The following is a 69,638-nucleotide window of genomic DNA, read 5'->3' as shown; positions in this document are numbered from 1 at the left end:
TGTTCCTCAGTTGTCAATTAGCGTGCTTTAGGGAAAATTAAGATGACTTCCTGCTTTACAAATCTGTCTTCTCTACTGTGTTTTCCTCCCTAGGCTAGGGCCTGGGCTTACTTAGCACACCCTCTCCCTGGAGCTGGCACAGCGGCTAGCACACAGTTGCTGCTTAGTAAATGTTAACAGCATAAATAAAGACCATCTGTGTCTCAGTAAAAGGAAAATCTAATTATCAGAGTGATTCACAGGTAAATAGGCGGCTAGTGAGCTCCCTGTCATTGGGGCATTGTAAGCTAGACTACAGGAGCAGGAAAGAGTGGATGCTTGGACGTGAAGTCATTGGTGGTTTGGATTCCTAAAGATACAAACCGGGGACGAGTTTTCCTGGAATCAGCTGGGAGTACTAGTTACTAATAGAGACCCTCCACTCAGGAGATTCTGATGCTGCAGGTTTGGGACGGGCCAGAAATCTGTATTAAAACACCTCCAGGTAATTTTGAAGCACACCACATTTGGGAACTGCTGAACTTTGTGACCTTGGAGGCCATTTGTGTGTGATGGCCCTTCGTAAACTGTGAAGTGCTGTCCACAAGTCTTGGCTCCAGGTGTTACCCGCCCTCTGCGATGGGGGAATTGAAGGGGCTGGGGCTACAGCTCCTCAGACTCTGGGAGGTTGCAGACCCAGCCCTGGGCCACTCTGTTGAAGCTGGGTCTGAGGCGGAGGAGTTCCAAGCCACTGGTGAGCTCCGGGACGAAGAGGGTGCCTGCCCTCGAAATGGTTTCCCCCACCAGGCGTCCTCCAAAGGGCACTGGTGTCCTGGGGAGAGAAGAGCAGCAGGAGAGGAAGGCAGTGTGGGAAAGGGTGGCAGAACAGACCTGTGGGTCACCACGTGCAGCCCCCTCCCCTCCTCTCTCTGGGCCTCAGTTTCCCTGCTACTCAGCAAGGTTCTGTACTGTCTTTAACAGGTTTCTCCAGCTCTGCCCATTCTCAAATCTGCCCCTAGTGGGGATGGCTTCTTGCTTTGAAATAGGAGTGAGGTTTTCAGTGAGAACTGGCTTGTCCTGGCAAAACTCTACGTTCCTGTTAAGGAAGGTCTAGAAGGGAGTAGAATTGGAATAGAGTTTTTCCCTCCTCTTGTCATCTCCCCTTAAAACAATATATCAAGACTGGAGAGAGGAAGGAGGGTTAGAAAGAACACTGAGAATCAGAGACTACAGATTACCACAGAGACATGCCATTTCTCACTCATAAGACTGGCAAGGATAAATGATTTGGTAATGGGGCAAAGTTAGTGAGGCGGTGGGGCGAAGTCTCACTCATATACTGCTGGTTGGAGAGTAAATTGGTGTCGCTCCCTTAGAGGGCAATTTGGCAGGATCTTTTAAACCTGAAAATGTGCAAATTCTGTCAACCAGCAACTCTACCTGTAAGCATATGGCTTAGGGAAGCGCATGCACAAGGAAGCAGATATGAGCAGCGATTAGTGACAGACCAGAAACAAGCCATATGCCCACTGGCAGAGGAATGGATAAGATAAATATAGTATATTCACATGGCAGAGTACTATATAGCAACTTAAAAGGAATGAAAAGAGATATAGGTATTAGAAAGAGGAGACTGCAAAAGCATAATAACGTTGAGTGAAAAAAGCAAGCAAGTTACAGGATGAAATACAAAGTAGCAAAACACACAAACACACACATGCACACCAAACAATGCTACATCCCCATAGGTATGTAGCTGCTTGTAGAGAATATTCTCTTGTAGAGAATGTTCTGAAAACATACATACCAACCTGACAACAGTGTTACCTTTGGGAAGAGAGCTGGGATTGGAGGATGGGGAACAAAGGGGCCCTACCTTTATTTGAAGTCGCCTAGGGTTTTCTTTAAAGATAATATAAATACATGATTTTCAAACTATTTTTTAATTTTAAGAGAATAAAAAGCATTGCTCATGTAGTGTTTTCCCTGCAGCCTGGGACCAATGGAGAGAGGGGAACGCCTGCTCTGGGGTAAAAAGGCAAACCCTGGGCCAGGGCCTGGGTTCCAGCCAGGACAGTGTTTCTGCCTGGACCACCACAGCTGCGATGGCAACAGCCAGGCCCCGCAGGAACAGGCTGGGCTGTTTCCAAGTCAAGCAGGCCTCACCGTTGGGCCCTTGATCAGGAGCCCAGAGTCCTGGATCCTGAGCACAGCTTGGCCACCAACGCTACAGTTCCTTCTCTCTCTGCCTCAGTTGCCTCTTCTGTCCCAGGAGGGGTCTGGGCTCAGGGGTCCCTAAGACCCTCCTCATTTTGGTGGGAACATGCCTCAGCCTGTCAGAGCTGAGGCATGAGATGGATGGGGCTGCGACCTGCAATGGGCAGCCTGGAAGCTGGCTGCTAGCACTGAATGTCAGCTGAGGGTTTTAAATAGCTGGACAGGCAGGGTCTGAGGGCCCCAGGAGGAGAAACAGCACAGTCCTGCCTGGCAGGAAACCCCAAAATGTCTGCCAGTGGCTTGTGATTCACATGAGGCCTGTTGGGCCCATTCTTCCCATCATGGTCCTGCCTGGCTCTCAGCTGTTTGAGGGCAGTCACATCCCTCCTGAGCAGTCTCTTCTCAAGGCCCATCACCCCCAGTTCCTTCAGCCCTTCCTCAGAGGGCTTGGTCTCCAGGCCTAGCAAGACAGACACAGTCTCCACGTGTGGTCTGAGCAGGTGCCAGAAGAGCTGGACTGTGGCCTCCTCTCTGTGGACCCTCCACTTTCTCACTTAATCCAGCCCAAGCCAGAGGAGCATTTTTCACAAATAGCAGCAGAGTAAGGAAGCCAACTGAAATGCAGTTGAAATGCATCCCCCAGCCCAAAGCCTTCCTTCCCTGCCAAGCTCCTGTCCTGACTGCTGTGATTTGTTTTCAGGCCCCCAGGGCAGGATGTTAAATCTATCCCTTTTAAGTTCTCCCCTGTTGGCTTTTCCAGCCATCATTTCAACCTGTAAGTAATAATAATAATAATAATAATAATAATAATAATGGCAGCTACCATTTATTGAGAGCTTATCACTTGCCAGAAATTGTGCCTAAGGCCTCTCATGCCATCCTCACGACCATCTTATGAAGCAGGTACTATAACAGTCTCATTTTACAGGTGGGGAAAGGGAGGCCCAGCGAGGTTAAGCCACTTGCCCAAGGTCACACAGCCAGGGGTGGAGATTGCATTAAGCCCTTGTCGAGGGCCCATGTGCTAAACACTATGCGCCACTCCTTTGTGGCTCTCACCTCTGGTGTCCAACATTTCACTGCCACTCCCCACAGTGGTACAGCCTCAAGATCACTTTCTAGGCCTCTTCCAGACCACTGATGAAAGTGAGGAAAACGCTGAGCTGGCCTAGGACTGGTGAGATCTGGGGCCCCCACCCAGGGAAGGACTCGCACCTTGATGTCCATCAAGCAGATGGCACACAGCAGTGATGGAGAATAAGCAACTGGACTCCGGAGTCAGACAAAACCAGACTTGGATCCCAGCCCTGCCACTGCTTCCTTGCTTTGTGATTTTGGGCAGATTGTTGATAATCCTCTTCTCCAGCAGAATAGGAAAAACTGTAGCACCTGCCCCACCCTGTTGTGGAGGAGTATCCAGCAAGATGTGTGCCACATTCACCCATTTACTCCCTGTACATTTATTGAGCACTAGTTAGTTGTGTTAAGGCAAGAGCTCTACTGAGTTTTAGCAGGGGCTCAATAAATGTATACAAGGCGTTGGGGGTAGAGCCTGGCATGTAGAAAGTGCTCAGGAGATGCAGCTACTGCCGTGGTTGTGACTGGCTCCAGTGCATCCTCCCTCCAGGTCTCTCCCTAAGCAGCCCGCCTGGTCTTACGTGTTGAAATTTCGATACTCCAACAGGCTGTCGGTGTGACTTCCGCCTTCGCCCAGGTCGTCCCGGTAGCTGACGAACTCCTTCCACGGGCAGCTGTAGCCCTTGGGGATGGCCGTGTGGTTGAACTTTTCCGGAGGGACACCCTTCAGTGGCTCAGCATAGCCTAGGGGTGGAGCATGGCACGTGGGAGGTGGGAGAGTGGGACGCCTGGGTTCCTTTTAACCTTGCCCCCCACGCCCCGCTGCAGACACTGTTTTGGGGGGCTAGGAAAGGGGAGTTGGGGGAGGGGTGGAATGTGGTGCTAAAGTTGCTCCAGCAAAGAGGACCCTTCCCCATCCCTGGAAACAAGGAGGATGGATCAGTGGAATTGCGAGTTGGGGCGCAGACTCTAGTCTTGCCTCGGACGCTGACTCGCTCTGTGACCTTGGCGCATTGCTGCGCTACTCTGGGCTTGTGTTGGGTCTTTGGAGTGGGGTGAGTGTGTGTGTGTGTGTGTGTGTGTGTGTGTGTGTTGGGAAGGAGGTGGAGATATAGGACACTCTCTGGATGCTCTTCCTGCCCCACCGTGGAGCTCGCCCATGCTACGGTCCCCTGGTCCTGGGACGCGGGCAGGCCACTTACCTGGTGCCAGGGCACTGGGGCTGTGGGCACTCACTGGCCGGGCGGCTGTGGGCTGGGCACCCTCAGGGCCCCCAGGCCCTGAGGTCGGGAAGATGTGGAGCTCAGAGTGGTAGTTCTGCCCCTCGGAGCTGTTGGCAACCTAGGCACAGGGGCGGGAGCTCAGAGGTGGTGGACCGGGGAATCTGAGCTGCCTGGCCCCTTCCCGCAGGCTTCCGCCACTTCGGGGTCTCTGTGCACGCTCACCGTCCCAGGTTCCGCTGTTCCAGTCACCTTCTCCTTGGCGCTTCCTGCCACGAGCTGGGGGGAGGCGAGGGGAAAATAAACCGCAGGAAGGCCCAGTGGGGCAAGAGGCCAGGGTTCTCCCTCCACTACAAAAAGGCAGGGGGTGGTGGGAGGTCATAATCCTAGAGCCCGCCTCCCAGGGATGTTTTGGGGAGGGGAGGATGAGTTAATAGAGCGCTAAACCCTGGAACAGAGAAGTGCTCTTATATACGTTAGTTGCTATTATAGTATTGACCCTGGGCATATAATACTTAACCTCTCTGAGCCACAGTTTCCTTCTCTGTAAAGTGGAGATGATGATAATAATATCATTCTCTGATCATTAAATGAGAGGATGCATGCAAACTGCTTAGCTAGTACCGTCATAAGCACGTAGCAAAGGTAGGTGTTTTGTCATTTTTATTATTCTGCCACATCGATCCCTCTCATCATCTCCTGTTTCATCCAGAAATTGAGTGGAGTAGGATGAAAGGCCCCTGAGTTCATTAGAAGTACCTGAAACTGCCTGCCACCTTTTTGAAGCTGGAGGACAAGCCATTCTTGCCTCCTTTCTCTACCAGCTGACTGTCTCGTGGCCTTTGCCTTCTTCCAGTGGGAAGAAGAGGACGGCATTCTGCATTTTCCATCTTAGATCAAGCTCAAGTCTAATCTAAATCCTGCTTGCTGCAAATTCAGCCCAGAGCACCTGACTATTCTTCTGCACTTTTTGTAGGAGCCAGAGTCCCTTCACTCCATGGGTCATCCTGTCCAATCCACTTTATGTATTGTATCTGGGGAAAGGTGCCTAAAGAGCTAACCCTTTTCTAGGATCACCTAGCAAGGCAGAGGTCAATCTGATGGCGATATCACAGCCGTCCCCAGCTGGAACTTGAGGGACCCCCCATAGAGGGCAGAGGTCCTATCTGGCTCATTGTTTGGCTCTAGGCTAACGATTGGCCCTCTCTGGGCCTCAGTTTCCCTGTGAACACAATGGAGGCTTACTCACCGCACGCGGGCTGGATGCAAACTCAAAGGTGAATTTCTGCACGCGGCGCTGTCTCTTATGGAAGAGGAGGGATCCTCGGTTGTTATGCAGTGATAGCTCTTCCAGCATCAAGTCCTGGGGCACCTTCAGCTTCTTGCCCAGGTCCAGCAAAGGCACTGCCCAGAGAGGCCAGAGGGAGCTCTTACTACCAAACCCTCAGGGCACTCCGGGTTGCTGCCTCTAAGGGGACCTCTACACAGCACCGTCTGCTGTGTATGAGAGTGCCGATTTCTCCCCACACTTGCTGACCCTGGGTGTCATTATTCTTAGGAATCTTTGCCCACCCAATGGGCGGAAATGACTCCTCCGAGTTTAATTAGCATGTGTTTGACACTCAGTGAAATTGAGCATCATTTCAGATGTTCTTTGGCTGGGTATATTTATTCCATGCGTTTCCCATGCAGCTCTTTGCCCATAGTGGTGGAGGTAGTGAGTAATGATCAGATTCTAGGTATCTTTTAAAGGTAGGCCACGGGTGTGGGATGTGAGAGACAGAGAGAGAGAGAGACAGAGAAACAGAGAGACAGAGAGAGAGACAGACAGAGAGAGAGAGAGAGAGAGAGACAGAGAGACAGAGAGAGAGAGAGAGAGAGAGAGAGAGGTGTGGGAGGTAAAGGCAAGGTTTCTGGCCTGAGCCGCTGGGAGGATGGAGTAGCCGCTCTCTGAGATGGGAAGGCTGGAGGAGGAGGAGGTGTGAGGAAAGACCAGGCATTCTGTTCTAGACATGTCTTCTTTTAATGTTAAAATAGCCTTTTATTATTATAAAAACAGCATATATGTGCATTGAAGAAAGTTAGAAAATATAGACATAAAAGAAAAGAAAAACACCATTTTCTACCATCCAGAGGTTGCCACTACTAACACCTTAGTGTATATCCTTTCCCGTCTTTTTCATTGACTGTGTATTCATATGTGACTTTTTAACCAAAATGAAATCACAGCACAGCTGCTTTGTAACTCGCTTTTATCAGTTAAAGATCTCCACCTTTCCAAGTGAATGAATTTTTTTTTTAATATAATGCCTAGTCCATATTCAAACTCCCCTAATTGTCTCCAAAACTGAGCATAACGTTTGAAGAGCCTTGTAGGCATCCCAGCGGAGATGCCGAGGAGGGCGCTGGATATATGACTCTAGTGTTCATGGGAGAAAACTGACCTGGACATAAAAACTGGGGCATCAGGAAGTACAAATGGTATTTGCTGTTGTTGTTTTTTAATGAAGCCTGTCCCATTTATTTCTTTTCTCATAGTTAGGACCAGTCATTATAGCCATGTAGACGGATTCCAGGGCTGATGACCGTCCTTAGTAGTTTGGTGGCCCATCCACATCCTTGACGCTTTCCCCACCAGCAAAACACGTACTTTTATGTTGGCACCGCAAGGGAAGACTTTTGGAAGAGAGGAGTGTCAGCGTGGTGAAGACGTTGGTAGGAGAGGGATACATATGGGCAGCACAGGCAGAGTTGTCATCTCTACAATCAGACACACGTAGGTTCATATTCCAGCTCTCTAAATGGTATTTGGAGCCTGGAGACTAGGTGAGATCACCAAGGATATGAGAATGGATAAAGAGATCCAAAGACCGAGCCCCGGCGCCTCCAACATTTAGACTGAGGAGATGAGCCCCAGCCCTGGAGCCTGGGAGAAAACACCCGGCAAGTTAGGAGGAAATCTAAAGACTGTGGTGTCCTAGAACCAAATGATGAAAGTGTATCAAGGAGAATGGACTGATCAACGGAGTGAAATGTTGCTGATGTGTCAAGTAAGAGGAGGGCTGAAAACTGACCATTGTATTTAGTAACATGGTGTTATTATTGGCAATCTCCTCAAAAGCAGTTCCTGTGGAGTATTTGGGTGTGAAAGCCTTATTGGACAGGGTTCAAGAGAAGAGGACAGAGTTAAACCACATCACGAGGAAGCAATGAGCCAAATCTAGGATGTGGGACGTTCTAGAGGGCAGGTGGCCTGGTGTCTTCAAAGGAGTGAATGACATGGAAAAAAAGGAGGGGGGCGGGCAGTGTTTTAGATTAAAGGAGATTTAAGAGACATAGCTACCAAATAAAAACAAGGGCCCTTGAGGGTACAGTTATTATGCTAAGTGAAATAAGTCAGATAGAGAAAGACAAATGCCATATGATTTCACTTATATGCGGAATATAAAAACAAACAAACATAAACCAAAATAAATGATCAAACCAAACCAAACATCAACAAACATGTAGATACAGAGAACAGAGTAGTGGTTCCCAGAAGGGGATGGGGGTCGCAGGGGAGGGTGAAATGGGTAAAGGGGATCAACTGTATGATGAAGGATAGAAACTAAATTTTTGGTGGTAAGCATGCTGTAGTGTATACAGAAGTAGAAACATAATTTTGTACACATGAAACTATCAATATATAACGTTAAATATGAACCAATGCTACCTCAGTTAAAAAGTGGCTCTTATTTGGATCCCCATTAACAAACTAGAAAATTGGAGGAAGTTGACTATAGGACTGGTTATTAGATAGTATTAAATCAACATTTAATTTTGTTCAGTGTGTTAATATCTTTGTGGCATGTAAGGAAATGTCCTTTTTATTACTTTCTGTGAAGTATTTGGGGGATGAAATGACATGCTCTTTGGGATTTGCTCCGGACCTCAAGAATAAAAGGAGGGCCACAGGGATTTGCACTCTCAGCTTTTGTGTGTGTGTGTGTGTGTGTGTGTGTGTGTGTGTGTAAGTTGGTTTAATAAAATGTGAAAAAGAGAGGAAGGAAGTATAGACAGAGGCTTTGAGGAGGTGTGCTCTGAAGGACCATGGCTGGGGGCAGCTGTGGAAGCAAGAGTGGTTTGCTTGCTTGTTGGTTTGCTTACTTGCTTGCTTGTTTTTAAAGAGGGAGGAACAATAGCATGTTTGTTAGCTGATGAGAAAATCTGACGATGCAATAAAGAGAGGGGAGAATTACTGAAGGAATGGCTTGAGCAGGAGAGAGGGCAGGGAGGGTGTTCAGTGCCCAGCAAGAAAGGTTGGCTTCACACAGGGCAAGGAGAGTTCATCTATCATATCAGGAAGGAAAACCAAGAACAGGGACACAGATGCAAACAAGTGGACAGATGTGGAGGCGGGAGCTTGCAGAAGTTCTCTTTTGGCCACTTCACTTTTCTCGGTGAAATAAGAAGCAAGGTCATTAGCTGAGAATGAAGGTGGGGGAGGAGGTATTGGAGGTTTGAGAAGAGAGGTTGCTAAAGTTATCTCAGAGAACAGCAGGGGAGAGTGAATGGGTCAGGGATGGGTGATGTGGTCACCAGGCAACACTGAGGGCCATTCAGGTGCTGTGATTCTTCCCATTCAATGGAATCCTAAACGGCCTTTTAAAAAAGGAGGCTGATGTTTCTTTCATTCTTTCAGCAAATATAGAGACAGCACCTTCTACATGTTAGGATCAGAAAGAAATCCACTGTAGATTAAAAGGGGGAAAAAAGGAAATCTCAGAAGAATCTGTATTCTAAGATCCCACTCATATATTTTAAAAAATAAGCACATGTTTATGTATGCATTGAAAAATCTGCAAGGAGATATGCCAAATATTGGCAGTAACAATTTGGGGACCTCGGAAGGAGGAGGGCTGGAAATTGTTTGCTTTGTTTCTGTTTTTGAACAAGAAAATGTACTGCATACTTAAACAGATGAAAGACCATTTATACCTAAATACATAATAAAAGTCCCCTGGCATCATATTCTCAAATGCTGTTCAGATGAACTGAGCTTAATATTTAAAAAAAAAAAAAAAAAAAAAGCTATAGGTAAAACCTATTTGACTAAGCAATTCCACTTCTAGGCATTCGTCCTCGGGCAGAAAAGTTGAATGAACATGCCTGAAGATATACATACAAGGATGTTTACTGCAGTGAGTTTTCGAATTGTGAAAACTGGGAATCAGTCTTGCGGTGCATGCTGCCCAGATGCCCTTTATCAGTGACTAACAGCTCACAACTGTCACCTCCACAGAGAACTGCCCCGGTGAGTAGAGGCTGCAACAGCCCCCTTGCTGAAGATGAGATGAATTCTGTAGGGCAATTAATTTATGCTTTGGAGCCCACGTCCTTACTTAGCAGTTTCCTCTGCTGGATTGTGCTTTTGTCACTTCCCTTCTCCTAGGAGTGCGAGCTCAACAAGTCACTTGTTTGGGAATCCTCAGGCTCTACTCCTAAGGGTCCCAACCTGGGCTGAGGCTTCATGGCCTCCCTTAGGGGATGTGTGTGTATAAATATATATAATATCTTATATGCTGGGGGAGCGAGGGGAGGGGAGGGGTGAGATAAGTCATACTAGGATGGAAAGAAGCCTGTGGTGTGCCGCTAAGTGAAAAAACTTTAAGATGACGAACGCAGTGTATAGTATTTAGCCCGTGTGTGTGTTTATATAAATACGTTTATATATGAACAGAAGAAGGATTTACACAAAACTGTTAACAATGGTTCTCTCCAGATGGTTTTGTTATGAGGAACTTTCACATTCAAAGTCATTCATGTCTGCTTTGTCTGAATATTCTATAAAATGAATGTTTTATTTATATAACCATGTGGTAAAGGAGCAGTTTTGGAGACAGAGCTCTGGGGTCAAATCTCAGTTCTACCACCTACTATATATGTGACTTCCTAGCTTCTCTGACCCCTGTTTTCTCATCTGCAAGATGGGTGCGATCGTATCTAATTTACAGAGTTGTTGTGAGGGTTATATATATAACGAAAGGTACAAATGCTCTTAGCACAGTATCTGAGACATAGTGAGCACACAATAACGGTAAGTGTTTTATTATTATTATTATTTTACAATGGCTATCTTTCGGTGGTGACACCATGAGATTTTTTCCTTTCTGCTTTTCTTTAGTTCCAAAATTGTCCTTAATTAATACCCTAGCAATCATCAACAATTCACGTATTTCCAGTCTGGCATAAATGTTGTGCGTCAGTATTTGGGGGTCTGTAACTAATTAATTACTTAGACAAGAGAAAAGAAAATGCATTGCCTGATTCTTCTAGTTAGAGCATCGGTACCTCACAAAGCTTGTGTATTTCAGCACAGAAAATCATGGAATAAAAAAAAAAATGACACCAACAAAAGGAGGCAAGAACACACAAAACAAGTTAAAAGTACGACTTACACATAAAGTCATACACATGATTAAATACTTCCTAGAACACTGAAGGAGGTAAAACTGCAGCAATGCCCTTAGACATGGGTTTATCAGAGCTTGGTTCACTTCCCATCTGCATCAGAATCACCTGGGTACTTGTCTAAAAGGCTAATGTATGGCCTCCTCCCCAGGTCCCCTGAATCAGAATTCCTGGGGGTTGATGCTGGGAATCTGTATTTTTAACCAACGCCATGTCACTGCGATTCACAGTAAAGTTTGAGAGTCCTGACTTAGCTAAATTTGTTTTTAAAATATTTGAAATGCTCTAAAGTAGGCCAAATCAACAGACTCCAAAATTATGCCAAGAGGTCTTATAAAGTTGATAATCATGTATTTTAGATGATTTATGCATTGGATGAATGTGCTTCTAAGTGAAATGGTTTGAGGCAGATCGGGCAGCCTATTCCTGCCCCCCTGACCCGCTCTCCCCTGACCCCTTGTCTCTTGCCATGGGGGCTCGGGGACACCGCCCAGTTAAAACAAGCAGGGGCAATCTGTGGGACGCTTGGGCCATTGTTAGGGTTGAATCTGGGACCAGAGCTCTCAGAGCTCCATTTGGGGCTGAGGTAAGGACTTAGGTGGGGGCAGAGCCCAATCTAGGGCACTCAACCTCAGCTCTTGGGGGTGCAGGCATCAGGGCAAGGCCCCTCCCAGTGCTTTGGGAAGCTTCCAAGCCCAGGCAGCAGATTCCACAGGCTGGCCTCGAACTCACACCTGTTTGCCCAGACCTGGGACCAGCAGGCCTGAGTGGCTGCAGCCTGGGAGCAAGAAAGCATGGGATCTGAGGAATGCTCAAGGGCTGGGTCAACCTTACCTGGTTCAGTGAGGTCCCCCATGGTAGTCATTACTGGCCCCTTCTGCTCCTTGGGGATCATCCTGTGGAGGAGAGACTGCCACAAATGGTCCAGGCTACCTCCGTTCCTCCCCAGACCTCCCAATCCTTGGTCTACCCAACCCCAGGCCTGCGCAGCCTTGGCCCACCCCAAAGCCTCAAGCAAGGGCTGTCTGAGCTGGAAAGAGGAGGCTGAGGTCCATGGAAGAAAAAGGAGATGTTCAAGGTCACACAAATCTGCTTCCTTGATGCTAGAGAAGCACACACTCATTGGGGGTAGTTTCTGGGACATTAGGAGATGGGGAGGCGAGGGTCTCTGACTGTTGTTGTCCACTGACTCAAGTGAGCGCCAATCAGAGGCTGAAAGAGGTTGGAGGTTGAAGTCAGGGGGAGAGGAGCGTGGGTGGTTAGGCTGAAGCTGCACTGGGGTCTGCAAGGTGCGCCCCTCCTGTCCTCAGGACTGGGCTCTGAGGCTTGAGAGCGCAGGCTGATCCAAGGACACTAAAAACAACCATCAGCCCCCTTCCTATCCCCCCCTCCTTCAGCTCACTTGCATGGTGTTCTTTTCTCCCTCGCTCCTTCCCTCCCTCTTCCTCCATCCCCCCATTTGCATCTTATGGCGTGTCCCAGGAATCTTGGAGGTGATTTACAAATAAAATGAGGTCCAAAGCCCCAGAGAAGCCCTGTGGGCCCCAAATCCAGATCCCCTAACTCGCCCCCCAGGAGAGAAGGCAAAGTCCTTGAGCCTCCTGACGGCCTTACCAACCCTTGTGCCCCTCTGCTTTGCTTCCAGGTTTTTCTATATTTCTTCTTTTAGAAAAACAATCTGCCTCCATCTGTGCCCCCCACGCCCATACCCAGCCCCTGGTCAGTGGGCGCTGAGCTGGGCGGCCTGGATTCTAATCGGTGTCCCTGACTCCCTCGGTAACTGTGAGCAAGTAGCTCTCCTGTAACCTAAGGAGACTGGGCTAGATCGTGGGTATCCATGGATGTGCTTCAGGGCATACACGAACCCCCTAAAACTGCATGCGAACATGAGCACACATGCATGCATTTGGGGTGATGCCCACGAGCTGGTGGACAGCGCTCCAACTGGGACCACTTAGGATTCCACAGTCCCCGGAGCTGTTTCTTGACAAACACTCTCCTTACAGAAATTCACAGACATTGGGAAGGACCCCTCATTTTATAGACAGGGACCCTGCTTCACTCTATTGCTGAAAGATCTTGGAGTCCTGAGCAGAGCCATTACCTACCCCAACCTTGAATCCTAGCCACCCCCTCTCCATTTAACCCAGAGTAACCCAGAGCTTAGAATCCCTCCCTTCCCAACTCAGGGTCCAGGCTTCCACGAGGCCCCACCCTCCCCGGACCCCCTTGGGCCCTTTCTCTGCTTGGGGGAAGGGGCTCTGGGAATTGGCTCCTCCCCACTGCCCACTCCCCACAGCGCCTCGAGCTCCCCTTGAATCCTGGTACCTGAGAGATGGAACCACAGTGGGCAGGAGGGAGTGTCAGACCCTCAGATTAACACCTCTGACGGGAAGCTGAGAGTTGAGTGGTCGGTGTCTGTGCAGGCAGTCGTCAGTGAGCTGGGTATGCCTTGCCGCCGGCTCTGGCCTCAGCTGATGAGAATTGTCCTTGCCTTGTCGTGGCTCACAGCCTTATTTTGGGCTGCAACAGGATCCAGGGACAGATGCTAAAAGCACCAGGCCCCAGGGAAGACAGGTGCACGGGCAGCAGGCCCTTGCAAACAGAAGGCCTTGCACATGTACAATACACATACATATGCACACACCAAAGTCACCTGGAAATGCTGAGTGAATCACTGGTCCCCTGAGCTTGCAAATTGTATCCTTAGGGCCTAGATCAGGGCCTGGTAGGAACTCAGTAGATATTTGTTGAATGAATGATTGAATGGGTAGATTGATGAATGAATGAATTGTCCCCCAGTAACTTTGCTTGACTTGTTCATTCCTCCTTTCCTTTCTTCCTCTGCTTCCTTCCTTCCTCCCTTCTTCCCTCTCTCCCTCCCTCCCTCCTTCCACCTTCTCACATTCTCTGAGCCTCTCTCTATGGACTGAAAATAAATAAGGCAGGGCTCTGTCCTCAAGGAGCTCAGCCAGGCCTGTGTCAGACCTGTAAACAGCCTTTGCGACGCATCATGGGAAATGCTCTGGGAGGGCCAGGGAAGGGGGCCACCAGCTCGGCCTGGGGGTGGGGAAGGCCTCCCAGAGGAGGAGACATTTGAGCTGGGCCTTGAAGTCTGAGTGGGAGCTCACAGGCAGAGAGGGGCACGGGCACTGCAGGCTGAGGCCATGTCACGCATAGGATGTGAGGGGTCAGCGAGGAGAGCTAGAACTGGGGGCTGGGGTGGTGCTGAGAGATGAGGCCAGACAGGTGGGCAAGGGCCAGATCACAGCAGGCTTTTCAAAAGTATAGTGTGTCTTATAAAGGGCTGTTGGAGTTTAAGGCAGTGGAATGGAGCAGTCACATGGTCATTTTCCAAAGATATCTCTGGCTGCCCTGTGGAAAGTGGGTTGGCAGGAGTTAGTCTGGAGGCAGGACGATTTCACTGTGGTCAGGTGAGACCTGGGGGTGGCTGAACCAGCGAGGTGACAGAGGGCATGGAGAGGAGGAGAGGCGCTTGAGGGATATTTGAAGAATCACCAGGTCCCAGTTAGAGACTGGATGTGGGAGGTGAGGGAAGGGCCGCTCCCGTTTCTGGATTGAGTCATTCAAGGAAAATGATGGTGAGGAGTAGGGGGTGCAGCTTGGGGTTGGGGGCAGAGACTGAGTTCAGTTTGGAGTGAAACTGGTTTGGCGTGTCTGGGCACCAGGATCACCAGTAGGCAGGGGGATACTGTGCTCAGGAGAGGTTCCTGCTGAAGATAAAGATTGAGTCAGAGGTGCACTAACCACTACCAGGGAAGGGTGGGACCAGCAGGGATGCGCCGGGTCCAGGGCAGGGAGCTCCTGTACCTGTGTGCTGGACAGACTGTCCAAGGGCATATCTCTTAAGAAGAAGCCTGGACTCTGCTGTGGACCACCTGAACTCAGCTTCCTGCCCGTCAGAGTCCTTTGCCCCGCCTCTGCTGGGCCTGAGCTTTTAGAGAGGAAGGTGAGGGATCTTGGTCTCACCTGGGAGTGGGGTCCCAATCCCCTTCTCTGGGCAAAGGACACCCCCATCAGGAGAGGAGCACTCCTGATGATCTGGATCCTGAGTTCTCTAGGGTTGCCTGGACTCTGACGTTACCTCTCATAGGGGCTCCTCCTCCTGTCTGAAGCCCCGACCTGCCATCAGGAAGCAGCCCCAGAGCACTGGGCCCTGATGCAGCTTGGCCCTGGCCACTCTAGTGACAGTGTTCTGTGGTCAGGGCCTGGGCAATACCACCTTGAGACATCATCTCACCAACTCACTCATTACACAGATAGGGAAGCTGAGGCCTGGAGAAGGAGTGGGTTTACCCAGGGTCACCCAGCTAGTAGATGATAGGACCAGAACTTCAACCCAGGGACTTCTTCTATGGCCCAGAGTGTTTTCGTTGTTCCCCATCTCTGCTCATGATTGCTACTTCCCAAGCTCCCATCCCATGTGTATCAAACATTCTCATCCACCCAGCATCCCATGGACTGTTCCATGGTTGGGGAAAAGGGAAGGGCTTTAGACATAGCTGAAAATGACACAGGAGACAGAAAGATGCAGGAAGCATTTATTGAGGGCCAGAGCTGAATTCTACAGGAGGCCAAAGGCAGGACACAGGAAATTTCTAGTGGGTTAGAGGAGAGGACTGGGGGAGAAGGCAGTTACAGGGAGAGAACAGCCAGACAGAACTGCAGCTTCCCAAGGCTGCCTCCTGCTGGCTCTTTGGGGGAAATGCAGGTAGAAGTGGATTTTCTCTGCCACTGCATCAGCCAGTGGCCTGATAGTGTCTTTTCTCTGAAAGAGGCCCTTAGCCCCAGCCTCCCACACTACAAGGGTCCCTGAAGCAGGTGGGGACTTCAGTAATGTGATCACTCATCACTGACAAGTTGGAGCACCCTCTCATCTTCCTACCAACAGGGCCTATGTTCCCAATCTTTAGGCCCTGGGAATCCTTTGGGATCAGTCCTTTATTCCAAAGCACCCCACCCTCACCCTGACTCCCATCCTAACCCCAGCTTGCCCTAGCCTCACTTAGGGGTTCCAGGTCTAAATCACCCTGAGGGATGGGTAAGTCTCCTCTTAACCCCAAAATCACCCTCTGTCCCTCACCTTTAGCAACATCCTGGTATCCTTTCACTTACATACATACCTTTGATCCTCAGCCAATTCCAGCCCCCCCCACCCCCCCACCCCCCAACTTAGTTTTCTGAAACTGATATTCTGAACCTCTAGAGGGCACCACCAGCCAACTCTGGAAACTATAGGACTGAGGTACATTCCTCCCTATGTCCCTCCTGGGGATTGGAATCAGAGTCACTACAGCCTAAGGGACAGGCTAGAGCCTGCAGCCAGGCTCCCCAAGGTCACTGGGCACCAGACACTGGCTAGGCCGGAGTGTGATGGGAAAGAGATGAGGCAGAACAGGGCCCCCTCGTCTGGGCACAGTATGGATGCTGGGGCCTGAAACTGAAGAGTGGAGTACTTCCTAAGGAACCAGAAACACAGGCAGACTCTGGTCTAACCCCTCACTCACCCACCCAAGCTCATCTCCCCAGCCAATCCTCCAGCACTACTCTCCCTCCCTCCCTAATACTGTGGAATGCATTTCAGGACTGGAAGAGCCCCCAGAGGTCATCTGAGCCAATCCATTCCCTACTAGAATCTCCTCTATGCATCCTGGCCACTGCTTGCATACCACCCATAACAAAGAACTCTTTGCCTCCCTCTTTCCAAATGGGCAGCCTCAAACTCAGGGCTACCAGGTAAAGCCAGAGGATAGCAGATAGCTCCGTATCAACTCTTCTCTGCCCGGCTCAGCTTTGAGCGCAGAGCCTGCCGTGAAAGGGCCCGGAAGGAATAGATGGGTTGGAGACACCTATAGCATAATTCCTGGAGACCCTGGGAAGCCTGAATTGGGATGGAGAAAAGCCTGAGAGGGATCTGAGAGGAGGAATCTTCCCTCCTCTTCTCTCCAGAGAGAGAGACTCTCCAGAGAAGCCAGCAGGGCACCTTTAGCTGGCCTGGGAGACCCTCTCTAAAGGTCACCATGGTAAAAACAGAGCTTGTCTGGGAAGGGATGGAAAACAGCTGCTCCTGCCTGGGACTTGGTGCCAGGGAGGCGGAGGGTCAAGCCAGGGCCTGGACAAGGAACTCAGGCGTAGGATCCTCTGAACACACCCCTCATTTACCAGACTCCAGAGATCAGAGCCAGGAAGGGGGGGAAAGAGTATGGAACCCTGCAATGCAGCAAGTCTAGGGGTCCATACATACAACACCCTGCCTCTTCCAAGGCACTAGTGTGTGTGTACTGATAGAAGGGGTAATTTCGAAGTTTGGAGATTGCCTTGGCCAAAGCTCTATTAAACAGATGGGAAAGCTGAGGAGCAGAGGAAGGGTCTTTCCCACAATGACTGAATGACAGAGCAAGGGCTAGAACCCAAGCTTGGATCACCACCCCACCCCCAAGCCCAGAGCTCTCCTCCCCTGACCCCTTATCTCTGGGGCTATAGAAGAGGTCAGACCCTTGGGGACATGGTGCTGGGATCTCCCAAGCCCAACGACACTTCTTCTGGCTCGGCTCTCCTGGGGCAGGGATGGGGTGTGGGCGGGGAAGCCTTTAGGTGGTGCAGGAGGCCTCCGTGGGTAGGCTGCCACGCTTGAGCCTCAGGCTGCCGTTCCACCCGCGGGGACAGATGTTGTAGCCGAGGATGCCGGGCGACTTAGCCCCAGAGTCCTCGGAGTCGAGGGACACATCGGAGTCCGTGGGCGAGCGGCGGTAGGGGAAGGGCCTGGGCGGCGCGGGCAGCGGGCTCCGGGGACTGGCGCAGGGCGAGGGCCCGGCGGGCAGTGGGCTCCGGGGGATGGGAGCGAACGTTGCCCCGGGGTCCGCGGCCTGGCCGGGTCGGGCCGGCAGGGGCGAGCGCATGCGCGGCGGCGGCGGCGGCGGCGGCGGCGGTGGCGGCGGTGGCAGCGCTCTTGGCGGGGAGAAGGGCCGAAGGCTCTCAGCTCCCGCCGGCCGCGGGGAGGCGCTCTTGCGCCGGGCCGCGTTGATGATGTTTCGCGCCAGGAGCGCCTGCAGCTGGCGGCTGGGGGGCCGCGCCTCGGTCTCAGGTCGCAGAGGGGATACGGAGCGCTCGCTCCAAGAGGGGGACATGGGCGGCGGCGGCGGCGGCGGCGGCAGCGGCGGGGGGCTGCTCAAGCTGCTCCCGCGGCCCGGCTCCCACGGCCCCGGGCTCACCCAGCCGTCCAGGCTGCTGGGGGGCCGGGACGCGCCCGGCGTCCAGGGCGGGGAGGTGGGCAGGTTCTCTCGGCGGTCCTGGGGAGAGAACAGAGAGGGTGGGGGCAGGCGTTAGTGCTGGGCTCCTCTATACCGGGGTTTCAGAAGGGACCGAGTCGGCTGTGTCCATTGTACAGAGTCGGGAAGCCAGCGACCAAAGTCAGGTAGTGCCTGCAGAAAAACGCAGGTGCCCCAACTTTCATCTTTCAGGTGCTTGAACGAGCCCACGCTGCCTGCCCCTGCGCTTAACAGGGAGGCAGATGACTGGCGGTTTAAGAACGCTCGCTTTGGAGACAGACCTCTTTGTTTACTGAATGAACTTGGGCAAGTTGCTTCAGCAACAGAAGCAACTCGAAGCCCCTGGGCTGCAGTTTCCTCCTCTGTGAAATGGGAGTATAATATCAGCATGTACCCTATAGGATTGTTGTGAGGAGTAAATGAGATAACTTATGTAAAAGACTTATCACAGTATGAGAAGGTTCCCTAGAAGAGAGTAGGTGTGCAATAGATGTTAGTTACCTTAAAGACATACTAGAAGGATACACGTGAAACTAACCAGAGTGCTTCTCTGTGAGGATATGGGGTGAACAGGGCAGGGGACACAGCCACAGGAGTGGGACTAAGGCTTTTAATGTATTATATACTTTTTATATAAGTTTAAGGTTTTGAACCATATGGATATAATATCTATTCAAAAAATTACAAGCAAAAATATTGATCATTATTACTAAAGTTGGACTTAGGGAAAGGCCCTCTCTGTCTCAATCCCCCTGCCATGTTGCCATGGTCACCTCCTAATTGTTCCTTGGACACCTTGAACAGGGAGGAGGTTCCCACCGACAGATGGAAACATAAAAGGAAGTTGGGTCGTTCCTCACTAGGCAGCACACTCCCCTCACTGGACTTCTTGCCAGCATGGGGTGGGGAGTGTGGGTTCCGTGAGGCCAAGTTGGTGAACCTCTTTGAAGTTATAAAGCACTGCTCTGCTATACACTATCATACCTGCTTCCTACCTCCTTAGGAACTTTCCAGTCTACAAAGTTGGGTCTCATCCTTACTCTCTCATCATATCCTCACAACAGCCTGGTGAAGTAGCTGGTATTATCACACCCATTTTACAGTGATGAAAATGAAGTTCAGACGTGTAAATAACTATCTGGTGTGTTCTGCCCCACCAGGAAGTGTGTGTGACTATCTGTTGCTTAAAGGTGGGAGGCAGGCTTAAGCAGTTTGAACTGATTTGAAAGTACAGGGCTTGGGGATCCATGCCCAGCATGTATCTGCTAAACCATCCAGCTGTTCAGCCAATCAGATTCCAGCAACAAGCCAGTCCACTCAGTCTTCAATCCAATCCAAATTCACCAGCAGTCATCCCTCAGAGTCCAGAACTAGCCAGTCCATTCAGTGCCTCCTACCCAATCAAAATCTAGAACCTCTCGTAAGATCCATTCTCTCATCCAATCAGTAACTAGCCACAGCCAAGCCAGTCAGCTTCTCATCCAATCAGAATCTAATTTCTCCCAATCAAAAGGAAGCAATAAAGTACATGTATTCTCCAAACAATGCAGCAGCTACCAGATGAGCCCAGACTCAGAAATGGAGCCCTTTAACCTACAGAGGAACATACAGCAGTCTGAACAGATTTTTCATGGGATTGGGAATGTTAGGAACCTCCCGGGGACATCCAAGGCCCCAATCATCAAGTAGGAAAGTTATAGCTCAGCATGGGCTCCGCCTCTTTTACTCCCAGGGTCAGAGTTGTGTCTATGTGAGCCAGAGAAACTGGGAGCTGCTGTCTGTGAGCCATCTCAGGAATCTTTCAGTGAGCCTGGCTGGGGGGAGCAGGGCCAAGAGTTCATGATCCAAGTCCATCAACAAGCACTGAGGCAGAGGAACCAGGGCTTTCAGCCAGGAGCAAAGCAGGCTGGGGCAAGAGGAGCTATGATAACTGTCTGAAATCTCCAAGGATGGTCTGCCTTTAGTGGCCACAAGGGGAAGGCTAGGGCCAGCAAGTGGAAGGAGTAACAGGATTTACTTCTCAGAATGCCTGGGTTGGAATACTGGGGGCAGTGGTGAGCAGCTCCTCATCCTTTGGAGGTGGGCCAGGGCCTGACCTCATCGAGACTGCCAGTCTGGGTACTGACTGTGTGTGTGTGTGTGTGTGTGTGTGTGTGTGTGTGTGTGTGTTGGGGGGCGGGGGAGCAGTGAATAATATAAAAAGGCTGCAGGGAATCAGAATTATTCACTTTCTGAAAAAGTTCTCAATGTACCATATACACCAGAACTCCTTGGAAATGCACATGGGTGAAAATTCAGAAAGGGGCACCCACTTAACCCAGCAGCAGACCCAAAGCAGGACACATGTGTGGGGTGAAGGCATGAGTAGAGCAGAGTCAGACAGGAACTATCAGACATCAAAGAGAGCTAGCTCCCAGACAGCTTCTGTAATCCTCTGGTTGCATGGAAGGGGAGACTGAGGCCCACGGGTTGTCTAAGGTCACACAAGGAGTTAGGTGCAGATCTGGGCCTAGCACCCATGTTTCTGGCTGTTGATGGCAGTTTGCTCCTCTCCACGAGGGCAGAAACTCATTTTACGCACGAGCCCGGCAGTGATGACTGTGGAAAGTGGCCAGATTTAGATAATGGGGGCGACGGGGGGCAGCTGCTGAGGGAACCAGAAAGTATATATGCTCTGGCTAAAGGCACTTAAATACTACTTTTAAAGAATTCGAACAAACCTGGACCATAAGGGGCATGGGATTTCCCCCATGCTCTACAGACTTTTTGGCCAAACTCTTAAGGAAGGAGAAAACAGAACATGATTTCCACAGGATTCTGGTTCCCTCAGTGCTGACCCAGGGAAGAGAGAGGGCAGCCCTCACTTTCAAGCCAGCACACATCTGTACCCACGGCAGATCCAGACACTCAGCAGATGCAGGCAGCACGTGGACACACACCACAGGCTCACACGCCGTAACTAAGCAGTCCCACCCCACTTCCCAGGCCAGAATTGGGGAGGAGGGAGAGGGCCCTGACCACCAGCCAGTGAGCGTGGAAGAAAGAAAGAAGCAAGACAGATTTGAGGCAGAGTGTATTGAGAACAGGAGAGAAAACAAAGTTGAGGGAAGAGCTCAGCCAGCCTGATCACAGGAGCTGCAGGATGGAGGGTGGGCTCTTCCATTGCTGGCCCTCAGGGGTGGAAGGGAGCAGGGGTCCGGAACATGGGCTTCACTCTGTCCTGGGAGGGGTGTGGCGTGAAGGAGCCGAGCTCCCTCGCCACTCTCCCATGCATGCCCCCACGTTCTGGGCAGAATGAACTCACTGGGAAGGCACCCCCTGTTGCCATGGAGATGAGCCGAGAGCTCACGAAAACTGCAGGCTCAGCCCAGCATGGGCACCGCCTCCACCACCCCTCGCCCCTCTGGGGAGCCCAGAAATAGGGCTGGGAAAGAGAAAGTGGGTGGTGCTCACCCCCGGTCTTGGGAAGCTTCCATCTGAATTCTGTCTCTTGCGTCTATATTCTCTAACCCCCACAAAGTGTGGTTTTGAGGGGCTGCAGCACATCAAAGATGTCAGAGGTGGTGAGGATCTCAGACTACCTGACTCAAAACCCTCACAGTATGATGGGGAAACTGAGACCCAAAGCTACACATGGAGTCCATCTTTGAGAATCCAGATCTCCTAAGTCCCAGCCTTTTTTTCAAAACCTTCAGGTCTCCTTTGTCCCTTCCTTGAGCTGCTGTGCTCCTGCCCCAGCCCTTGCCGTGTTCCCACTGTCTCCAGGCGATCCTGAGCCTGAGCAGTCCCAGCCTAAACTTCTGATCTCCTGGCCTCCTACTGCAGCTCATTCCAGCCACACCCTCCCGAGGACACCCTTACATCTACTCCCCATCTGTCCTATGGCAACTGTCCCATTTCCTTCCCCTCTCTTCCCAGGGGACTGTCTTATCACTTACAGGGCCTTTCTTCCAAAGCACCAGCCTTTCCTCTCATTCCTCACAGATTGTCCAGCTAGGAGGGCCCTCATTGTATAAATGAGAAAACTGAGGCACAAAAAGGGAAAGTGACTTGGCCAAAGTCGCACAGCAAACGGGAAGCTGAGATGCCTCTCTCCTTGCGGCCCCTTCCACTGCACGTAGATGGCTGCTTTCAGTCGTGCAGATCTTGGCTGAGGTTGAAGGCAAAACAGCTGATGGATACACTGCTAGGGGCCTCTCTCCTAGCTGCACACCAACCTCTGCACAGCCTCCTACAGGGCTCTCTGTCTCTCAGGGGTCCCCTGGGACCTCCCACATCCCAGAACAGTGAGGGCAAGCTAGGTAGAACCAGGACTGAGGTCTGGGATGGACTGCGTTAGCTGTCTCGACAGCGGAGCTGGATGTTTGGAGAGGGCATGAAGGCAGCTGAGCAGAGGGCCAGGAAAAAGAGTGTCAGACAGCAGTGGTGGGCTGAGTCCTCATCCAGCAGAACCCAGGAGAAGAGAAAATGTGGAGGCCGAGGCAAAGGTCTCTGAAGCAGCGGAGAGGAAACAGTGTCCAGAAGGCAGAGGTGGGTGGAAGAGACAGACCTGTGGAGGTGAGAATCCAGCAAGAGGCAGAAAGATGCCAGAGCTGGGGCCCCAGTGAGGACGGCCCCACCGGGGTGGCTGAGGAGGCAGACCCTTGGCTGGCTGGTCCCACAGGCAAGGGCAGGCTCTGTTTGCTGCAGAAGCCCCTCAGCAAGACGCTGGCATCACTACAGCTCACCAAGGCCAGGTGAAGCCCCCCAGCTTCATTAGGGCCTGCCAAGGGAGTTCTCTCTCCGTGACCCTCCTCCCCCCGCAGTGGCAGACTTCAGCTCCCTCAGACATGGAGTCGAACCACTCTGTGGTAGGGAAGGGGCGGCTGCAGCTCAGAGAGGGGAGGTGACTTGCCCGACGTCACAAAGCTAGCTGGTGGCAGCGTCAGCCCTTGAGACCTGAGTCCCCATACTCCTGACTCAGCCCTGTGCCACTTCCTGCTCTCCATCCAGCCCTCGGAGAGCGGGCTCTGACAGGCAGCGGGATCCCTGTGGGGTCCATTACTTGAAGCAGAAGGAAGGCTTCCACACCTGAGCCTCGATCCCGGCATTCCGGGTGGAGAAGGAGGGCCTGGGGGCTTGCTTGGCTCGGGGAGACCACGCCCTGGAGGGAGACACGGGCGAGACATCACTGCTGTAGGTAGGGCTCACGGCAGCGGGCCGGAGGCCATCCTGGCCAGGGGAGGTGTAGAGGCCTGGGGAGGAGCGGGAGGGCCGAGGCAGGGCAGGCGACGGTGGGAGGGCCGCCTTGGGCAGGCTGGGCGCCAGGTCCAGGGAGCTCGGCTTGGCAGGCGGGGCGGCCGTGGGCGAGGACTTGGCAGGTTCCTTGATGGGTGAGAGGACAAAGAGCGAGGGCCGCAGCTGGCAGGGTGGCTGCCTGGAGGGCTCTGGGCGCAGGACCCCGTTCTCAGGCAGGTAGCCATGATAGAGGGAGGCAGGTGGGGTCCGAGCCGGGCTTCGGGACGCCACTCGGAAGCCGCCAGGCGCGTTGGTGGGGTACTTCCAGCACGAAGGCAGGGACATAGTGGGTGAAGGGCAGCGGGCCCGTTCCGCGTGGCCCGAAGACTCGATGACGTACTTCTCCATGCGGGACTGGCGGCGGGCGTAGAGCTCAGCCCCCTTCCCAGAGGCCTCGGAGAGGTTCTGGTTGGGTTTGGGCTTGGGCTTGGCCTGGATGCGCGGTGACTTGAGGCATGAGGCCCACTCGGGGACAATCTCCTCGGCCCCTGCGGGGCTGGCCCTGTCCCGGGGGGCGGGCTCCTGCTGGAAGTTGGAGGCCTCGGCCCCCAGCGCGAAGGGCTCCTCCTCCACGCCCATCTCCCCCTGGTCCCTCTGCCTCCGCTTCTCGTCTGCTGTCTGTACCAGATCCAGCAGGTCTGGATTCGGGGTCACCTTGGGCTTCTCCACGAAGGTGAACATGGATTTCCGGCTGCCCCTGCGGGCTATCGACTCCTCCAAAATGCCCGTCTTGCTGGCAGGAACTGCCTGGCCCTTTAGATGAGACGGCTTGGGGTCGGAGCTGGGGTACAGGGCAGAGTAAGAGGGGGGAGACCTAACCCGGGAAGCCAGGGGGGCCGTGGACAAGGTCTCGGCATAGGTTGGGGGTGGGGTGAAGTTCCCCAAGGGGCGTCTCTCCAAGGCGGGGCTTCGCTGTGCCACGGGCCTCCTCTCCAGCATGGGGCTATGGGACATGACGTGTCTCTGTGGCCGAGGGCTCCTGTCTGCCACGCTGGGGGGCCGGGGAGCGGGACCCTTCTCTCCAAGATGTCGTCTCTCTACCATGGGGCTTCGTTCCATCTGGCTGGTGCCGCCTGGCGCCTGAATCCCAAAGGGCCTGGCCGTCCTGTTGACCACAGATGGGGGCTTGGCCAGCGTGAGGTGGACCTCGCTGTACAGTTTGATGGGCGTGGTGGCAGCTGCCCGCCCGGACATCTCTTGTTCCGTGGACACCACTGGGGCACCAAGCTGGACATCAATGAGCAGGGAGCTGGACATGAAATCTGGGGCTGGGGGCCTGGAGCTGGAGATGGGAGTAACTTCTCTGGAGAAGGTGCTGGTGGTGGTAGGTGGAGCTGATACCTTATCAATTAGTAGGGTGCTGGATCTCACCTCCGCAGCTGGCTCCTGGGGTTGCCCACCAGCACACGGGGTGCTGGGTTTGAAATCTGGCACTGCACCCTTCGGCGGGAGCTGTGCCTCTGAAGAATTCTGTTGGACGCTGGACAGTGGCAGGCTCTGCGGGGTGACAGTTGCGGGTGGGTTCTGATCGACATCTGTGGCTGGCGGGTTGTGGTTGCTGTTGGAAGGTGGAGTGATGACCGTGGCGCCGGGCGAGGGAAGGTTTTGGCTGGCATCTGTGGCTGGGCTGTGGACCTCCGCCGGAGGTGGAGTTGGGGGGCTCTGCTGGGCTTCTCGGTTCTGGGACAGGTGGAGCCCATTGGCCGTCAGCAGGGCCGCGTTCTCCTTTAAATAAACCACCAGTGGTACCTCCTCTTCCTCACTGGCCACTTTCTCCAGGTGCCGCAGCAAGCTGGCTTCCTCTGAGGAGCCCTCCATGCTGTGACCAGGGACCCCTGTGTCAGCGCTCTGGCAGGCGGGGTTTCTCGGAGGGCCTGGTTCAGGGAGTGAGGTGGGACTCAGGCTGAGCCCTGGGGCATGGCCTGTGGGGCTGGCGGGGGGCACCCTGAGGGACTCCTGGCTGGGCTTCTGTCCCCTCTGGCCGCGGCTCTCCAAGGTGAACTCGTTCACCCTCTGCCGGCGCCTGTTGAAGAGCTGGACGCCGCGGGAGTTGGAGCTGGGAGGGGTGGTCAGCTGGGCTGCGATCTGCTGGCTCCTCGCCTTGGCCTCTTTTAGATCCTTCTCGGTGAGGCTAGTGCTCCGGCCCAGCGCTGCAGGAGGGACAGAGGCCGAGTCAGCAAATGGGATTGCAGAGCCACAGGGGTACACAGACAGACAGACAGATGGTCACCCATGCCCCCACTACAGATGGCCTTTTCCTCCGGAATTTGATCTTTACTCACCGTGTCCTAGAATCTCCTCGTAAAGATCCCTGACCCAACCATCATGGCCCAACTCAAATACCCATGTAAAACCTTCCCTGATTACCCTTTTAGTGTTAACTGCCCCCTTGTTTGGATTCCGCCTGAAGGTTGTTGACGTGGCACTTTACCAAACTCAGCAAGAACACCTCGCCCTAGCAGTCAAGGCCCCACTACATCTCGGACTCATCTTGTGCCACCTTTCTCTCTCACTGGCGTCTTCCTGGCTGGCTTTCTGTTCCTTGAAAATGCCAAGTTTGTTCCTGCCCCAGGGCCTTTGCACTTGCTGTTCTCTCTGCTTGGAATGATCTTTTCCCAGGTGGCATTCCATGTTGGTTCCTTATCGCTCAGGACTCACGTGAATGTCACCTCTCTGGAGGGGCCTTCCTCTATAATCAGCATACCCCCCCACCCCCGCCCATTTCTTTGTTTTGTTTTCTTCTCTTCATAGCATTCAACACAATTCAGTATTATCTTCCTTACACGTTTCCTTGTCTATTATCTATCTCCCTCACCTAGAACGCAAGCTCTAAGGGGGAAATGAACTTGCTTGACTTGTTCATCCCTCTAACCCTAGCCCCTAGAACAGTGCCTGGCAAAAAGTGGGCACTCGGTAAGCATTACTGAGTGCATGAATGAACCTGCAGGATATTCACATGCCTAAGTGCATATCTTAGGGCCCTTTACACTTTCAAACTCATAGTGTAGTCATTTCTTAACACTAACACTTCCTCTTTTTAGAATAGGTAATACATTTACGTGGACTAAAATTTTTTTAAAAATTTAAAAACATAAAAAAGTATACAGTAAAAAATGTCTCTCCACCTCTGAGTGCTCCACACCACAAATCAGGTAACAACTGTTAATAGTTTCTTCCAAGTCCTTGCAGAATTTCTTACCATTTTCATTTAAACAATCATTGAAAAATTCTCATACTTTAATATTATAAAAGTAATAAATTGGGCTAATTTCAGTGACTCTACTAGAACATTGCATTACCTCATTTTATCCTCACAAGAACGCTAGGATACAAGCATTACTTGCCCCTATTTTACAGAAGTGGAAAATGAGGTCTAGAGACTTGTAAGTAACTCACCCAAGATCACACAGCAAAGGGTGGCAAGGCTGGAGTCAGAACCAGTTCTCGCTGGGTCCACAGTGCATGCTCAAGCTGCCTGCTTGTCCCAAAGGTCCCTTTGGGACATATAGGGGACAGAGTCGGTGGGAGTCGGGGTTCAGTCTGGGGCTGCAGGCTAGGACCGGAGTCTGGGGCCTGAGGTCAGGGATCAGGCTAGGGGTCAGGCCCTATTAATATGTAAGTTCACTACAGGCAACCATTTCTTTTTATATCACCAGTGCCCGGCTGGCACAGAGTCAGTGTTTAATTTGTGCTTATTGAATAAGGAATGAAGAAATGGATGCATGAACAAATGAACCTATGGACAGATGGATGGGACAGCCTGTGGCCGGGCTAGCAGCTCAGTCGGTGGCTGGGAAAATTCCTCCCTTTGTCACCCCACCCCCACCGAGGGAAGCTAATTAGTTCTTGAGGAATCTGACCCTGCCCTTCCTCCTATCTTGCCCTCATTAGCACTGGCCATGACATGCTGAGTGGGTCTCCAGGGACAGTTTTTCTAGGCATCTTGCCAGCGAGGCTCAGAATTCATGGACTCTCAGAGCTGGGAGGGCCCTTATAGAGGAGCTATTTCACTACCACACCCATTTTATAGATGAAGAAACCAAGGTTCGGAGAGTGGTGCAGGGTAGAGCTCACACTAGGGTCAGCGGGGAGGCCCTGTGACACAGGACAGAGTGGCTGCCGACAGCTGCTTCACTGGGACCAGGCCCAGCAGCCACAGGCTCTCTGGCTCCAACCTCCTTCTTCCCTCCTCCCATCACGACCTGGCTCCCCACCACACACACCTGTGCCCACAGGTCCAGAACAGTGACAGCACACAGCCTGCCCCATGCGCCCCTGGCTCCTGCTTCCTCCTGGTAGGGCTCCTCTCCTGCCTGGATCACCCCATGGTGACGGCTTTGGGGGTTGGGCCAGGCTGCTCCCCTGTGGGGAACTTAGGTAGGGGACAAGCCAGCAACACAGGAGGGGCTGCTCAGCTCACGCGATGTCCATCTCCTCAGGTCTGCTTAGAAACCAAGCCTCCCGGCCCAAATCCAGGCTCTGCTATTTGCTAGCTGTGTGACCTTGGCAAGTTACTGCACCTCTCGGAGCCAGTTTCCTTAGCTGAGAAGAAGGTAATAAAAGCACCGACATTAGGGTTTGGAGGCTACAGTGAGATCGTGGATGCCAGGGGGGTTACTGTCATTCAGCCCAAGTAGAGAGGACTGAGGGCTCATGCTACCCTGGGATGGAGTAGACGGTGACCCCCTGGAAGGGGTCAGAGCTTCTTCTAGCAAAGGAGATTCACCCTACAGATCATGGTCCTGAGAGGGGTGACTGTCTTAAGGTCACACAGCAGGGGATTCTAGAGTTATTGGGAGGCAGGGATCATTGCCCCAAATCACAGAACCTCAGAATCTCAGAGATGGCTGTCACCGGGTCCAATTCCCCACACAATTCCTGCGTCCCTAAAACCATGTCCCTGAGTGTACAAGCCTCTGTTTATACCCTCAACTGACAGGGAGCTCACTACCCTGAAGATATGCCTTCTGCTAATTAACATTCTTTCTTTAGCTATAAAGTCGCTCCTTATATTCACTCCCACCTCTTGACATGACTCTGCCCCTCACTGCCACACAGATAAAGAGCTTTCTCTTTCTAACCTTACAGCCCTGCAGAGACTCAGTCACAAATCACATCCCCACGGGGCATGGTCAGGATAAACATCCCTAGTCCCACCAGTGGCTCTTACGACACAACTGCAGCCATCGTAGCTCACATTGATTGGGCTCTTACTGTGTACCCGGCTAGCGGGTTCCCACAGTGCCAAGCTCCTAGAAAGGGCTTCAGTGTTTGTGTAATTCAGACCTCCCAAATCCCTGCACTTTTCTCTTTTTTCTCTTCACCTCTCTGCTTCAGTCCTATCCCAAGGCTGGTTCTAAGGGCCATGGGGCTAGAAAATGCTCCAGTGTCAGAGAGTGAAGGGCCCTCAGGGATAAGCTGGCCTGGGAGGGAAGGGGTTGCAGAGGAGGCCATGGGCCAAGACCTGGTCTGCTGACCCCCAGCCAGGCTGTGAACCTTCCCCACGCTGTTGTTCTGGGACAAGAGGAACCCAGCAGAAAAGGCCAGCGGGTGAGAGAGCCCTGCCTCCGAGGGAGCTCCCGTGCCCCCCATCCCAGCCTGCAATGACTCCACGGAAAAGGAATTTGGCAGGAGGCTTGGACCAGACCCAGCCAGCAATCCAGACGACTTTTGCCACCCTGCACAAACAAAGCTGGGAGAAGGGGGGCTGGGCCAACTACGGGCATCCCAGAGTCCCCCACTGCAGGGCACCGGGGGTGGCAGCTCCATTCAAAATTCCCCAGACTAGGGAACTGCCACCTCTAGTGATGCCCCAGCCAGGTGGGTCCAAGATCGTGGTCCCTGGTGTCGGAGAGGCAAGAGGTGGCCAAGGCCCACAGGGGACAGACCCCTTGCTGAGCCCCCAATCTGCTTGGCTGCAGCCTGTACCTGTACAAGTCCTAACAACCCCTCTTCCCTCAGCCTCTTCAGGGTTGGCCCTTGAAAGCCCCACCCTGGACAGTGGATGAGGAGCTCTGAAGACCGGCCTTCTGGAGATGGAGGGGTGAGGGCAGACTCAAGGAAGAGCTGCCCAGGGTCAGGAGACCTGGGTCCAACAGGGTTGAATCCCTAAGTGGGGAAGGGGGACAAGAAGCCCTGAGTACAGCCATTAGAATGAAGATCGCAGTGGGTGCTATAATTAGTGAGCCCTCACTACTGCCCAGTGTAAAGTGCTGTGCCATGCACTTTAGACCCATCATCTTGTTCGATCCTCCCAATGACCCCAAGAGATAAGTACTAGCATTCTTCCCAGTTTGCAGATGAAACCAGAGCTCAGAAAGACCTGCCCAGGGTCATATGACTTTTAAGTAGCAGAGCTGGGATTCAAAACTCAAAATCTGGTTGCTGAATCTCATTTCTTAACCACCCTGCCTTCTGGACACTGACTCTGGTGGGAGGGGCACCAGCAGAGACTCTGGTGCTCCTGGATGCTGGTCTGCAGACCCCTCTGTTTCCACATCTCGTGACCAGTGCCCGCAGCAGTGCCCTCTCCTCTTCATATTCAGCTGCCCAGAGCAACTCATGCTTTGTCGCCCTTCTTCCTCTCAGGAGAAGAGCTGATAAACTCATTGTGACTAAGGTAGAAATGACTGCTAGGACATAAAAAACTAGTGGAGTAGGGCCTCCCTGGTGGCGCAGTGGTTAAGAATCTGCCTGCCAATGAAGGGGACACGGGTTCGAGCCCTGGTCTGGGAAGATCCCACATGCGCGGAGCAACTAGGCCCGTGAGCCACAACTACTGAGCCTGTGCGTCTGGAGCCTGTGCTCCGCAACAAGAGAGGCCGCGATAGTGAGAGGCCTGCGCACCGCGATGAAGAGTGGCCCCCGCTTGCCGCAACTGGTGAAAGCCCTCGCACAGAAACGAAGACCCAACACAGCCAAAAAAACACTAGTGGAGTAGAAAGAGCACGGTGTGGGGAGTCAGGAGACCTGAGTTCAAGTTGTGCTCAGGCAGGGATAAGCCCTTTCTCCCACCCCATTACTTCTGTAGGCAGCTGCCTCTTCTGCCAGCCATCAGGCCTTTTGGACAGAGGATCCAGAGGAGGGAGGCAGGGCAGGGGAACGGAGGCCAGAGCAGAAGGTCAGGACAGGGAGAGAATTCAAGGAAATTCTTCTTCACACGGCTGCCGTCAATGGGAGTGCCCAGGGCCCGAGTAGGGTGGGGTGGGACAGGGAGCCAGAGGTAGGAAGAGAGACTGGCTGGAGACAGCCCATTGTGGCTGCCTGGGAGTCTTGGCAACGGGACAGGTAAACAGGCTGGGTTAACTGCCCCCCTGGTGGGGTCAGGAAGGAACCAATGGCTGGCTGCTGCACAACCTCGGCCTCAGCCGGGGGCAGGAAGATGAACTGGACCTGAGTAATGGCCTGACTACCTTGCCAGCCCCTGCCCCGCATCCTCCCTGCTGAAAGGAGGAAATGACACAGCCTCCTTTCCCTGGGGAGTTCTCCATCCATGCCAAAGTCCTGGTGAGTGCAAACTGACTGAGTCCCAGCAGACTTGCCAGGCCTCCTTGCAGAGAATAATTCATACTAAGGTGGGAAGGACTGCCAGACACGGGAGATGCATAGGAATGGAAGGGAAGAGCCCCAGACCTAGCTCCAGCCTGGCCACCAACCGGCCGGCAGAAGTCATGGCATGCCTCTCCCTTAATGCCCAGGGGGAACTGAGACCAGAGAAGGTTGCTGTATGCCCTAAGTCACGCACCCCAAACCACAAAGGCACCTCTGGGTGCTCGCTTTACTCACTCCGGCTGGGTCCTCCCTGCAGCCCAGCTTCCCTCTGGATGCCGAGCCGGCCTTGCTTCTCAAAGCCTCCGCGAAAGGCAGCCAATCGACTAGCTGACAAAGAGGAAAATCCCACGTTGACGGCAACGCGGAGGAGCTGGATATGACTTCTCTCCTCCACAGATGACTCAGCCTAGCTCTTTATCAGGAAAACCGATTTCGCAACAGCCTTTTAAATGGTCTCTCCGCCCCCAGTCTCTCCCCCGCCAATCTACCCACCCCACGCTGCCAGATCCATCTTCCTCCCGCCTGGCTCCACTCGTGTCGGGCCGCTCTCCTCCTCTCCGGGACATGGGGGATCAAGCAGCAAGTCCTCATCCTGGCATTCAGGGTCCCTGATGTCAGGGTCTGCCCGAGAGCTCGCTCACCTGCTCCCTGCGCCCTCAGCAACGGTCAGAGGGAGTCCAGTGGCTCGTGGTGCCACACCTGCCCTGCGAGTTCCAGCCTCTGCTGTGGGTTTGCGCAGACCCTTCCACCCGGAACCCGTCTCTGTCTCCTATCCTTTCTACATGCTCAATCCCCAGATCATCAGTGTTTTATCTGCACTGCTTAATAACCTCATCACTTGGCATATTATTTGTTTTAGTCAGAGTTTTCGTCCAGGGCGTGCTTACCACATGCCCCATGCCAGGCCCTGGCTCCCTTAACAGCAGCCGGGAGGTCAGCAGTCCCCTCATCTCCATGTAGAGGAGAAACGGGCTCAGAGAGGTGAAGTGACTTAGGTGGTACAGCTAGCCAGAGGCAGAGTTGGGATTCGAACCCAGGGTGGCCCAGCACCCAGCCCAGGACCCATCACATGGGCCATGCTGCCTCCTCCCAACATCTTGCTTTGCAGCAGTCAGCGTCTGGGTCTTATTTTCCCCCAGAGAGTGCAAGAGCCGGGGGACAGGGGCCTCAACTGCTTCCGCCTTGTCCCCTACACCTTCCCTGGGGGCTTGCAGAAAGGATGAAGTCAATGAGGATGACAACAGCCAACACGTGAGGCGCTCCAGATGCTGCCAAGCTAAGGGTTTGGCATATATTTTCTCATTGAATCCTCACAGCAACTCATACAGGAGGCCCCCTTACCTCTGTTTTATTGATGAGGAAAACGAGACCCAGAGAATTAGCCAACTCACCCCAGGTCTTACAGCCAGCAAGGGACAGGCAGAGCAGAGCTGGAGCCGGGAGTCTGACTGATCCCAAGCCTGGGCCCCTCCTTCTGAAGAGCTTTGCCCACAAAGCACACTCACTTTCCCCACCTACTGTCCCAGGCCCAGCCCAAATGCCACTTCCTCCAGGAAGCTTTCATCAATCCATCCAGACTCCTCGATCAGTGCTCCTCCCCTACTCGACCTGGCCCAGGGGCCTCGGAGCAGGAGCAGGGCTTGGAGGAAACAACAGGTTGAGAAAGCTCAGGAACCAAGGCCCAAGGGAAAGGAGGCTGGGACTGGCCCAACTCCTGGTGTCTCCCTGACAGGGGTTCGGGGTCATGCAGGGCAGGATGGGTGGGCTAAGTCGAGGGCTCCCAGGTCAGGTCGGCATGGGTGTTGGCTAGCAGATATCCCTGTAGGCCACAGGCACTGCTCACTGCTGGCTGACGAGGGCCCTGCTATGCGGTCCTCCTCTCCCAAAGGCCAGGAGCCACCACCTTCCTCCTGCCTGCTCTACTAGCCTAAACACTAATCTACAGTTAGATTTTCAGGGACTTGGAAACGGTGACCCAGAGAGAGGCAGGCTCAGTTCCAGGTGCACAACAAACTGGAAAGGGCTGGTTCACAGGGAGCCAAGCTCAGATCCAGGCTCCCACCTCCCCCAGTCCAGCCCTGGTAAGCCAGGCCTCCCCGCGACCCCCAAGCCCTCTCCTGCTGCATCAGCCTCCATCATCCCAGCCCTGGGAGCCTTGAGAGTACAGAAAGGACTACCACACCCTACCCTTCCAGAGAAAACACTTAATCCAGGAGACGAAAAGGTGGTGAGCCAGGGCGGGAGAGAGAGAACTTCCCCTAAACTATGCCTCTGCCAGGAGCAGGGCTGAGCCTAGTCTATCTCAGGGTCCCCAGCACCCAGCCCAAGTCCCTCGACAAAGATACAGCCCTTGCTCTTGACCCTGTGGCAGCCTGGGGCCGGAGCTGGTCCCATTCTCTCTAAATTCCCCAGACTCAGCAGAGGCCGTCACCCAGGAGGGGTTCACTAAGCGTTGACTAAACAAATGACTGAAGGATGAGCACTCCCACAGTCCAAATCTACCTTCACATTTTACTCCACCATTCACCCCAGGAGATGAATTCTCGATTTGTCTAGATCCCAGAGTCATGGAGATTCTAGGTCAGAGATCTAGAGGGTGGTTCCTCGAGGAAGGGGAGAAAGGAAGGAGGGAGGTAGCAACAAGCCTTTGGGTGAAGAGGGAGATGAAACCTCAAATGGCAGTGTTAGATCCAAGAGGCAGAATATTCCATTGAGTTCCAGGAGAATATAGAGCCTAAGAGAGAGATGAATGAGGATGAAGAAATCTGGGAAGTCTTCCTGGAGGAGGCAGCATATGCCCTAGGTCTTGAAAGATGGAGATGTGGAAGCATTTCAAGTAATGGGACAGTGCAGTGGAGGCTGGAAGGCTCAAGGTGATCCCCACCCCATCCTCTACCCTCCTCCACTCACACCTCCAGTCAAGACAGCTGGAGAGGAAGGCGCCTCTGACAGAGGAACACGTCCACCATTGGGCTTGCCCAGAGGCTAAGGGTGACTGGGGTGGTCCAGGTAGTTTTCCAAGGGAGCTATGTACATGGGAAGGCGCATGCCTAGAGCTCAGAAGCACCGTGGTATCGGCCCTGGGCCTCCGGGTGGGTTACATAACCGCCCCACCGCCGGGGCCACAGATTCAGCCGGGACCCTCCTCCGCCTCCACCTCCCCAGCCATCTGTCTCTGCTGCTTCCCTCTCATAGAAGAGGCCGCTGCACTGCCCAAAGCAAGGCCAGCGCCCTGTGGTAAATTCCCCACATTCCTTCCTCACAGAAAAATAAATAACGGGGAGAAAAAATGCTGGAGGAATGATAATGACGGCCCCAGCACGCTGCAGTCCCAGCTCGCCTCCCCACCCTGTAGAGCAGAGCCCGTCCTGGGCTGGGGCGGGGATGGGGACACTGCTGCTTCTCCCCGAGGCGTCCTCACTGCCAGGCCCTGCAATAGACGAGCCGCCCGCAGCCCCTCACCACTCCCCCAGGCCTGTCAACCCTCTTTTGTTCTCAGAGTCACTCGTATCTGCTGAAGAAGGTGCTGGGAAAGGTGCTGGGAATCTTTCAGTTGTGGCAGGTGACCACAGAGGGCAAACTTGCCAGAGGCTGGGCACCCTTCACTTTTACTACTCAGGTTGCTGTTTACTGAGCGCTTCTTATGTTCCAGGCATTATTATCATTATTTCATTATGTTTTGTTTTATCTTTGCAAGCTGTGAACTGGAGGTACTGTCATACCCATTTTACAGATGAGGAAACTGAGGTTCAGAAAGGTTTTATGATTTGCGAAGGTAGTTTGGCCAGTCAGTGGTCTACCCTCTCCACTTCTTCCTCTTACTCCCATATCTGTTCAGCCTGCCTGCCCTCCCCCAGACAGCCCTCCTTTACCAAATCCAACCAGAGGTGCGGCCTGTTCCCTTCCCACGTCCTGCTCAACAAAGCATCCTGTGCGGGCTACCTTTAGTAAGTCACCTCACCTCTGAGTCTCAACTTCCTCATCAGTAAACCAGGGATGATTATAGCTGCTTTGCAGAGTCACTGCTGAGCAAATGAGATGCACAAATTATTTCTATAGCATAAAACATTGTGCATGCCTGAGGGGGATTTAACTTCAGCCTTTTGCACAAACCTACCTTTGTATAACTGTGCCAGGCTAGGGCGCTGTCTGTCTCCCTCCCTTCTCCAGCCCTCTCTGGGGCTGGTCTCCCTCTTCTGCTCACAGTCAGGCACAGCCCAACCTTTCCCTCCCCCCTCCAGCATCCTCTCAACAAGGGAACCCCAGTGTCAACCTCTAGCTAACTGTGCTGTAGCAGGAGAGAACCAGGTTTGAATCCCAGGTCTGCCTCTTACTGGATGTGAGTGCCCAGGCCCCCTTGGATGGCCCCAGACCCAAGACTCTTGGGAGGGACGGTATGGCCGAGGCTCCCACCACTCAGTACGTAGTCCTGCAGCCAGGAGGGTGCTGTGGTCCTGAGTGGGCAGGAGGCTACCGATCCTGCCATCCCCTCATGCCATTTGCCAGTTACCAGGCATGTGTGGCTCCCCTCCAGCTGGAGGAGTCTCCAGCCAGAGGAGAGGCTGAACCATCCAGCCTCACCCTCCCCTTGTCCCTCAAACTGCAAAAGGAAAGCAGGCTGGAGGTCAGGAAATTTGGTTCCAGTCTGCTCTGTCACAATATGGGTGAGATGCTGGACTAGTTCCTGACCCTCTTTGGGTTTCAGTTTGTCCATGTGTTTCAGAGAAGGGATTGGCCTGCACCAGTGATTCCTAGAGCGTGGTACCCCCACACCTCTAGTGGGAGCAAAAGGATTTAAGTGGTACCCTGATACTTAATAACATCTTACTAGTTATGTAAATTTCACGTGTGTATTAGAAAAGGAGGATAATAAATCCATCAAAGGTATATTACTGCTTAGGGAGAGGTAAAAGTAGATATTTCAGCAACAAAAGTCAGACAATTTAAAGAAAACAAGTATAGGTGGTGTATGAACGCATTCATTCAACTGCTATTTATTGCACACCAACTAAGGGCCAGGCACTGTTCATAGCCATGAAGAGAAACAGATAAAGCCCTGCTTGCGTTCTAGCACGGGAGCCAAATAATAAATAAGACTATTTCTATAATCTTATTATATTATATATCTATAATCTTATTCTATTACTTCTATAATAAATTCTATAGAGAAAAATAAAGCCGGGGTGGGAGATATACAGACTGCACAGGGTGGGGAGTGGTGTGCAAAGGTGAATAAGGTAATCAAAGGAGGCATCACTGAGAAATCACATCTGAGTGAAGAAGGTGAGGGAGTGAGGCTTGTGCATTTCTAGGGGAAGAAAGACCAGGCAGAGGGAACAGCTAGTGCTAAGGTTCCTAGGCAGGCTCGCACCTGGCAGGTTGAGGATGGTGCACGTAATGTGGAGGTGGGACATGAATAAGGAAACCAGGTTCTCTAGTGGCCTTTCTAGTGGCCTGCAGGGTCTCAGGGACCCCCCTGCATTGCAACCATTTGTGCTTGTGCATACATGCACACACACACCCTGTAACACACACATTATGGACAGCTCCCTAATGCTGGTGAGAGCCTAGCCAGCAATAGTATACCTTCCTCTGCACACACACCCACACACAAAGGTGCTGTTTGCGTGTGCACCCACAGAGGGGCAGAACCTACACACCAGTGTGTGCTCACAGAGCACCCGTCGGTATGCATGTGAAGACACACAGGTACTCAGGTGGCAGACTGGCACAGGTGCACGTGCAGCAGGTACACACCTTATGGGCGGACATATGTGTCTCCCTCCTGCCAGCCTGCCCTGTCTCTGAGTTACCAGACCACCCTTGCCTGGAGGGCAAGTGTCCCGATGGCGTGGTTTCAAATTCACTTCTCCATATCTCTGCACCTCAGTCATGGTTTCCCATTTCCAGGGCTACATTAAAATCGGCCACCTGATGCTCAAATGTCCCAAGGGATCATGTTGCTGTGGAGAATGTCCCCTTTTCTACCCCTACTGCAGTTAAATAGAAAAGCCATGTAAAACGCCTAGCACAGCACTGTCAACAGGATCAGCCGCTACTGGCATCATCGCTCATCACAGTCATCCACATCCCTGGCTTCATGCCTTTAGGCTGCTCAGGGGGCAGCTGAGGAGTAGAAGGAAAAGGCCAGACTGGGAGCTTCAGGCCTGGGTTTTAGTCACAACCTGGTCTCCAACACATTGCGAGGCCTCAGGCAAGTCCTGTCCCCTCTCTGGCCCAGATCGGAAACCTGTGGGTGCTGCAGAATTTCTCAGGGAGTGTGTCCAACATGCCGATTCCTGGGCTCCGCCCCAGACCCAGGACCACAGGATATGCACATTAACAGTCTCCCTGAGGGGTTCTGAAGCACAGCTAGGTTGGGGACCCAGTGGGCTTTAGAGCTCATGATTCTATAAATGTGTTTATAAGTAAATGAACATATAGGGAAATGCTTGGAACATAGTCTGGCAAATAGACCCACGTCAACAAAAAATAAGTTTGAGAAAATATATTTACATAAGTAATTATATGTAGTAATCATACACTATCCTTGAGCGTGCACACACTTCTATAGTTTTCCTAGCAGCTTCACATCCATCAGAGAAAGAAGTAGAGCAGAGATTGTGATGCTGTTTTAAAGACTAGAAAACTGAGGCAGAGAAAGATCGAGGGGCCTGGCCAGGATCTCACAGAACACAGGTCTTTGGCTCCCAGCCAGAGTCCTCGGCTCAGCTTCGTGAGATGTGCCACCTCGGGGCCTTGTCACCTCATTCCATAACGTTTTGCCTCCCAGCCCACAGCGGGCATATTGTGTACACAGCAAACACAGTCCTTCCACTCCGGGTGCACTGACTTCTCCAGTCACTTGGGGTTCACTGACAATGGGACAACCTCAGCCAGTTAATTTCCTTCCAGCTGAAACGCCCTTCTCACTGGGTAGGGCAGGGGGTTCCCAAAGCCCTAATGCTCCACGCTACCATTTGATCTGGAATGGTCTTTCTGTTCCAGCCAACCTGAGTCCAGATCCCACCTGAGCAGATCACTACCTTGTATATGCTAAGCCTCAGTTTCCTCCTCTGCAAAGGGGTCTCCTAATTCCTATCCTTCAGGGTGATTGTGAGGATAAGGTCTTTTGTGCGAAGTACCCAGCATCTGGCCTGCAATGCTGGAGCGCCACTAACTTGCAGGCTAAAGTGTGAGCTCCTGGAAGGCAGGAACCCACACAGTGGTCATCAGGGAGCCCACACCTACCACATGTCGTATGCTTGATTAATATGCACCCGAATGGGTGAGAAATGAGATATCATCTCGAACTTCTTCCTGATCCCAGCTCATCATTGTCTTTCATGACCCATTTCCCAGCGTGGGGGCTGGATGCACAGAGCAGAGATGCTCGGGGCCAGAGGGGTGGGTCACGGGTCCTGGGAAGGCACTGATGAAGGCCGCTGGGGAGGGCCGTGCTCTGGGAGACCTGAGTGCAATCCTGTTGACTCAGAGGCATAAATAATGCACTAGCACATTCTCTGCTCGCCATCCTGTCATGCTAAGAATAGCACCGGCTACCCTTTCAGGGATTTCTCAGGGAACAGAGGAGGACACCAAGATGGGGACAAGCAGGAAAAGGCATTGCTAGACTGTGGACCATCAAGCGCCCTTTCTTCAAGCCCACCTTTCCAAACCCATCAAACTGAGGACCCTGGAGGTCTGAGCTGAAAGGGCTCCTGGGGGAACCTGGTCAGGAGAGGCCTGAGGAGACGGGGCACCACCCACCCTCGCCCACTGGGACTGCTTCTTTTCCTCCTCCCTTCTGATGCCCATCCCAATAAAGCCCATGCCCCTAGCCCATACCCCACGATCCCCACCCCCACTCATGTGATGAACAGAGTGGGTGGTTCCCCTCTTAATGTGTTTTCATCTGTAAGACTTTGGAGAGAGAAGAAGATTCTATAGCTTTTAATTTAAAAAAATTTTTTTAACTTTAAAAATGACTGACTTAGTGCTTCTCATACTTTAATGTACATAGTAATTACTCAGGGTTGTTGTTAAATTGCAGATTCTGATTCAGGAGGTCTGGGGTGCAGCCTCAGAGTCTGCATTTCTAAGAAGCTTCTGGGTGATGCTGATATTGCATACATGATTGCCATACAATGAGTACAGAAAAGCTAGAGCATTTCCCTATAAAATCGATGGAGAAACCGAGGCCCGGAAAGGAAAAGGGATGTGCCCAAAAGCATACAGCAGAGCTGGGCTTCGAACATAGGCCTCCTGAATCCTCTTGGGCTTGGTCCTAGAGGGGCTTTGGAATTGAGTGGAGGTGCCTGGAGTGGGACAGGGTTCAGGCGGCAGTTCCAGGCAGCAGGAGTCGGTCCGGGGGCAGGCCTTCATTCAGCCAAAAGCTGAACCTCCTGGGGTCCACAGGCTCCCACAAGGCGTAAAAGGAAATAAGAGTCCACCTGAACAGAGGCACTCAGCTGAAGCGACTGCAGCCTCCTGCTCAAGATCATGCCCTCATCAGCTTGCATCTGAGGCCTGAGGGACTGGCACCCTCCTGGAAGGCAGGGTGAAACAGGGGGCTATTAAAATGCAAACAAGATCCAGGCAGAGGAAGGTGAGGTCTGAGCACTGTGCATTCAGTCATACTGAGAAGTGGCTGGGGGAGTGCGCGTGGGGCCCACTGCACTATCAGGATGGGCATCGGAAGGAAAGCAGAAAAGAAAGGAGGCAAGATCAGCCTCTAAGACCAGCACTAGGAACAGCTCCTTTTTCCTAGGCTTGGCCTCAAACCCCTTTGCAGGCTCCAGGCCCTGCATGACTAGCCCCAGTGCCCCTCCATGCCATGCTGCAGCTCCCCTCATGGTGTTTGCCCTCCCTACACCCCAGCCACGCTGGCCTTCCTTCGAGCGCTCAGACGGGAACTAAGCACTTCGCACCTCAGGGCCTTTGCACTGGCTGCTGCTTTTGCCTAGAACCCTTTCCTCCCATACCCCTCAGTTGTCCCTTTCTGGCCATACTTCTCATCCTTCAGGTATGTTTACAGGTCTCAGGGAGGGTACGCCTGCCCTGGGAGGTCACATTCCTCTGCCACAGCACCCTCTACCTCTCCCCCAAACTCTCATGAGATTTGTAATTCCATCGTTATTTGTTTTAGTGTCAGTCTGCCCTGCCCCATGGTAAGGAGGCCCCGCAGGGCAGGGACCTTGGCTATCATTTCTCTGCTATGTTCCTGCCCCCGTGCCTAGGCCATAGCTGGGCTCAATAAACATTTCCTGACTGAATGAGGGAATAAATGAATAAAAACAGTGCTGACATCTACCTCCATGGTTCCCAGTGACCTCGCTCACCCTGGAGAAGTTGTAAAGGACCAGGACTTGCAAGATTATGTGGGTCTAACCCTCTGCTCTGCTATGCTCCAGCTGAGTGGCCTTCACAGGTCATATCACCTCTCTGAATGGGGAGCGCTGTTTGTCGGGTCTAAATGAGAGGTAGAATCTGGGAAAGGCTCTGAAAGCTAGAAAGAGCTTTAACTGGTAGCTCTACTCATCCGTGTTTGAGGCCCAGAGAGGGAAAGGGCCTCATTTAAGGCCACACAGCCAGTGTGTGGTGACGCCAGACCCCCCGTGGCACAGCTTAAAGCCAACAGGCCCACCCTGGCTCAGTGAGGGCACCATCTGGCTGGAGGCGGGGCAGGGGTGGAGGAGGAGAGGAGAGGAGGTGGCTGGGAGCATCCAGCCTCAGGCCCAGAGCCAGGGTTGGGGTGGGCGGGGCCCCCAGCAGGAGACCTGAGTGGGGCCTGGCAGCTGGGCATAGGGGAGCCAACTGGCTCAAGCTGGGTGGTGACAGGCCTGTTCCACATGCGCGTGACAGTCTATTTTTTAATCAGCACCCTCCCCATCCCCCAACTTCATGTGCCCTCCTAAAGGGTACATAGTAGGAATCATGTCCTGGCTGAGACCAGGGGCCACCTTGGAGATTGGTGGGAGGGTCCCCAAGTCCCATATCTTCACGAAGCCCACAAGTCCTAAGCAGCCCAGAAGGCAGTACAGGAGACTCAGGGAGGCTGTGTGGGCTTGGGCCTGTCCCTGGACTCTCTGACCTCAGTTTACCCTGTCTGTACAGTGATGAGAGTCATGCCAGACTCCATGGCAGTTTATTACAGCTCAGGCTCTTGGGATCCACTCAAGCTTCACTACGCTAATGACGCTCACTTGTCAGGCCCTGGCAGAGCCTCCTTTGCCCACAGCATTCCCAGGGCACACATGATCCTCCCTGACCTACTCCCAGGGGATGAGGGGAGACGATAAGAGGCTGAGCTGGCTCAAGGGTCAACCTCAGAGCCCCAGACCCCAGACCCAGTGAGGCTCCCCCTTCCAGCACCTGAGGGGCAGAGATGATAAGGATCGAAGGGGAAAGAGGTGTGTTATTAAGCACGTGGCTTGGCCCCTCTGAGCCTCTGGCACTCCACCTAAGGCAGGAGAAAGCATGTCGTGCAGGAGTTAAGCACGCAGGCTTTGAGGCCAGACTGCCTAGGTTTGAACCTGGCCAGTTACCAGCTGTGTGACCTTGGGAAGCTCACTTAACCTTTCTGTGCCTCAGTTTCCCATCTGTAAAATGTTGATAATAACAGGACCTACTTCATAGAGTTGGTGACATGTAAAGAACTTAAAACACCCTGGCACATAGTAAGTTACCATAAATGTTAACTATTTTTCAAGAACTTTGGCTTTTACCTATCGAACACTCTTCGCCTCCAAGAGATTTTATTCCAGAGGATTACATGCAAGAGTCTCACGTCAGCCCACTCTCCTGTCTCTGAGGCTCATCCAGCCTGCCCCTTCCTGACCCACCCTGGTGACCACCCTTCCTGCCAGCCCAGTGGCTTTCGTGTCTGTCGAGCTCTTTCACACTCACGATCCCCTTATATCCTTCTTAGTCCATTTCATAGTAGCTCAGAACCAAAGCCTGAGCCCCAGAGGAAGCAAATGATTTGTCCAAGACCACCAGCTCGTTGGCTAAGGCTGGAGGTTCAAGTATCCATTCCTGAAGCTCGATCCAGGCCCTTTTCCACCATACTGTGCCCATCCTCCCACTATCAAACCTGTTCCTGGCTAAACGTCAAAAAGTAACATATACTGAGATATGAGTCTTCAGCGAGTGTCCCTCTTCTCCAGGGCTTGCTATTTTAACAGAGATCAAAACATTATAATACTATTTAATAGGTAATAGTTATTTTTATCATCTCATTTAATTTTCAGAACAACAGTACAAGGTAGGGTCTGTTATTGTTTCTATTTTATAGACGAGGAAACAAAAGCCTAGAAAGGTTATATAACACGCTCAAGATCTCCCAGCAAGCTGGGGAGAGAATCCAGGGGTCCAACCACAGGATCTGTGTATTAGGCACACAGGAAACAGCTAGTACAGGAGTAGACCGAATTTTGCTTCACTTGAAGAGGCCCTGGGAGGCTGGACAGGGTAGGTAGGGTAGGGTCAACACAGCACCATACTATACTGCCTCACTGAGTGGAAAAGATGAAGCTAGGACGGTGGAATTTCAGGCAGTGGCCAGTTGGTAAAGATTTCATTTCGGAGAGAGAGGGCTTTTGTGAGCCTCTGGAATTACAGGGCCCGGAGGCTGTCCCCACATTGACTTCTCTGGCCACACTGGGTAGCGATTGAGCCACAGTGTCCAGGGACAGTTCACAAAGGACTCTGAGCTCACACACACACACAGGCCTGGTAGAGCCCAGCTGCCCCTGTGACCAGATCACAGGCCTAGGTTCCTTTGGGTGGACAGCCTGAAGCCCTGAGGGGTGAAGACATTTTCATAACCTACAGCCAATGCCCACCCCACTTCCTGCCCCCAGCTCTTAGTTTAGACTCTTCACCAGCCTCTGAAACACCCTTCCTCCCAACCAAATCCCTCCCATTCTTCTAGACCCAAGTTCTGGACATGCCAACTCCACAAAAGGCAGCCATGACCACACCTTCAAATAACATTCAGGGTGCTGATCCAGTGTCACCTCCAGAGAGAGGCCTTCCCTAACCACCAAGACAAAGACCCCCTCTAAGTGCTCTTCATCTTAGCAATGGCTTTTTGTTTGTTTTTCATGCTGCTTTTATCTATCTGAAACTATCTTGCTGAATTCTTTGCTTCCCTTTTTCTTGCCTATTTCCCCAATTAAAAAGCAATCTTGAGGGCAGGGACCAGTCTATCTTGTTCACTATTGTAACCCCAGTGCCTAAGGATCCACGTACCCCATTGCTAGACAGGGACACTGAGGTCCATAGAGGGCAAGGGATTCACCCAAGGTCATACAGCAAGCAAGTGGCAGAGGTTGGCCTAGCACCTGCAACTCTGCACTATGGCCCAGGGCACTTGGCCTGTCCCCATCCCCACCCCAGTTGACCCTCTGTTGGCCTATCTTGTCCCTGCCTTCACACTACAGTGGGGCCAGGGCCTGCCAGTCCTTGACAACAGTGTCCCTCCACTGCCCCAGGGGCCTTCGGTGCCCCAATCTGGGCAGCCCAGCCTGCTTCCCCCTCTGTCCCTCCCTTCCTGGCATCAGCATCTCCGATGAGCTCATGTCTGGAAGCCTGGGAGCTGCCCTGAAGGAAAAGGTGCCTCCCAGGCCGGGCCCCTAGGCCTGGAGGTGTGTTCAGCCTTGTGGGATGGCAGCCCTGGCCGGTGGAGAAAGTGTGATGACCCCCGCCCAGCCCAGCGCCCAGGGCTGTGCAGTGGGCTCAGGGAGACATGTGTCATCCAGGGAGATAGAGCATGACTAGGGGTAGAGAGGAGATGGAGAAAAGGCTCCTCCTGTGCTTCTCCCATCTCTCCAGGTGCTCCTCTGCCACACTGGCCCCTCCTGCTTGTCAAGGAGCTGCTCTGTCCCAAGGAAAGGGGGCTCTGCTGCCTTCTCCTCACAGAACCACCCTGAGCAAATCTCTTCCCCTCCCCGGCCTCAGTCTCCCCAACTCTAAAATGGGGAGATTAGATAAAATGCTGACTGAAGAGGCTAGGGATCAGTTGGGAACCAGGCACCAAATGCCACAGGATTTTTTTCTTTTTTCTTTATTTTATTTTATTTTTTACCTTAGGGGAAAGGCAGCAGACAACAAGGGAGGGAAGGAGTTCACAGGCCTTATTTTGATAATGTAAATGCTGATTCCAACCACAGTTTAATTTAGGTACTAGTCTGGGGGCGGGGAACAGGGGTGGGGGGTGGGGGGAGCTGTTCCAAGGCCTGCAAAGTGGCGATGGGGAGCCAAGGTGGCATAGCAGCAAACAATTTGCTTTTGGGAAGTTCTCTGAATATCAAACTAGAATTATCCTAGTCCATTCCCCTCGTTGTACAGATAAGGAAAGAGAGGAAGAGGAACCAACCCAAGATCCCACAGGGAGACAGAGGCAGGTGTTCCCCCACCTCCCAAGCAAACGAAGCATTTTCGCCTCCCTTGAGGTCCCATTCCACTGCCTGAGATAATACAGCAAGCACTGGAGGAGCAAGAGGCCATCAGTTTGCTTGCGGTGCTGTCCCCCAACACAGGGTGGGGGTCCGGCCTGGCCTTGGTGACAGTCAGGCTGGCACCAGCAAGGCTTACGGTGCCCTACCCCAGCGTACCCTAGTCCCTCTAATCAGCATCCTGCCTCATCCTAATCGTGCAACATGACAGGGGTGGGGCAACCTCCGACTGCCCCTACAGCCACTACCAGTGCTGCTGTCTCCAACGCAGTTAGCCCCTCAGGGGCCACCCACCCACCCTCTCACTGGGAGCCAGAGAGGGCAGGAGGCTTGCCCCAAGATCACAGAGCAAGGTGGTTTACTCCAGTGCCACCTGCCACTCAGGGTAGGACGGGGACTGGGGCGCATGCCGCTTCCCCACTGGCTCTTGTCCCTGTGAACAACCCAGACATGGAACATGGGAGGTCCTGTCCCCATCCAGAGTTAGCCTATAACTTGGGGTGGAGGTGGGGAGGAGGGAGACCTTTTCTCCCGAGTTCTCAGAAAGGTCCTGTCCGGGCTCTGGATGGAGCCCCCTGATTCCACGGTGTAGTGGTTAGATAGGAGCCCCGCCCTTCACCTCTAGGGCCTCCGCGCTCACCTTGGGGCAAACTGTGAGAATGCGGTGAAGAGCCCTTAGGACAGTTCCCCCTCTCCCCCACAGGCACGCAGGAAAGGCCTCGATTTCCCCAGGTGGGGCTCGCGCCGGTGTTCCCCGCGGTCTGCGGGTTCCGCGTCCTGCGTGCCTCGCCCTCACAGCCGGACCCGGGCGCCCCGCCCGCGGGAAGGGGTGAGGGCGCGGGCCCAGCACACGCCGTTCCCGCTGCCCCACAGGCGCCCATGTTGGTCAACCCCCCGGGAGAGCCCAACCCGCCACTTCCCGGAGTCAAGCCGTTCCCCCCTTCCCCAGAGCGGGCCGGGGGGCGCAGACCCGCGGGCCCGCGGCTGCCCCGGCCGCGATCTGCTTGCGGGCTGGGGCTCGAGGGCTGGAGCTCCCACGCAGCCCGGCTTCGGGGCGTCCTCCCGCTGCTGAGCTGCCGCGGAGCTTCGAGATTTCCCCAGGTCCCCGCCTCCACCCCACCGTACAGGTGGGGAAACTGAGGCCCAGAGTGTAGCAGCGACTCGGCCAAGGTCACCCTGCGTGTGGGGACTGGAGCCCAGACGTGCCATCTCCACGGGCAGCACCTAGACCGGCACAGGTGGGAAGGGGCGAGGCTCGCTCGGCACCGTCACCCCTGCCCGGCCGGCGCCCCTCACTCACCTCCAGCCTCCGCGCGCGGTCCCCGACCTCACCGGCGCCGCCACCTCCGCGCACCTGGCCACGTCCGTCAGCGCGCCCCGCCCCGATCGAGACCCCCGCCGCCCCCCCCGCGCCGGGCGCCCCCTCCGAACCTCCGCCACAGCCCACTCCACCGCCTAGCAGGCTGCTCCGGGACCGGGAGCCGGGAGAGCTGGGCGGGCTGGCGAGCCACGCTCCTGCCGCCCGCTCCCCGGGGCCCTAGCGCCGCCCTTCCCGCCCGCCCCGCCCCGCCCCGCCCAGCCCAGCCCAGCCCAGCCCTCGGAGGTGCGACTCCCTCCGCCACGGGGCTAGGCCTCCCGTCTCCCCTCGGGTCCCGTCTCTCTCCCTCTTTCCTCTCCCTGGCCTCACTCTCTGCTGCCTGATTGTCTGTCTCTCTGTTTCCTCCTCAATTTTTGGGTCTCTCGATGGGTCCCTGAATCCTTCTGCTTTCTCTTTCACTCAGTTTCTTCATGTCTCTCCCATCTATTTCATCCCCCCCTCTTTCCTCTATCCTTCCCACTAACCCCATTTTAAGTCTGTCTTTGTGAGTCCCCATAACTGACACCACCTCCCATCTCCCCAGCCCGTTTCCTTTCAGACCCAGATGCAGTACCCTCTTAGGCCCATCCTCTCCCTCCTCAGCCCCAGTAACTAGAATAACTGTCTAGGACTTAGGCAGGTAGGACTGCCTAAGTAGGCCTTGGCAAATGGAGGTTGAGGAAGGTTGTCACCTCCCAGGCAGTCTGGGGCCATCCACTGTCTTAACTAGTGGGCCAGCAACAACAAGGGCAGTGACGTTCAGAGCCCCATGGCAAGGGTCATTGTGCATCAGAATCTAGTGGGGATGCTGTGAAAAGTCAAGATTTCCACAATCAGGTGCCCCCTCCCAGTGGTGGAGGGGCTAGCAATGGGCTTGGAAACTGGGCTGATAAGAAGCACCCTTCACGCCCCCAACAATTCTGAAACAAAGCACTTGGAAAAACGCTGTCCTGGGTTTTCACCGAAGTTTCCCTGGGTTCCAAGTACCCCACCCCTTTAACCAGGGTGGTTCCATTTCTGTGTCCTTTATGTCAAGGTTCTGTGTTTAGATTTCTGCCAGAGGAAGTTGGAAATGTGCTGATATAAGCCCACTCACCCAAGGTTCTGTGAAATGCCGAGGTGCAAGTGGCCTGGTTTTGAGACGTGCCCTGTCCCCAGTGGGTGGGCTTAGAGTGCATGGGGTCAGGTGACAGAAGGGACAAACCCCTTCCCTGGCTGCTGACCCTCTGCTTGGCTTCATGGCTTCAGAGAATCCCTCTGACCCGGTGGCTGCTCTTGTGCTGGGGCTGTCCCAGGTGACGGTGGGGGGTGGGGTGGAGGTGGGCACTGAAGGGGTCCTGGGGATTCGCATCAGGCAGGGTATTGCCTGCTCTGTGAGTGCACGTGCTATAGCCCAGCCTGTGAGAAACCAGGAAACAAACTGTGTGGGAGAGAGAAAGAGAGAGAGAGAGGGAGGGAGGCTAGGATTACTGTGTGGGTGGGTATGAAAGTGAAAGAGATGGGAGAAGGGAAGGACAGAAAGTGGTTCGGTCTGTATGTGGGTATGTGACAGTGGGTGTGCAGCGTGGATATGCCTGTAGGAGAGAGTGTGTGCATGCAAGAGAGATTGCACAGTGTAGGTGTGTGAGCAAAAGAAAATGGAGAAAGGAACATGCTTTTAACCTGTATCTAAGGGAGGGAATATGTGTGCTTGTATGTTTTCAGGTGGGACTGCTATGTATGCAAATCTGACACATGTGTCCACATGTGAAAGTTAAGCATGCATGGGTGAGGGGGGTGTCTGTGGGAGGGTGTGTGCCAATGTCTACCCCATGCACGGGTGTGTTGGTGTCTGAGAGCATGCACATGTGTGCAGTTGTGAATATATACACGTGAGCGTTTGCATAAGAACATGGTGTGTAGACATCATTGTACATACACATGTGTTTGTAGGGAGTGTGAGCGAGTATGTGTGGGTACACGTGTGAGGTCTATGAGAACCTGTGAGCCCTGCTCCTACACCATCACCCTTATTAGAGTCACCGTGGTCGGGGAGGGGAGGGAGAGTGGGCAGCACCTTGCCGCTCTGTCTGCCCTCTATTCCACGGGCCTGAGGAGCAGGGGCCTTGTCCTTGGCCCAGGGATCAGCTCTCATCATGGGCGCTGACTCCTCTGCCTCAACAAGATAGACATGGCCAGGGGCAGGGCTCCTCTGACAACCCAGATCCACACCCCCATCTCCACCCCAAAGGCTTGGAGCAGTGTCCACTAGAGTTGGAAAGGTCTCCAAATTCTCCAGATAACCTGGACCCCCAGAACAATGGCCTGGAGAGGAGGGAAGGTGGGAATTCCAAAGCCACGGGCAGAGGAGGGGCTGGATTGGCAGTGGATCCCATGTCTCCCTGCGTGTCTCCAAGGAGGAGGGGGTATGGCTTGTCCACCATCCCTCAAAGTCTGAACAACCTTTCCCCAGCCCCAGGTGGGTAGAAGAACACAGCCTGCTGCCTTGTCTCCATGGAGACAAGGCAGCACAGAGGGTGGTTGAAAGCATGGGCCAGACCTCCCAGGGTTCAAATCTCAGCTCCTCCACCCTCTGGCCTGATACTTTGACAAGTCACCTAAACTTGTTATGCCTTAGTTTCCTCATCTGTCAAACAGATAAGAAAATTATGAACTTCAGAGGGTTGTTTGGAGGATGAAAAGAAATAACCCATGCAAAGCATTTAACACAGGGCCTGGCAGCTGAATTGAGGGGCAGAAACCCTGGGTTCCAGCTGTAGCTTTGCCACCAGCTTACTGTGTGACCTTGGACAATTCACTTGCCATCTCTGGACTTAGGAATCTCCACAAGATTATCTATAGAATAATCTCAATAAGCCCTGCCAGTTATGACCACCTGAGACTTTGTGGGAAGTACAGCGTGGGTCTCTCTTGGTGAGCTATGGACTAACCAGCGCTGATGAGGAGCCCTATGGGACACTTTCCTTCCCACGTATCTTCTCTCAAGTTGGCAGCAGCTGATAGCAGGAAACTTGAGCTGCAGGCTGCTGCCCACCTCATCTCTTTGCATCCCCTGACCCTTCAGCCTGCCAAGGACCCCATTCTGCCCTGCTCAGCTGGTACTCAGGCCTTAGCAAAATGTCACTGGAACCCACCCCCCCCCCGCCAAGTGGTGGATACGCAAGGCAGAAGATGCCGTGACCCATAGTTTAAACTGTCAGGGAGCACTCAAGAGAGGCAGGTATAATTGCGGAAGGATGGGTGTAACTGTCTGAAGATGCTTATAATCTTTTGGCAGTAATGGGAGGAAGTTTTAAAAGGACGCCTTAATCTGCTAATAACCTGGCAGCTCCACAGGCCTCTTCCCTCTGCGTAGAGAGAAGGGACTCTGGCCACTCCCTTTCTCAAGGGTGCAGAAAGGCCAGTGTAGGCTCTGACTCAAGACCACCCAGGTTTCTACTCTCTCGCAAGACCCAGCTTCCTTTCTGCCTCCACTTCTGAGAAGTCTCCCCTGCCCACTCCATCCTCCTGAGGTTACTCCTACCACTTCTGTCCCTAGAAATGTTCAGGACAGAACTAGATAACCATCTGGCTAGATGTTAAAGAGAGGAATGAACCAGACTGTGAGCAAGAAGAACAAGACCATAGTCTCAGCTCCAGCGCTGACTGTGACCTTGAGCAAGGGACATAAGTCTCTGAGCCTCAGTTGCCTCACCTGTACAATGGGGAGAATAATAGCTGCCTTGAAAGGCTAGAGTAAGATCAACAAGAATGAGATACCATGAAATGGGCCAGCTCTGTGTGAGAAGCCAACAGGAGTCAGTACTGGTAGTATCTCCATATATGGTCTCTTCCCCTCAAGGGTGTCAGCAGTCAGCACTTGCCCGTGTAGATCCAGAGCACAGTGGTAGCCAAGAGCAAAGCCCCACATTCAAAACACTGTGATTGAATCATGGCTTTGCAGCTTGCTGGCCATGAGTCTTGGACAAGTCACTTATATTCTCTGAGCCTCAGTCTTCTCTTCTGTATAATGGAGATAGTAACAGTATGTCCCTTATGGGGATTGTTATGTGATTAAATGAAGTGATATGTGTAGAGCTCTTAGCACAGTGGACTTGGCACATGAGGGCTCAACAAAGAATAGCTCTTGTATTGTTGCACTGACGATGATCATTTTAGTTGTTATCAACATCCCTTACCTGCTTATCTAGATTACTCTACAACCTCCCGATAGCTCTATGAGGTAGATAGGGCTCATATTTTTATTTTATTTTCACAGATGAAGAAACTGGGAAGGGATTTTTGGGGGCTTGGCTAGTTGCATCAGGTCCAGAACCAGCACCCATGTCTCCTGACCCCCAGCCATGGTCTGTGAGAGGGAAGGGAGCAGGTCCTGAGGCTTCCGGCTCTAGGGGACCTGGATTTGCGTCGACTCTGGTGTGGAGGCCTGTCTCCAAGTTCAAGGCTGCTGGATCCTCCTGGGATCCTCCTCCTTCCTACCCCAAATGCATTGAAGACCCCTCCTTGTTCCTGCCTGGCTCCCTGTGTAACCCAAGCCTGGGGGCCATGGGAATGGGGAATGGTGCCCGTGGGGGGTGGTCAGAGCCTGGAGAGAATTATTTCGGAAAAGAGAGTGGGTGGGAGGCTGGTGAGATGCCAGGCTGGGTGTCAGCGACGCCTGCACAGAAATGAAGTGCTCCTTCAGTTTCCTGACGCACAAGCCCTCCCAGGCCTGTGTCCCCCGCACGCCCTGCGCCCCCGGGATCTGCTGGCAGCGGCTCCCGCCTGAGCGAGCATGGCCCGGCTCATGTCCTCCCCATCTGGACCCACTTCAGCGTTGCCATGGACCCAGCGGTGGAGGTGATTCAGTGTGGGTTCCCCTGTCCCGCCCTGCTCTGCCGACTCTTGCCGCCTGTGGGAAATTGATCTTCCTTCCTTCCTTCCTTCTGTGCCATGCACACCGAGCTCTCCCCTACACAATGTCATTGAGTCATCAGTGCAGCCCAGGTGATGTGCCTCTGTCGCCTCTAACAGATGGGAAACCAAGGCCTGGATGAGGAATGTGGGCTCGGCTCAGCCACCGACAGGCCGAGTGACCTGGAGCAGTCTCTTCCTCAGTCTGGGCCTCAGTTTTCCCACCTGTAAAATTAGGAGGTCGGTTTAGATCAAAGGCTCAGTCTGTACCTCAAAAGCACCATGAGGGCAGGGACCACATCTGTTTCACCCCGTGCTGCATCCCCAGCACCCGCAAGTAGTTGGCACTTAGTACGTTCAGCAAGGTGGTCCTGCCCCATCAGTTGCTCAGACTCTAAGGTCATTTGTTACCACGAATGATCAAAGGGCAGACAAGAGTGAGCGATGGGCTTTTTTTAACCAAGCATGATGACGTGGCTTTCTCTTGCTGCCTTCTCACGTGCCCTCTTTGGCAGAGAAAAGAGTGGACTTAGATGTGGTACAGCTGGAATGACACGTATGGCACAGCCTCCCCTGTCTCTCCACAGCTGTTAATCTGGGCAGGCCCGTGGGACTCTGATGGTCTCTTGTGTACCACGGGAAAATATGGTCAGGAGTGCCTGTGTTAAGGACCTGTGGGGTCCCCCATGACTCTGGCAGTCCAGAGGGAAAGGGCCATGAGCTTACCTGGTTTCTGGGCAACCCTGGGCCCAGGGCTGGGGCTGAGGCTGGCTGTCATCACCTGCTGGGCCTTCACCGTGTCCCAGTCCTGGCTGGCTCTGTTGTCATGCTGGGAACCCCCTCGTACCTCCCTGGAGCACCTGGGTGACTGGATGCCCCGGGCTCTGGGAAGCTGTGGTGCCCCTTGGGTGGCTCTGCAGGCGTTGTCCTCACTCCTTCTGGCCACTTCGTTTTCCTCCAAGTCCGTGAGCCCCGCCTCTCCCTGTAGGCCCTCCTCGCCGCCGCTCTCCTCGGCTTCCAAGGCCAGACACCTGTAGCTCCCGTCAGGAAGCCCAAATGTGCAGGGGGAGGACTTGCCTTCGCTGGGCCCCAGGGGCGGGGGTGGGAGGTGAGGGCCCAGCATGGTGCTGCCTCTCCTCAGGAGCACAGAGAAGCTGGCGCCTGGGCTGAGGCCCGGACTGGAGGCTCCGAGTAAGCCCTGGTGTCTGCTCTTCTCGGGGCCTTCTCTGGCTCTCTGCAGCCCTGCCTTCCTCAGCCGACTCACAGAGCCGGAATGGGGTCCAACTGCTAGACTTCCTGGACGGGGTGGGTGGTGGACCCCCAAGCCCTCCTCCTTAACCCGTCTCTCGTCTGTGAGGCCTCCCCTTCAAGATGATCTACCTGCAGAGGGAGAAAAGAAACAGTGCACGAGGCGGTTCGCTGCGTGTTCCAGGCTGAGTCTCTGAGACCACTTTAGGGGAACCCTGAGAACTGAACTGACTGGCGTTTGGGGTACGGGTCTCAACGTGTCCATAGGAAAGTCCCAAGCTTCAGTCATTTGACATCCCAAATTTTTGCCCCAATTTTTGCCATATCCTTATGCCACTTACACTTTATTTGCTTAATATCTTTCCGTAAATCAACTTTAAATAACTTACTTCTATTACTTTAGACTTATCTTAAGCAATAATTGCAGAGAAACCACAAATATGTTGTGCTAAGTCATTTTCCCCCTTAATACACATTAAATAAATACCTAGTTATTTAAAAATATTTATCTGGGCACCTCCTAGAAAAAATTCTCTCATGTGTCACCAAAGGTACATATGCCACAAGGAATCACAGCAATGGTGGTGCAGAGGGTGCAAGACTGGGGCCAGGACCCCCTGAGGAGGCTGTGCACCAAGGGATGTGGTGCAGTGATGTGCTTACATGCCCAGGCTTTGAGCTAGAATCCCACCTCTGCCCCCTGTGTGGTGGGGAACAAGTCCCATGACCTTTGTGGACCTCAGCTTCCCCATCTGTAAAATGGGAACTGTAATATTTCCATCATAGTGTTGCCATGAGGATTAGGTGAGAAAATGCATGCAGAGGACTTAGGACAGTTTCTGAGACATAACTTAATACATGTTGACTATTCTTTCATTCCACCAAAAACTTTTGAGCTCCTGTTTACATTTTAGACACCATAAAATGTACTGGGGCTACAGTGGGACTAAAGAAGACATGGTACTCTGGCTTGTGAAGCCTTCAAATCTGGTGGGGAGAGCTGTGAATGACAACAGGGACAATAATAATAACAGTATGATTATTTAGAAATGTTAAAAATGATGGCAGTCCAGGAGAGAGGGGATGGAGTCTTTCTATAGGGATGTGCGGAGGGGATAGATGGGAGAGAAACTTGGGTGGAAGAATTGGCTGGGCGGGGAGGCAGATGGAGAGTGGGTGTGAAGGAAGAGGGAGGAGGCTAGGATGCAGCCCAGTTCGTCACTCTGGTGACAGCGTGATTTCGTTAATAGAGATCAGGAATAAATGGTAAGGAGCAGGTGTTCAGGGGAGCAGGGAGATGAGTTTGATTTGGGATTTCCGGGGGAGATGAGCACGGTCAGCTCCACATGGAGGCCTGAAGAGCAGGAGAGAGTTGCAGGTTGGAGACAAAGATTTAAAAATCATTTGTGGAGGCCCCAGGCAGAGGTGGGCAAGATGCCCCAGGATGGGCAGGTAGAGCTTAAGTCAGGGTCAGTGACCAATTGCACTCGGGAGGAAACCTTGAAGTTTATAGACATTGGTTAACAGATCTTGGATTCCACCACTGCTTAGCTGTGTGAACTCTGAAGAATCTGAACTCTCTGAATGTCACTTATCCTGTTATAAAACAGAAAGAGAAGAATCCCCCCACCTCCTACTGGCTGCCCCATGGGCGGTGAGAATCCTGAGAATTGTTAAAGGCTGTGGATGTTGGTCACCTCAGGGCCTGGGCTGACCTCTGCTGCTGTGGTACCTGGAGGCCATGCCTCCGCCCACAGGCAGGGTCAGGCATCCCCCACCCCAGTAGGCTCCTATGAGGGAGGTACTGTTATCCCATTTCGGAGGTGGGGAAATTGAGTATCAGAGAGGCGAAGTGACTTCTGGCCTAAGTCACACAGCTAGTAAGCGATAAGGCTGGTCTCTGAACCCAGCTCTGGCACCTTGACCGTGATGGTGGACACAGAGAAAAGAGGTTCCAGGGCCTCATTCGTCTCCAGATTCCTTCTCACTCGCCAGCTGCTGCCAGATTTCTGCCATTGGAGTTTCAAAGAACCTTAGAATCTCACGAAGGGCCAGTAGAATTCTGAAGAGACCTAACTGGCTGTTTGACCTTGGGCAGGGGCCTTCTGCACTCGAGTCGGTTTGCCCAAAGGCACCATGGTGGGCTCGAGCCAGATGATGCTGGAGGGTCCAGCCAGCCCTGGCATTGCAGGATGCCATGATTCTAAGCCTTTGGAGCCCTCCATCGCCACCGCCACCCGCCCCACCATGGAGCCAGATGGCAGGAGGCAGGAGTGGGTGTGGGGGGGCAGGGCTCCCTGGGACGCCCCACGGGGCCTCGCCTCACTCTATGCCTGCTTCTGTTTTGCTGTATTTGACGGTGGCCACGGTTTCCAGGAAAGAAGACAGAGGCGGAAAAGTTAACTTTCCGCCACCCACACAAATATTTTTGGCCGGCGTTGTCTTCGCACTGCCAAGCCGGGAGGGAGGAGTTGGCAGGAGCGCTCCAATTCAAGTCTCCCTCCCAAGGAGGGAAGGCTCCCAGCCCAGCTGGGGGGTCTGGGCAGGCCCCATTGTGGGCCCAAGCCCTGGAACACCCACCCTGCTCAGGAGCCCGGGGCAGGGGCGGGGGTGTCAGGACCCGGAACAGTAATGGCAACTGCCACTTACTGAGCATCTGCTGGTGCTTGGCCAAGGCTTTGACCTAACGCTCCTGTGGGACAGCCACGTGAGTGCTGTCTACAGATGAGGAAACTGAGGCACGGAGAGAGAAATTCTGCATCCAGGGTCACAGGGGGCTGAGTGGTAGAGCTGCTGGGCCCCGTGCTCTTACCCGCACTCTCAGTGGCTGCAGACTTGACTCCAGGGACCCCGCACAGCCCCTGAGGTTGCGCGCTCAGACACAGCACACCTGTCTGTGTGGGCACGGCTCTGCCGTGGGCAGGAGAGAGCCTGCTCCGGCCTCCACAGAAACGGGAGGGGGAGTCCTCTAATACCAGCTTCCCCAAGTCCACAGCCCTCCTCTGGCCACAGGCCCAAGGTTCTAGGCCATCCAGCCTCAGCTGATAGGGCTGACAGAGTCCAGCAAACCCGCCGCGCTCACCTCAGAGAGGGGAGCTCTGAGCCCAGAACAGGGAAGGGATCACCCAGGTTGTACAGAAGTTTCAGACACAGGCCTGGCATTAGAGACCAGGTGTCAAGACACCTGCCTCCAGCCTCTCGCACAAGCCCTGCTCCCTCCTGAGCGGTCAGCCTCCTGTCCTCCCTCCCCTCGCCTCCCATGAATCCAAGCAGGGCCCCCAGGACCAGAGGCCTAGCTGAGCATCAGATCTCTACAGCCCCTGTCCGTGCAGCTCTGAGGGTCTGCCGAGATCTCCAAAGGCTCCTTCAGTGGTTGGCTTCTGCCATGAGTGGGCCCAGGGGACGTGGCCTTGGGAGCCTCACGTCCCTATGTGGTGGAGGAAGGGAACTGGCTTTGGAATCAGATCTGGGTTTGAATTCTGACTCCTCTGTTCAGTGGCTGCCTGACTCTGGGCAAGTCTCTCTGTCTTTGTGAGCTTCAGTTTCCCCTCCTGTAAAACAGATTAAAACAGAGCCTACTTCACAGGGTTGTTGAGGGATTAATTGAAAAATACAGGCTCGTTCCTTTACTTGGCAGGGGATGAGGGAGCAGGGCTGGGTGCTGCTCACCTATGGGGCTCTGGGGATGCTTGGCTCACAGGCCAGGTGAACATAAAGCACAGTCTGGCCTCCCCTGATTCTTCATCGTCTTCAGCGCCCTCAGCCTGCTTTGTAGCTGCAGAGGAAATCAAGGGAGTGAGGAACGCTGAGGATCAGGGCTTAAGTAGACGCATTGCAGGGTCAGGCATGGGCTCCTAGTTTTGACTTTCCCCCTGACTTATTGAGTCAATGCTGGGGAAATCACAGGATCTGATTTTGTAAGGGGGAGACTAGAGTAGGCAGAGAGGGGATAAGCAGCCCAGGAAGTTTAAACCCTTATTCCTCTGAAGGACTCCATACCTGGCCTCCCTACCTGCAATCTCTCCCTGTCTCCATCCTCTACAGGATCTGGTCCCTTCTTCTAAAGTGTACCTCTGAGTGTGTTGCTCAGCTGCTCAGGAACCCTCCGTGGCTCCCCATCGCTCATGGAATAAAGAAAAGTTGCAAACAAAGGGAAATGCAGATTCAAAGGCAGATCTCATGATTCTTGGCTGAGGGGAAGGAAGGAGGGCTTCCTGGGGATGATGGATGATGCTTCAGTTGAATTTGAAGGATTTTGGCAGGAAGTGTTTGGCATTCTGATGAATGGAGGGTACTCCACCCATCAAGGCCCAGTGGAGGCAAGAAGGCAGGACCATTTGAGGATGAATCTGGAGAACCACAAGGGCCTGCATAGGCTGAGGCTAGGGCATGTGTGGCAGGGCAGAGGGAGGTGAGGCTGGGAGAGAAGGTGGCCAAATTGTGACAGGCTTCAGCTGCCTGGACTCTCTCCTGCTGGCTTGAGAGGTAATGTAGAGGGTAGCCCTATAGGGCTGCGGGAGCCATGGCAAGGCCCAGCTTTGGGGGTGGAAGTGGAGGCTGAAACAAGGGCTCGCGTGCAGACACCTCTGTGAGAGGAGCATTTTGAAGCAATTTCCTCAGCACTTGGCACAGCGCCAGGCACATAATCACAATGACAAAGATGATGGCTGAAGTTTATGAAGTGTTTACTACATCAGGTGTTATTCCAGACACTTAGTGTACATTGACTCATGTTATCCTCATCACAACCCTATAAGGAAGATACTATTATTATCCCCATTTTACAGATAAGGAAATTGAACTTATGTGGCTTGCCAAGCTCACACAGCTAGTGAGTGGCTGAGTTGGGGGTCATATCCTGATAGTCCGGCTCCAAATATCCCTCTTATCCATAGGCTGTACTGCCTTAATAGTTTAAGTACTTACTAAATGAATGAATGAATGAATGAGGAGGAAGAATGGAAAGATGGGAGGATGGAAGGGAGAGAGGGGAAGATTATCTGCAATGCTTGGTACACTGCCTGGCACATAGGAGTCACTAAATAAATATTTATCAAGTGGAATAATGGACTTGGAGTAACTGAGGTACTAACTGTATGTATAGCCTAGGGACAAAATTGGAGTCACCCTGGGGAAAGGGGTAACCCAGAACTGGTCCAGATGGCTCAGGGTGCACCTACCCACCCCACCCCTGTCTGGCAGCACCCTGGCGTTAGGAGTGGGGTGGAGGGTAGTGTCTGGACTGTCCAGAGCTGAGTTCTCTTGGCCACTAGGAAGAGAGCTTTTGTTGCCCTCAAGAGTCTGAGCTGAGAGTATGTTCCTGCCTTAGTGCTTTTCTCTCAAGGAGGGGATGGGAGCCAAGGTGGGTGGGGGTCTCTTCCCCATGGCTCCAAAGGGGGAGTCTCAACCCCCTCCAACCTCCAGAACTGGTGAGCATGAGGAAGCCTGCCATTTGGAATTATCTTGCTGTGTGTTCTGGAAGAGTCACTTCCTTTCAATGGGCCTCAGTTTCCCCAGCTAAAAAAGGCCTTGGGCAGAGTGGTTGGTGGGGATGGCAGTATCCACAATTGAAGGTGTCCCTGAATCCTCCCTGGACTTGCCCTCTCCTGGCATTTTCCAGTGGGCAGAGTCATTCCCAGAGGGATGTGCAAATGTGACCCCACATTACTGAGCCCTCCCTCCAGACCTGCAGGACAGACTGACCGATCGTGGCCTCCTTTCTTCTTGCCCTGGCCCCCAGCCATCACCACCCTGGCTGCCCAGCCTGCTCTGACTGCTCTTCCTTCCTCCCCACTTCCCTTCTCCCCGCTGTTCCTGTCCTACTCCTGGGGCATAAGGGGCCAGTGGTGGATGAGCGTCATGTGAAGCTGGGAGAGCTCTGGAAGCGTCAGGAAACCATCCCTTGACAAGAGGTAGCTGTGAGGGCCTGGGAAGAACTCCTGAGCTGGACACACTGGGTGGTCTCAGGAGAGATGAGTGTCAGCCAGGCCTCAGTTCAGCCTCATGATAGCTTGGTAACTTTGGACCAATCACTCATCTCACTGAATTCCCGTTGTCTTCTTGGTAGGATGGAGATTCACACATTCACTTATTCATTCATTCATTCTTTTGACACATGTTCACTGAACGCCTGCTCTGTGCCATCCACTATTTTAAGTCCTGGCAGTACACAGTGAACAGAAGAGAAAGAAACCCTGCCCACGTGAAGCTCACACGTTAGTTGGGGTGGACGGACAATAAATAAATAAGAAAGTATGTCAGAGGGTGATAAGTGCAATGGAAAAATAATTAAGCAGGAAAGGGGACTGGGGAGTGCATGTATCATTAGGACAGAAAAAACAGTGGTATTACCATGATGCTATCTTCTGTTTTGTATGGCATATGTATTTCAGGTTCACTATTATGTTAAATTCTCATATGCAATTAAAAATATATAAAATCAACATTAGGTGGCAAACTCAGGAACACAAACCCTGCAAGCCCCTGGGAGATGTCTTACGCTAACATTCTGATTATTTAAGCATTCACCACTTTAGAACCTTCATGTTCCACTATGAACCTGTCTACCGTTTAGGACTGAGCATGTTTATGGTCCAGTATATAAAAATATGATTTCACATATTAGCTTTATTTCTTTGAGAGTGTTCTTTTCCAAGTTCATTAAATGGACAGGGTGTCTCCTCGATGTAAAACACATGCTATACAACGAGTTTGAGGATAATAATAATGATATCCTATATGTTACTTTTGTTAAGGGGTGACTGAGGATATAATCAACAAGAGGCACCACTTATCGAACACTGACTGTGTGCTGGGCACTGTCCAGGTACATGATATCAAGTATGATCTTGTTTATTCCCCACAGTAACCTTAGAAGGCAGGTACCTACTACTATTCACATTTAACAGATGGAGAAACAGAGGCCGAGGGAGGATAATCTCTGCCCATGGTCCCAGAGCAGGAAAACAACCAAACCAGGACCTGACAGGTACCTGGCACCTGATATGATCACTTGTGGAGGGGGTGGTCTCCCCAGGGTCCGGGGAGAGGCCATTTTGCACCGTGCAAAAAACTCTTTATTCTGGGCCTGTCTCTGCCATGCCCTCTGCACCCCTGGATATGTCCCTTCACTCCTGGGCCTTAGTGACCCCCAACCACACAAATACAGGGCTGGGCTTGGAGTCTCCAAGTGCCCTTCCGGCTCTGGATTGCCTGAGTCCTGGTACCCAGGATGCTGGGGGCTTGAGCCCATTCCAAATGGACACACCAAATCCAGTCTGCTCACCAAATCAGCCAAGTTCCCTGCGCGTCACATCTATTTCTGCCCTGCTGGGTTTATAAATATGTGGGCCAGGGAACTAGCTTCAGTGGCACTGGAGAGACTGAAGTCATGGCTATAAATACAGGGCCAAGGCTGGCTGGGGTCAGGCAGGGGTGCTGCAGGGCCAACGCCAGCTTAGAAAACCACATCCTGGGGGTCCCACGTGCCGTCCAGTCTCCTCCTGGATACACAAGAAAATGGAGGCCCAGAGGGGCAGGGACTTGCCCAAGGCCACCCGGGAAGTGAGGTCAGAGGTGGGCCTGGACCACAAGGCTTCTGGTTCTGAGTGGAGGCTGCTCTTCACGCCACCTACTGCCCATTATCACAAGTCTCCACGCTGCCCTGGGGCTCACCCAGTTTAGCAAGAGCAAGATCTTATAATTTAAGTTTATAAAAGAAACCTCTACTGATAACATACTGCTTTTTATCTGTTGGAAATATTGGGGGCTTTCAAATTTTTCATTTGAGAAAGTGTTCTATGACTAAAAACTCAGCAAATTACTATAATATCTACCTTCTACTCAATAGGATACCCCCCACCCCCTTCACCGTGCCGCGTGGCCCAGCCATGTGCTGGAGCCCAGTGTACTGACCCAACAGCCAATTGTGTGAATCACTTCCCAACTCTGCGCTCAGTGACATCACTTTGGTAGCTTGAAATCAGCCATGGTGGGAGTCATTCCACCATGGATACGGGCAGATGCTACAAATCAGGGCTTTTTTCGCTCCAGAGAGCCAGTTGTTAAACATTTAACAGCACACCACTGGCTAAGACCATGGCTAGTAAATCCCTACGATGCCCGTTTCCTGGCTGTCTGAACTTGGGCCAGTTATTTTACCTCTGTGAGCCTCCACGTTTCCATCTGTAAAGTGGGAACTATAACCACACCAGCATCCTAGCTGCTGTGAGGACTAGATGAGCTTGTGCCCCAAAGGGTTAGCACAGCAGTTCCCAAAATTGTCTGCCTGATAGATCTCCCAAGATCTTTTACACATTCCAAAGCCCGGGCCACACCCTAAGCCAATTCAATCACAACCTCTGAGGCATTGGTATATGTCAAAATTTCCCAGGTGATTCCAATGTGCAGACAGGTTTGGGAACTACTTTGCAAGCGCTCAGCAACTGTCCAGGAACCACAGAGGGATAGGGGGCAATGCCAACCCCTTATCTCTGTTCCATTTAACTCGTGGGGTTTCATGAAAAAAAAAAGTATTAAAAAGTGTGTGGGGATTTGTGTGTTTGTTTGTTCTGTGTAAAGACCTAATCTGCCTAAGGGCATGCAGGAGGTGCTGCTTCCAGAGACCATAGAAGGAGGGGCCTTTGCCCCTTTCCTTCCAGATGTGTACCTGGCCACCCCACACTCCACAGCAGATGGGCCACAGGCTTATAAACCCCAAGGAGGCCTCACTTCATGTGGTACTCAGCTGGTCAGCTGGAGAGATGGAGAGACCTCAACCTGGTCTCTCCCTCACCTCCTAGAGAGAATTAGGCTGGCTCTTCTCAACCCACAGGCCAAGGGTGCACAAAGCTTGGCTTAGCCTGGGAGACATCAAGCTGCTGGCTTGGAGGACTCAGATTAAGAACAGAAACATCAGTGCTTATGCCAAGGGCTTGGGGCCTCAGCCCAGCTTCTCCCTGGACCACCACCAACAACAGCCAGTGATAAAAATAATCATTATGGTGCCTGACATTTATTGGATTCTTCCTATGCACTAGGATATAGCATAGCAAGCACCTTGAAAGGCAGTCTAGTATACAACTGTGTGGTCCAGTATGGTGGCCACTAGCCACATGTGCTACTAAGCTTTTGAAAGGTGCTGAGTTCAAACTGAGATGTGCTATAATGCATACCAGATTTCCAAGGCTTAGAACCCAAAGAAGAACATAAAGTGTCACATTAATGACTTTTTTAAGATTTATTACATGTTAAAATGATACTATTTTGGATTTAAGTGAACGTATTATTAAGATAAATTTCTCAGGTTCCTTTTCTTTCACCTGTTTCTTTTTGCTTTTTTAGTGTGGCTTTTAGAAAATGTAACATTACATATGTGTTTGCATTTATTTCAATGGACAGCGCTGGCATAGAGGTTAGGAGGGCAGGCTCTCTAGGGCCCCACTCCTGGGCTTTGAATTGTATTCTGTATTCTCCCACTTACCAGCTGTGAGACCTTGGGCAAGTCATACAACTCTCCGTGCCTTGGTTTTCTCATCTGTCCAACTAGGATAATAATAGTACCTACCTCTTGTGGCTTTAATGTGCCTGGCACAGAGAAAGTACTCAGGAAAGACGAGCTGTCAGGGGACCACCTGGCCCTGGGCTAAGTGATATCCTTGGATCATCTCATGCCTCAGTAAGTGCTGAGCTCCCCATCACTGGTGGTGAACAAGCAGAGCCTGGGAAACTCCTTGGCAGGCTGCTCTGGAGGGAGTCCCAAAGTTGAATGTGGGTGGGGGAGGCACTGGATGAAACGGTCTTTGAAGATGGCTCCCAGCACTGACACTGCGTTATGCTGCTGTCTGCCCCTTGCTTGGTGTTCTCTACGCATCCTCTCTTCCTCACCATGTCCTCTTTTCCTTTCCCAAATCTTTATTCAACCCAACTGAATGTATTAAACGTTTATAGGTGCCAAGGAAGGTCAGCACTGTGCAGGACACAGGGGAGAACAGAGGGAAAGCAGAAGTGGTTCCTGCCTTCCAGGAGTCTAGTGTGGTCAGAGGGGCATGAGACAGGGGCTTGAATAGTTATAATACAAGGTGGGAGGTGGCAAGAGCCGTGAGATGCTATTCAACCTCTTTGAGTCTCCGTTTCCTCATCTGTAAAATCGGGCCAATGATAGCACTACCTTCTAGGCACTGTTGTGAAAATTAAATGAGATGATGTGGGAGAAGCACTTGGCACAGTGCCAGGCATATGGACGGGCTCAGGAAGTGTTGGTTGTTACCCTGGCTCCACAAGGGCTGGCATCGCATCAGTTTTGCTCCCCATTCACTCATTTAGCAAGCAGTTTACATACATATCCTATGAACCCGGACTGCTCTGGGAGCTGGGAGTACAGTGGGGGCTTGGATGGGTTGAGACCAGGGCAGGGTGGCACAGGGGAGGCAGGGAGTAAGCCATTAGATGAATAAATAAACCAAGTAATTTCAAAAATGAGAAGTGCTCTGAAGGTGACAGAGGGAAGAAGCTCACCCCCTACTCTACTGCAGCCACTGTCACATCACTAAGTGCTAGCATAATGCCTGGCACCTAGTAGGTTCTCAATAAATGCACGCCAAGCAGATCTCAAATGAGAGACACTATGGGGTGTGGAAAAGAGTGGGACTGATTCTGCCTGGGAGCCTTCCCTGACTGGGGGAACCACATTGTCAGCCCACCAATGACCTGGCAGGCTCAGAAGCAGGAGCCCAGGGGTGGAGGTCTGGGTTCAAGGTGGAGTTATGATCACCTCGTACAAGCCACTGACTTCGGGCAAATGCTTTCTCCTCACTTGCCTCCATTCACCCCACCATACAGGGAGGGGGTGGACAAGGTGCTTCCCAAGGGTTCCTCCAACCATGTGGATTACCCTGTCCAAGAATTTGTGTCCTGGTCCTGGTGGGCCATGGGGAGAGGGTGGGAGTTGAGGCCATGCAGCATGGAGAGACTGGGCGTGGGATGTGCTCAGGCCTCCCTGGGGACCCCTCACCTTCAGCACAACCTGTGGGAAGAGCTGGAGTCAGGAGACACCGAATTAGAGCGGCTCGGTGTTGGGACTGGAAGGGAACTAAAGCCCCCATCTCAATCTCAAATCCCCTTTCACTAAGGCCTCCAGCCTTGTGCATCTCTGGTGTCAGTGGCCTCACTTTCCCCAGAGGCAGCTCATTCATTCCATCTTTCGCATCCCTTTTCTAGAGAGGTGAAATCTCCCCCCACTCTACCCCACTGATTTTAATCCCATCCTCTGAGTATTTTCTATTCCCTTCCTCAAGCTAAACCTCAGTCCCTTCAACTATTCCATATAGGGAAGAATTTTCCGACCCCTTCTCTCCTGTTCACACTCCTCTACTCTCAGCCCAGTCTGTCACATTCTCAGAACTAAACTGACCACAATAATCCAGGAAAATCAAACCAGCATAGACCAGGGCAAGACCATGACCTCCCTCATTCTGGGCACTCTCTCTTTATTAATGTAGCCTAACATCAGATTAGCTTTTTCCCCCCTTTCAACTGCTATATCTCTGCTAAATTATATTGTCTTTATGCTTCACCAAGACATCACTATACCACTGCTACTTTTATGCCACATCTCCCACACCCTGTACCTGTACAGCTGGCATTTTGAGCCCAGTAGAGGACTCTGATATGTATTTTAGTTGGTTTGGCCCTCGACTGGAAAGGATTCTCAGTGAATGGTGGAGCCAAGGTAAAAGAAAATAATCACCACCACCACACACATACAAAATGAAATAAAATAATGGAAGGGAAATATGTTTTGTCAACAGGCATCCAGTGCTATTATTAAGCAAGCTCAGGACACACTTGTTGAGGTAATGGCTGGCTGGATAAACTAGTGTGAGGGTGAGAGATGCTGGATGGTGAGGTCTAGGGGATAGAGGTGAGTCTCAGGGGTCGGGGCAGGTGACGGAAGGGAGCTATGGCAGAGACGCTGGAAGAGGAGGCTGCAGGACACTGAGCCTACGTGTGACGCGAGAGTTTGTCCGACCCCGACCCCCTGTCTCTCCTCTCCGCACACGCAAAGGCATCCAGCCCTGCGCCCTCCACTCTCTGTGACTTCCCTTCCCGGGGCCTGAGAAAAGGGCGGCATCATGTTGCTGGTCACATGGTGTGGAGAGTGGGGGGGGGGGGCGGTGAAAGTGCTGATCCCAGGGCCTGGCACAGAGCCAGGGCCTAGTGCCCTCCGAGACAGGGAGGGGCACCGTGCTCCGGGCCCTGCCGCTCCGAGCCCGCTTTCCCATCTGCAGACTGGGGCTGATGACAGTGCCCACCTCGAGGGGTTGCTGTGAGGCTTAAACAGGTTCATCCAAGTAAAGGGCTTAGAGCTCAACAACAGTAAGCGCCTCGTAGGTGTTACTGTGATTGCAGCAAGGGGCTGGGCTGCTGTGCGCCGTGGCTGTGTGGGGAGCGAGGCGCCCCAGCTGGAAGGGGCTGCGGAAGTCCTCCGTCCCAGCACCTGCCCTCCCGCTCGGGGCTCCTGCGCCGTGCGTCTGTGCATACGTGTGTGTGTGTGTGTGTGTGTGTGTGTGAGCGCGTGTGGCGAGGGTTGCTGGAATCTGTCTGCAGAGCAGCTGGGAGTGGCCCAGGAGGTGGTCAGCCAGACCAAACAACCGCAGCGCTTGGAGCTCTAGGCTTTTCTCTGATTCTGTTTGCTTTCTTTCTCTCTTTTCCGGTTGCCCTTCAACCGGTTCCTGCTTCCAGGGAACAGCGCTGGAAGGAAGCCCCGGCTGGGTCGGTACAGGGCCCTCCCCGCCTCCCTCTCCCCACAAGGTTTCCCACCCTCTCGCCTCCACCCCTCCAGTCCCTGCCTCACCTCCGCATGGACCCCACACAGGCCCCTTCCCTCTTAGAGCCTCAGTTTTCCCGGTTTCCTCCTTTCTCTCAAGATCCTTCAGGTAGGAAGCCAACCCACACCCCTGCTGGCCGTGATAGTGAGGTGCACTGTTACTGCCCACCCTCTGCCTGCGGACAGGGGCGGGGACAGAGCACTCCTCTAGGAGATGCTTTCGGTAGTGTTTGTGGCAGGACCTGAAACCAGTCCAGAGGGGAGATGCCCTCCCAGGGCTGCAGAGCCTCTGCTGCCTGACCTTCCTGCTCCAAACGCTGTGGCCTCAACTGAGGACAAGTGGGATGATTTGAAGCAAGCATTTTGAGGGGCCTGGCCCCTGAGGTCAGCCCAGGACCTGGCCTCGGGCCTCCAGGTTCCCGCTCAGCTAGAGTAGTGTTCCCTGAGAACCTACTACATGCCAGGAGTTTTAGGTTGGCTCGTTTAATCCCCACAGCTGCCCAATGAGGTCCCTAGGTGCTATCCCTGGCCCAGTTTTATAGCTGAGGAAACTGAGACTCAGAGGGTGAAGGAACCTGCCAGAAGGCACAGAGACAGCGGAACCCAGGCCTGCGAAAGAGTTGGTGCTCTACCCTCATCTCACTGCACGTGGCTCCGGGGCCCCTCCCCTCTGTGAAGTGGCGATGACACACCCTCCCTAAGTCAGCAGAGTTATCCTCAGGCCTGATACCTTTGAGTTGCTATTTATCGAGTGCCAGATACATTCTCTGCCAGGTCTTCTGTACCATCATCTCCTGACTCTTCATCACAACCCATTTTACAGATCAGGAATGTCAAGCTAAGAGAGATGCAGGGACCTGGCAAGGTCCCGCAGCTGCAGCAGGAGCAGAGCGCAGGGCCATCTGATCTCTTTCCTTTTTCTTTTTTCCTAACCCAAGAGCAAACTTCCGCTTTCCTTTGCGTGAAAATATTGTCAGTAGATCTGGGTGTGACCCTATAGGTGAACTGCTTTGTCACCACTCCACACTCTGCGCGCGCGTAGCAAACCCGGGGAAAAAGAAATCAAGGTGAAATCTAAGGAAGTAGAGCCCCCGGGCATCACTTTGGGTAGATAAGCCAAGTTTAACTAGAATCCTCTGCCTCCATTGGAACCCATGGCTGAGCCCACCACGGTGGACATGTTTAAGCAGACAGTGGTCATATGAAGAGTTTCATTTTCCAAATGAGAATGTTTCTTTAGGAAGAGGTTGCTCTTTAAGTCCGTGTCCTCCCCACTAATCAGTGCCACCTCCCACTCCCTGGCCAGGTTGATCTCTCTGTAATGATGCCCATAAGGCTGCCCACGTCTCCATTTGCCCTTGGCCTTGGGTGTAGCTGCTGGTAGTTCCCAGGGCCACTGAAAGCCAGTTAGAATGTGTTAAGTTCTGCAAGCAGGGACTTTGTCCCTGACCCCAGCCCGCTGCGTCCCCAGAATTTGAGACAGCTAGTCCAGCCCACAAGGGAACCTGGGCTCAAGGAGTATGGATGACTCCGTGTGGCCCATCCCTGCTCAGGAGTCCCTCCCCAGACTCACAAGGTTTGTCCCCCCCTCCTTCCCCAGAAAGGCACTCTTCTAGAGGAACAAGAAACCTCTAGAGGTAGTTGGATGTTGCTTCATCTTAGGACAGAACTAGAAAATTACTTTAGCCTCACTGAGGACAATGTCTCCTGGGGGCGGTAGGGACACTGAGACCCCAAAAGGTCAGGGAGCTTGCCCTGGGCTCCTTCGTTGGCACTTGCTGCCTCCCCAAGAAGGGGCCATGCATTCATCCCCACCAAGGATGCCATCCACATCCTTGAGCCCTCTGGATGCCCTCTTCCCAGTGCAGGATGAGACAAGTCAGGCAGTCTGGGAAGGTGCACTTCCTGCAGCAGGGAAATGCCGTGCTGGCCTAGAGGGCTGGTGATGAGACAAATTACCAGTGAAGATCCATGAAAAAACAAACATCGTCCTGGGTAACAGTAACAGCAACAGTGAGCCACCCAGTGGGGTGGGGGTGAGGGGCATGAGGAGCACATCCTCAGTGGTGCCCGTGCCAAGCAGCCCAGCCTGGAGGGGTGATGAGGCCTCTGCCAAGGGGCTTCCCACACGCCCTGCATCCTCCCGGGGCACCTTTCCTGGGCCAGTCCTGGGTTGGCACATAAAATGCAGCCAAGTGGCCAGGGAGCCAGGGCTGAATGACAGGAAAGGCTGAAGTTAGGGCGGCCCCTCGGGCCTACCCACCCATCCCGGCGATTCAGTGCAAGGCTGAGGCCAGACAAAGCACTTGAAAATGTCAGTCAGGGAACAATCTCTTTCCCCAGCTCACTGCCTCTGACCTTGGGCACCTAGTCTCAAACACACACACACCCCACACTCCAAGGTGACACAGAATAACAGGGCTGCTAATCTGTGGAGGCCAAAAAATGATCTACACAGCAGATCACATCTTTAGGTCCTAGATAGCCAGAACCAACACTCTCATGAGCATTTAAAATGGTAGAAACATAAAGAGGGCCTGTTGCTAAAATGGAGAGGACCCCAGGGATCTCCTAGTGGACCTCAGTCTTCATTCATTTGGGTTGTTTATATTTTTATTTAAATCCACTCCCTGGTTTGACGTGCTTTTATGTATTTTCCCCTAATGGAGGGGGTGAAAATAACAGACAACCCTTGTTAAAATGAAAACTGGCAGTCCCCATGGCACCATCTCCTGAGCCGCTGGTGTTGTGCACACCACGCTTTGGGAAATACTATCTTGGTCCACACTTGCCTTTGTGGGGATGGGGAAACTGAGACCCAGAGTCAGGAGGAGACCCATCCAACATCCAGAGCAAGGCAGTGCCAGGGCCACCTCCAGGACCCAGAGCCTAGCTCCTGGCAAGGCTTGCTCTTTAGGGAGAGAAGACTCAGGACTCACGTCACAGAACTCCCCCAGAGCAGGGTGACCCTATTTGCCATAGAATCTGAGTGCAGCCTTTTTCCAAGGAGCCTTTGTCCCAGTCATCCCCTGACCCCTGAGGGTTTGGACAGCCCCCATACTGTCTCCCTCATGCCGTGGGCAAGCTGTCCCCTGTCTTGGGCTTGGTTTCCTCACCTCCAAGGGCTACAGTGAAGATGCCAAGCTCCCGGAGGCAAGCACTCTGAAAAAGATGACGGCAGACGTGGGAGAAGAGATTGTTGTCAGCCCCTTGCTCTACGCCTCAGCCTTTCTCTCTGGGAAATGGGTAGAGGTTGTGCAGGTGTGAGGAGACTGAACTGGGCTGGAGGCAAAAGGAAGGAGGGTGGTGGCTACAGGGTAGTCTCAGCATAGAAGGACCGCCACCAGCTCGGCTGGGTGTCCCCTCACCCCAGAGGACCCTCCCAGGAGGCAGCCAGCGGGCTCCCAGGCTCTGGGTGTTAGGTAGGAGTCCGCCCAGGACTCAGGCCACAGGAGGCCAAGGGGGAGACTCATTCGGTCCTGCGAGCAGGGACACCCCATCAACCTGCAGACACGCTTACACACACACCACCCCCCCCCCCCGACACACAGACCACCCACCCATGCAACATGCACACACACAGAACTCAGAGTCACGCACGCTCTGGTACACATGCAAATGACCACGACCCTCCCTACCCCTCCAGCCGCCCCGGGACACACAGTGGGGGCCAGCCTGCATCTCTCCTCCCCCCAGTCCCAAACGCCAGGCCTGGCGGCGTCTCTGTCCCGCTGCCTGGGAGACACATGTGGTTTCAGTTAGCAGCAGAGCGGGCATTTCCGTCCCAGACAGCCGGGCCCTGCCAGGGGCCCTGCCCCACAGGCGCCCGCAAGAAGGGCCACCTTGGTCCCCATTCCTCCACTGGCCATCCCAGCGACCCTGGAGGCCCCTCTCCCTTGGAACACCCTGCTCCCGTCCTCCATGGACTCCCCCTCACCTGGAGCCGGAATCCGCGCCCACTCTCGCAGGGACCGGCTGTGCCCGGGCTCCAGCCCTGCCCGCCTGCCTCCTGGCTCCTGCTCTGTCTTGAGCAGGCTGAGCGGGATGGGAGGAGGGCAGGGTGTCAGGGGCGGGCGGGAGGGAGGGGAGGGGGCGTGTGGAAATGAAACTTTAATAACAGAGCCCCTTTTGTTTCCGAGCATATGGGATATTTCATACATACTGAAGACATTAGCCGTCTATATTTTTAAGGGCTCGGGCTAAAGGATGAATAAATACAGCCCATGTTCTGCTCCGCAAACACGCACATGCAGAGTGCTGACTTCTGGAGCATTTCAAAACCCAAAGAAAAAGCCCCCGGTGACACCGGACACTTAAAAATAAATGTTTCCAAAACCTCAGGCTCGCCTTGCCCCCTCTTACAGCCACCTGGAGGCCTTGGGGCTCCTTTGCTCCCACTGCCCTCCTTCCACCCCCTCCACCTTCCACTCTACAGCAGGAAGAGCAAGGCCCTGGAATCCAGCTCCTATCCCAATTCTCTTTCTCAGGCCCCTCAACCCCCAGCAGGATCCCAGAGTGTCAGAGTTCCCACAGAGCTTGGAAATCTTTGCCCTCCTCATTTCAAAGACAGGGGTCCAAGGCCCAGAAAGGGGCAGGGACTTGCCTGAAGTCACACAGCAAATCAGGAGCTTGAGCCAAGGGGCAGTGCCTTCTTCTTTCACCAGGAGGGATCCCACACTTCCCCACCTCATCTGGGGGGTGGGGGAGACCCCAGGGCCCCAGAGGGAGGGCTGAGGTGTGGGCTGGGAGAGTGCCCGCCTGCCTTTTCCACCAGAGTGCTGCTCTGGGCACCCA

At 53.2% G+C, this 69,638-nt stretch overlaps 2 protein-coding genes across 7 annotated transcripts; both read right to left on the bottom strand.

Annotated features, from left to right (window-relative positions):
- Window positions 1–201: 201 nt before the first annotated feature.
- MYOZ3 (myozenin 3) lies at window positions 202–13,793 on the bottom strand. 2 transcript variants are annotated; one of them, XM_036849068.1, is made up of 7 exons: window positions 13,272–13,793; window positions 11,778–11,853; window positions 5,743–5,897; window positions 4,719–4,772; window positions 4,476–4,614; window positions 3,855–4,017; window positions 202–811 (listed from the first exon to the last, which is right to left on the bottom strand). In XM_036849068.1, exons 2-7 carry the CDS (start codon window positions 11,836–11,838, stop codon window positions 643–645), a joined length of 741 nt encoding a protein of 246 aa, XP_036704963.1. In that variant the 5' UTR covers window positions 11,839–11,853; window positions 13,272–13,793; the 3' UTR covers window positions 202–642. The 2 variants fall into 2 exon arrangements, with proteins under 2 accessions (XP_036704963.1, XP_036704962.1); XM_036849067.1 differs by having other exon boundaries at window positions 11,778–11,839.
- Window positions 13,794–15,487: 1,694 nt separating this feature from the next.
- Window positions 15,488–52,119, bottom strand: SYNPO (synaptopodin). 5 transcript variants are annotated; one of them, XM_036845907.1, is made up of 3 exons: window positions 51,497–52,119; window positions 23,303–25,659; window positions 15,488–18,253 (listed from the first exon to the last, which is right to left on the bottom strand). In XM_036845907.1, exons 1-3 carry the CDS (start codon window positions 51,891–51,893, stop codon window positions 17,555–17,557), a joined length of 3,453 nt encoding a protein of 1,150 aa, XP_036701802.1. In that variant the 5' UTR covers window positions 51,894–52,119; the 3' UTR covers window positions 15,488–17,554. The 5 variants fall into 5 exon arrangements, 4 of the variants coding, with proteins under 4 accessions (XP_036701802.1, XP_036701806.1, XP_036701805.1 ...); XM_036845911.1 differs by lacking the exon at window positions 51,497–52,119 and adding an exon at window positions 45,952–46,025; XM_036845910.1 differs by lacking the exon at window positions 51,497–52,119 and adding an exon at window positions 32,452–32,530.
- Between the last annotated feature and the right edge of the window lie 17,519 nt (window positions 52,120–69,638).

Source organism: Balaenoptera musculus, chromosome 3, assembly GCF_009873245.2.
Source record: "Balaenoptera musculus isolate JJ_BM4_2016_0621 chromosome 3, mBalMus1.pri.v3, whole genome shotgun sequence".
In the NCBI taxonomy this organism is placed as follows: domain Eukaryota; kingdom Metazoa; phylum Chordata; class Mammalia; order Artiodactyla; family Balaenopteridae; genus Balaenoptera; species Balaenoptera musculus.
Note: the sequence above shows the minus strand (reverse complement) of the source record. Positions and strands in the feature narration are given on the sequence as shown.

Excerpts from the sequence above, each read along its gene's own strand:
- SYNPO (XM_036845907.1), bottom strand. The coding sequence starts at position 51,893 with ATGCTGGGCCCTCACCTCCCACCCCCGCCCCTGGGGCCCAGCGAAGGC. Across the intron at positions 25,660-51,496 it reads CAGGGTTGCCCAGAAACCAG|CGCTGGGCCGGAGCACTAGC; the intron begins GTAAGCTCATGG and ends TCCCTCCTGCAG. Across the intron at positions 18,254-23,302 it reads ATGCCGGGATCGAGGCTCAG|GACCGCCGAGAGAACCTGCC; the intron begins GTGTGGAAGCCT and ends TTCTCTCCCCAG.
- MYOZ3 (XM_036849068.1), bottom strand. The coding sequence starts at position 11,838 with ATGATCCCCAAGGAGCAGAAGGGGCCAGTAATGACTACCATGGGGGAC. Across the intron at positions 5,898-11,777 it reads GGGGGACCTCACTGAACCAG|TGCCTTTGCTGGACCTGGGC; the intron begins GTAAGGTTGACC and ends CTCTCTGGGCAG. Across the intron at positions 4,615-4,718 it reads GAACAGCGGAACCTGGGACG|GTTGCCAACAGCTCCGAGGG; the intron begins GTGAGCGTGCAC and ends CCCTGTGCCTAG.